At 42.6% G+C, this 72,089-nt stretch overlaps 1 protein-coding gene across 2 annotated transcripts; it reads left to right on the forward strand.

The window, feature by feature from the left end:
* Positions 1 to 9,277: 9,277 nt before the first annotated feature.
* Positions 9,278 to 38,086, forward strand: MOBP (myelin associated oligodendrocyte basic protein). 2 transcript variants are annotated; one of them, XM_024754143.1, is made up of 4 exons: positions 9,278 to 9,336; positions 12,022 to 12,099; positions 28,466 to 28,675; positions 28,985 to 29,384. In XM_024754143.1, the coding sequence occupies exons 3-4, from the start codon at positions 28,470 to 28,472 to the stop codon at positions 29,238 to 29,240; spliced, it is 462 nt and encodes a 153-aa protein (XP_024609911.1). In that variant the 5' UTR covers positions 9,278 to 9,336; positions 12,022 to 12,099; positions 28,466 to 28,469; the 3' UTR covers positions 29,241 to 29,384. The 2 variants fall into 2 exon arrangements, with proteins under 2 accessions (XP_024609911.1, XP_024609918.1); XM_024754150.1 differs by lacking the exons at positions 9,278 to 9,336; positions 12,022 to 12,099; positions 28,985 to 29,384 and adding an exon at positions 38,047 to 38,086 and having other exon boundaries at positions 28,470 to 28,675.
* The last annotated feature ends 34,003 nt before the right edge of the window (positions 38,087 to 72,089 follow it).

Below are 72,089 nucleotides of genomic sequence, written 5' to 3' on the forward strand. Positions count from 1 at the left end.
TAATAATAAGTACTCCTTATTCCATACATTTTATCACCATCCTCCTGGCAGTGATGACTTTCTGCTCTTTCTTCCGGCTCGGCCTGGCCACATCCCGTGTATATAGCCAGGCAGATACAACCTATTATAGCCATGTTCCCAAGATAAATGATAACTGGTCCTCAAGTAAGAGGGCTTGCCAGCACCTCTTAAGACAGACATCTGATAAAAAGGACATTTGATTCTTTTCAGGGGTGAAATATTTTAGAAGAAAGAAAATGACACTGTCCCAGAGCTTTCAAAGATATCACAGGCGCATTTGGTTCGTGGACTTTGTCACACACAGTTCATCCTCTATTCAGCTGGTAATTGGAGTGACCATCCGTATCAGCTAATTGGCTTTATCCAAAGGAAAAATAAAACTTCCTGTATCTTTATGAGAAGAGGATGGGGCGCCATCTTCCTTGGTGATGATATTTCAAGAGTCAGCTCCCAGGTCCCCGAGGAAGACACTCCTGAGCTGGAAATCTGGCAAGAGGCTTAGTGAGCTTTTAAAAGGATTTATATACATTTTGAAGAGACAGAGAAAGAACGTATATTTACACATTTTCTGAAGTAAATGCTCTAAGAAGGGGTGGGGAGAGTCCTTTATTTTCAACAAGTAGAATTAAGTCTCTTTAAAAATCTGGGACTTCCCTGGCAGTCCAGTGGTTCAGACTCCACGCTTCCACGCCAGGGGGCGACGGTTTGATACCTGGTCGGGGAACTAAGATCTCACACGCCGCCCGGAGGAAAAAAAAAAAGTCTTTTTTTTTTTTTTGCTGTACGCGGGCCTCTCACTGTTGTGGCCTCTCCCGTTGCAGAGCACAGGCTCTGGACGCGCAGGCTCAGCGGCCATGGCTCACGGGCCCAGCCGCTCCGCGGCATGTGGGATCTTTCCGGACCAGGGCACGAACCCGTGTCCCCTGCATCGGCAGGTGGACTCTCAACCACTGCACCACCAGGGAAGCCCCTTATTTTTAATTTGTATTTATCCTTACACAAGTAATGTAGGCAGCCTCTCCTCAAGGAATGCAAGCTGGGAAAGGTAAGGGAACATCTTCTTCCCTAGAGTCTCCAAAGGAATGGAGAACTCTGGAATGCCTTCCAGAACTGTAAGATAATAGATTTGTGTTGCTTTAAACCACTAAGTTTGAGGCACTTTGTTACATTAGGATTAGGAAACTAATAAACTCCTAATCATATGATAAGAAAAAAAATACTATGTATACAGAGTAGATCACTATATTTTATCTATTTATAATCTATACTAATATATATATATATATAACATGCTAACATAGTATATATGAAAATCACTTCAGAAATATATTTGACATTTTTGTGATTGCTAGTGTTTTCATCATCGACTCTGTCTGCTGAAGTAGATCACAGAGTTTTAGGTGAGATATATTTAATTTAAAAATCGATGCATTAAAGTTATATAACACGAAAAAAATTTGTTTTTTTAACATCTTTATTGGAGTATAATTGCTTTACAATGTTGTGTTAGTTTCTGCTGTATAACAAAGTGATTCAGCTATATGTATACATATACCCCCATATCCCTTCCCTCTTGCGTCTCCCTCCCACCCTCCCTATCCCACCCCTCTAGGTGGACACAAAGCACGGAGCTGACCTCCCTGTGCTACGCGGCTGCTTCCCACTAGCTAGTTATTTTACATTTGGTAGTGTATATATGTCCATGCCCCTCTCTCTGTTGAAGTTTTATAACATGAATATTTATTACACATAGGAGTCAGTTCCAACCATGTTGCCTCTCTTCCATTCCCCGTGGAGACCAGCTTCTATCACCTAGAAATTGTTTAGCTGCTAGTTACAGAGGCCTCAAATAACTGTACCTTAATTAAGATGGGGACATATTTTTCACTCTTTTAAAGTGACTTCCAGAGCTAGGCAACCTGGAGATTGTTTGGAGGCTCTGTCTGGCTGCTTTCAGTGTTCTAGGATCCTCCTTTGTTGTTTTTTTGGGGTGTTTTTTTCTGTTGTTGTTTTGTTGCTGTGTTGTTGAACTGAGCGGCTTGTGGGATCTTAGTTCCCTGACTGGGGACTGAACCAGGCCCTCAGCAGTGAAAGGGCGGAGTCCTAACCACTGTACCGCCAGGGAAGTCCCCAAGGTCCTCCTCTTTGTGCTCTGCTGCCTTGGTTTTTATTCCCATGGTTGTAAGATGGCCACTGTGGCTCCATTTGAAATACCTCATGTTACAGGCAGGAGGAGGGGGAAAAGGGAAGGGGCAAGGGCGCCTGCCATCTGAGCAAGTCCCCGTAAAGAGCCCCCCGAAGCCCACCAAGGTGTCTGCTTCCACATCAGGGGACCACCACGGGTGGCAAGGCTGGGAGGTGTCGGTTCTTTTAACAGCTGAGCACATGGCTGCTCCGATATTAGAGGGGTTCTGTGACAAAGAAGGAAAGGTGGAGGAGGTCTTGGGGGGCAATTAGTGGTTTGTGGTACAGGGTTCCTTCCAGGTAGCCCAGGACATTTCAGATGCTCTGCCCTGACCTCCAGCTGTCACACCCAGGTGGGACTGATGTGTCTGGATCAAGGGTTTAGAACGATTCCTGTCTGTTCGTTTTTTGTGCTGTTCTCTGTGTTTTTCATACTGCTGCTCTAGGAGGAAACCTAGGGCTCTTCAGAGTCACTTCAGGGGTTCTACAGATAATACACATTTTTCTAGTAAAAGTAAAGACAGTGTTGTGTGGCACACCTCTCTCATTTTTATGTTTTGTATCAGAAATTCTTGAGCATCTCGGTTCAAGGAGCTTTTAGGGTTTCTGTAATTTTTTCACAGCACCCATAGGCCAAAAGAAATCCCTAACAGTTCTTTTTATGAAACAGTTAGGCCCAAATAACTTCATAAGAATTTATGTTATAACAACTAAGCAGCAATTTGAAAAATACACATAAATTGAAAAGAACAGTAATATTTTTATTTATTTTTTTTTTATTTTTATTTTATTCTTAGATAACCACAGTTACCTACTAACAGGCTATGTGCGGGAATCAAATTGTGACAATGCCATTCTCATTTCCTGTTCCACGTGATTGTCCTGCAGTACTTGCTTTTTATCAAGCAAATATCTAAAAACCCACATTTATAAAGAATATGACATCATCTAAAAAAACACAGTACAGGGAATTCCCTGGCAGTCCAGTGGTTAGGACTCCGCACTTCCACTGCAGGGGTCGCAGGTTTGATCCCAGGTCGGGGAACTAAGATCCCGAAAGCCACGCAGCGTGGCCAGAAACAAAAAACGCCACAGTGTAATGTACTGTTAAAATGATGAACTCAAGATGCTGGTCCATGGGATGTCGGACAGAGGTCTGTTGAGTTTTTCTTGACATTTTAAATGTTCCATGGCACACTGTGAGCCTGCTGTGCACACCAGGGACTCCTGCAGTGTTTGAGAACCATGGGTTTTATACATAGGAGTGCTCTGTGACGTGTTACCTGGGATCCTGCAGTGGCCCATCACAGCTTGTTGTCTTGGGAGGAGCAAACCCTGAATAAAGGGCACACCACGGAGGGGTGAACAGGACGTGGCCACGAATGCACCCGTGTGCAAATAAATCTTTACTTTCCAAACAAACTTACTGTACTTTCTAATACAACTCTAAACCCGGACACTCACTCCATTTGCCCTTGTCACTGTGAAGATATGGACAGCACTGTGTGAGAGAAGAAAATGCCACCCAATGACAGGACTCAGACAAAACCAGAGGAGTTAAGTCCCCACCATTATTTTACTTGGAGTGAATGAGGCTCTTCTTTACAAACAACAGCTGCTTGTGACAAATGTTCAATATATGGGTTTGACCAAGGACAGAATTTCATTCTGCGATTTCTTTTTATGAAGTGGAGAGATGTTGCTCTTCTCTTTACTTCAAGTACTGTGTGAAATTCTCTCAGGTGCTGAATGGTATGTCAGGTTCCCAGCTCTTACCTCCCTCAAAGTTATGGTGAAATAACTACTGCACACGATCTGTGAGGAATGACTGAACGTTTTCTCCTCACATAGCACTTTAAAAGTAACTGTCCACTTAATTTTTTTTTTTCTTTTGGTGGTGCCGCGGGCTTGCAGGATCCTAGTTCCCCCACCAGGGATCGAACCCGTGCCCCATGCAGTGGAAGCCTGGAGTCCCAACCACTGGACCGCCAGGGAATTCCCAATAATGGTCCATTTAATTCCCTCTCTGGGATTCAGGGCACACTCGGCCAAATTTACCGGAAATGTAAACCCACTGGTAACTGGCCTCACCAGGCACTGAACTTTGAGAACAATTTCAATCGCTGGGGACCCTTTTAATTAAAAAGAAATCTTGCAGAAGTCTTGTCATACTCTTAGCCCTCTTTGAGAATTCTGCCCAGTGGAATTGATGAGGCAGGCACTGCTGAGAGGAGGGGGAACCTGAGAGGGAGCAGACGAGGACGGTGGGACGGAGGATTACCACAGTGAGATGGTCTTCTCCCTGGAGAGCGAGACTGGCACTGGTCCCGTCTCACCCAAGGACAGTATGCAGATCTTTCTCACACCAGCCGAGAAGCTGAACTTGACATAAAAGGAAGAGAGTCAATGGGAACTTTGGGTAAAAACTTCAATGAAGGTTATATTAAATACAGGCTGTTTTCAGTTTAGTCACATGTGTGCTGTCTACACTTTATTATGGATTTCAGATTAACAGGATCAGGAATGAGATTTTTAGTTTGTGAAGGGGCAACACATTAGAGAAGGTAGCTTCTATTGTAGAGATCTTACTGTGTGTCAGGCAGTGTGATGGGCATTATTATTACTTTTTTTTTAAACTGAGCCTGATAATGAATTCCAATCTATTAACTCAAATGGTGACAGATCACCCAGGATCTGTGCTTTTCTCAAGGCACTTTCATGATGAAGGGGAGCAGAATATAACACTCTAAAATGTGCCACTTTGGGGCTTCCCTGGTGGCGCAGTGGTTGAGAGTCCGCCTGCCGATTCGGGGGACACGGGTTCGTGCCCTGGTCCAGGAAGATCCCACATGCTGTGGAGTGGCTGGGCCCCTGAGCCATGGCCGCTGAGCCTGCACGTCCGGAGCCTGTGCTCCGCAACGGGAGAGGCCACAACAGTGAGAGGCCCACGTACCACCAAAAAAACAAAAAGTGCCACTTTGGCTTGTGAGTTATTTTGATAACATAATGATAGGTGCTTGGCAGCTTGGTAAGCATAGAACTAAAACAAAGATAGTTCTCTTTTTTCAAAGATTATTTCCATTAATAATAAATATAATAGTTGAGTCCTTCACTTCACTCTTGTCTCTAGATAACTGACATCAGGATTTAGAATCAAAAGTTTCCGCCACTGCAACATGCTGACATCTGACAAAGACCCTCCTGGACCAACTTTAGTCAGACCAACTCTGAACCCTCTTCCCAACTACGCCTTGACCTTGGGACCTCAATGTCTGTCTTTGTATCACTTAGTTTTAACAAGAATCTTGCTAAGTCATCTTAGCAAGAATCCCCCACCCTCAATATCAGATCATTCTCAATATCTGGTCCAATTCCTCATCCCTCACCATCCACCAGATGATGTCTGGTCACTCTGGCCTGATTTCAGCAAGAATCCTATCAAGTCAGTTTAGCTAGAAATCCCCTCCTTACCACTGATATTTCCTCTTAGTAATTTTCCATGCACCAGCTCCTCCTCCTCCAATGTGCTCCTTGGCTATTAATCCCCACGTGTCCATACTGTATTTGGAATTGAGCCCAGTTTTATAGTGAGATCTCTTTTTTCCTATTATAATAGTTCCTGAATAAAATCTGTTTTTAGCACTTTAATTACTATTCAGCTTTGGTGTTCTTTAACACATCACAACAATATATTCTTATTCTGAATCCCTCCTTTTGCTAGAATCGTTGCATATTGCTACCCTGTGTCCACCCTTTCCTTTTCTAATGGTAATATTACAAGGGATAAAATCGCTGGGTTAGGTCCAGAAAGTTGAACAGCAGAAGCGTGTCTTGTATAGAGTTGAGTTTTAACACAGCAAGTTGGATAAAACCCAGTCCCTTAAGTATGGAACATAATGTACATTTACACAGGTCACCACTGGCCAGAACACAATTGTAACTGAGCCCAAGCACAGTAGAAAGAGAGAGAGAGAAAGGGAGGGAGGGAGAGGGAGGGGGAGGGCGAGGAGAGAGAGAGAGAGAGATTCGGTGGGGTTGTGGAGCTTGGGAACACACAGAGGCTTTGTCTGAATGGCTGGCAGCTCAGAGGGTGTCTATTCCTCTGATTACCATTGAAAGCTGGGGACTGTATAGCTCAGAATCTGTGAGATCCAGGTCAAAGTCTTAGAGGAGACAGATTTGCTCTCAAAGTGAGGACTGAAGGGCAAAAAATGAAGAAACGTTTTGGTTTCTCTCAGATTTGATCAATTCATTATTATTTACCTTGCAATAATTAAATGGTCTTATAGCTATTTATAAAGGTCATTTTTTTTCATATTTCTACAGGAAAAATAGGATTGTCATTAATCTGAACATCTCTTGGCCTTTTAAATTTTAATAAAAAACAACATTTACAACACGTATTTTGGTACATAATTTTGTTAGGTAAACAACAATTGTCTGATTGTGGATATGACTTTCTGCACATTTAACTTTCTAGGGAGAATATGGAGATGTCCTTCTCTCACCAGTGTCTTTCCTAAGGTAACGTTTTTCTGTGGATGATTCACTCACTTTGTACTAACTTTCAGTGATTCCCCCAACACGATGTTCGCCATACCCTCTAACCCCTTTTATGCTTGACTCTCTATGTGCTGATATAAACTAGTATTATGTTTCACTGCTACAGTATGGATTTCTTTTTAGAGTGATGAAAGTGTTACGGAATTAGATAGTGGCGATGCCTCCATAACCCTGTGAATTTATTAAAAGTCCCTAAATTTTACACTGTAAAATTGTGAATATTATGGTATGCAAATTATATTTCAATAAAAAGCAATTACTTCTTTTTTTTTTTTTTTTTTTGGTTAAAAGTGGCAGGTTAACTACACGTGCTTATTTTATCTCCCCCCAAATTACTAAAATTATAGTAGTAAGATATTTTTAAAGGTAAAGAATTAAAAACAATTTTTACTCCCACAGGGGCAGTAGAGAATTTTCAAAAAGGTTTTAACCCATCAAAGAAAAGGAGACACCAAAACATGAGTGATTATAACACAAGTTGGGGGGTAGACATGAGTGGAGGGCAGTAAATGGCTTGGCCGACTGGACTAAGTTCCATTTTAAGAGCTGGCAGGGGCCATGCCTGAGAAAAGCATGTCAAAAGGATGTGTCAAAAGACCAAGCGTCTACAGGCTTGGGGGACCAGGTATAGTGGAAAGCAGGATTAGATGTCGGGAAGGTGTACATTCTGAACAAATTTCCAACTTCACTGCACAGCTTGCCCTAGTTCCTGGAAGTTTATTATGGAGAAATTTCTACACTCAGAAACTGTGGAGAGCAGTGCGATGGGCAGGGCTTAGAAAAGGAAACATCCACATACTTACGTGGGTCCCTTGCCCACCCGGATCACAGAATATCAGTAGTAAGATATTCAAACTCCTCCACCTTCCCTACCCTGCCAGGCTGGAAAATGGATTGCTCCTTCTTGAAGAAACTGAATGACCCCAGGGGAAAATCTTCCAGCTACATGGATTTTGAGGTCTGCCCATGTGAAGGCCAGCATGGCTGCCCATTCCACCACTCATCAACAAGCCCCGGGCTTGTACTTGGAGTCATAGTCCTGTGACCATCCAGTGTTCAGGACCACCAGAGCCCATGCTCTGAACCACCTCACTCCACGTAGCCCTCATGCACGTCCACGGCAGCACAAGCAAAGCCCTGGCTTCAAAGCCCTGGCTTCATCGTAGGAGTGAATCAGCCAGCACACATTTATAACTCGTTAACTTGCTACTCAGAGAAAGATGTTAGCATACAATGAGATTTCTACTGGCTGTTTCTAGTCTCATTGGATTGCCTTTTCAGGGTTCCCTAGGTGATTCTTTTTTGCATACAATGAGATGAGAGCCTAAAAGGAAACTTGATGGCAATGTTGGCATTTTTACCTCACCGTCAAGCAAGGCGTTCTGGGAATTCAAGAGGCAAGGCTGCTGTTGGTTGGATTAGTTTCAGAAGTGTCCTTCCATCTTTCAAATCATTAGCGTGTAGTTCTGCATATACAAAATGAAGTTTTGCAGAAGCACAGGGTTATAGGACCCATGAAATTTAAGAGAGTCACAGAGCTATAGGACTCAATAGTGTGATCCCCAAATTTTAGGACAATGATAAGAAAATGCAAATGTCTAAGACTGAAGCCAATATTATCATGTTAATTGAATGAGATTCATCATTTACAGAAATCATGTACCAAAGTGGTGATTTTTAAAAAGTTTTCATATATTTGAATGCAAAGGGTAATTGTCACAGGATCTTTCAAATCCAATCTCAATTGTGACTAGACTGGGGTAGTCTTGCTATGAGGGTATGCGTATATGAGGGTAGGCGTGTGTGAATGTTAGTCTTGGGGGCATGTGTATGTAGGTGTGTTAGTGAGGGGAGTATGGATGGGTATTTAATCTGCATAGAGTATGGAAATAGAAGCCTAAAAATAAAGATCTGTCAGTGTGACTCCAACTCTGTTCATGGCTTGTGGGTTCGGCATGTGGTGTGTGGCGTGGCATATAGTATGGTGGAGTGAGATGGTTGCTGTGGTGGGGTGGTTCATTGGTGGAAGGGTGTGTGGTTTGCTGGGGTGAGTTGGTGTGGACTGAGCCTTAGTGAGGAGCTTGACATGGGGTGTTAATTATGTGGGCTGTGGGAGGTGGAAGACCAGAATATGTGAGTGTGTGTGGGGATAGTGTGTAGATATGGTGTGTGTGCGCGTGTAGATATGGTGTGTGTGTGTGTGTGATACAGTTGTAGCTTAGCTTAGCTTTTGTTTAGATTTTCTTTTGCTCTTTGTTTTGGTCTTTGTCTTTGTCTTTGTTTGGCCTTTGTTTTGTCTTTGTTTCATTCTTTGTTTAAACTTTCTTTGGCTTTTGTTTGGTCTTTCTTTAGCCTTTTGTTTAAACCTTGTGTGGCCTTTTTGTAGTCTTTGTGCAGCTTTTGTTTTCAAGTGGATCTTGGCTGAGAACTCATCAAAAACACCTTGTGTAATGAAAACCCCGGATATATAATCTGTCCCTATATATTCTGCATGCATTGAGGTAGCCTCAACCCCCCCAGGGATCTGGTGCAGACGTGGAACCTGTTTCACACAACTGCTACTTGAAGGTAAGGTGATGCCACTGGTTTTCATCTCACTTCATGTTCTGCTTCATCTTCAGGTGGCAAGTGCACATTTTTGTATGGGCTGTTTCTTTATATCCCAGGGGAGACGAGGTAACAACAGTCAAGATTGGGAGGAGATAGAAGAATGGAGGAGATAAGCACAGAGGACACCAAGGTTATTCCACTGCGGGCAGAGGGCCTTCCTGGAAGGTTCTGGCTAGTGTTCGGGATTGTCTGAGACTCAGGAAAGTCTCCGAACCTTAATCCAAGTCCTCCTGTCTCATGTTACTGGAGCTAGATCAATAGCATTTACTGGCTTTTTCTTCTTTTCCCCTATTTCTTCTTTTATTGCTTGTCATAATTTGAGAAAGAGTTTTTCTTCTTATGTAGGAAGGGCTTCTTTCCTCATACAGCCGGGTTTATGTGTGGGGAGTACTAGTGGAACAACAAAGCCTAAATCTTGCTAGAATTTTGCTCCCTGTAGACTCGCAGCCTTCAATGGAAGGACGCTGATGCTTTGTCTTGTACAGAATTTCCTGAAAATCACAGAGTTTTTCAATGTTGTGGTTGACAGAAAAAGGAATGAAAAGATTATGTGTCGGGGGAATAAAGTAATGAACCTGGCTAGAATACCAGGAGGAAAATGGGGGAAAGTATTTTGAATGCTTTGTGAATAAAACATGAGAGAGAACAGACCGCCGTCAGATGCACGGTTATGCCATTTTACGTTCATCTAGAAAAACAGGAGAATGCCTTGGTGGGTGGATTTAAAAATTTTTTCGGATTTACAAAAAAATTACCAACAGTACAAAAATTTCAGATGTACCCCCATCAGCCAAATGTTGACATTTTACCATATTTGCTTTATCACTCTCTCTCTGTATACACATTTATATATTTTCTTCTGAGACTTTTGAGACTATATTACAGACATGATCCAAATCAGAAAATTAACATTGAGAAAATGGTGTTGTCTAATCTACAGACATCTAGATTTCATCAATTGTCCCAGGAGTTGATCTGGGATCACCCATCACCTTTAGTTGTCACGTCTTTTTAATGTCCTTTAATCTGGAAGAGTCCTGAGACAGTCATTCTCCTTCATGATCTTGACCGTTTTGAAGAGTATAGGCCCGTTATTTTGTTAAATGCCCTCAATTTGGGCTTGGTCTGATGTCTTCTCATGATTAGGTCAGGAGTATGCAGTTTTGGGAGGAATAGGCTTGCATTTTAGATCATACATAGCCAAATTCATTCTTGAATTGTACAAGCTTAAATTGTACAAATTTGAATTGTACAAGCTTGAATTGTACAAATTTTTAATTTGAGGTCTTATTCATCTAATGGTAACTAGGATTTTAAATGAGTACCTAAAATCTTACAAGAAAATACAAAAAAATTAAAAATCCAGAGCTTTTACATGTAATTCTCAAATATTCACCAAAAGTGTATAAGTGTTGTCTTTGAATTATAAATGGTACTTATAATGATATGTACATGAACTTGATGGCATGTAGTGAAGTATTTATCAAGATTCTTCATGTGTGTTGGATTCATGTCTACTGCTCTATGAGTATTCATTTCATCAGTGCGATCATTCTTTTCTAAGTAAAATCATCTGCTAAAAACAGAGTTCAATAAAGAGCCGTCCTGATTAGCAACTTTGGGTTCACTGACGTTTACCATGTTGACAGGGTATTTGGTAGAGAAAGAACTTTCATTTCGTTTGTTTGTAAGTGGGAAAACTTCTGTTTGGAGGTATCTGGCAGCTATCATTCCAGAAGTGGAGACTTTGATTTCCTAGCAGACTTCCTTTGTTTGGGGAGTATTACTAAACTGCATTCCTTAGATAAGCAAATATAAAGCATCCATTTTTTTTTTCTCAGAGAAAACTTTGCAGTCATCATAAATCTGAACGTGGGGCAACTGATTAAACTTGATATACGATCTCTGTGGTCAAGTGAATGTATTATGATTTTAACAGAACTCTTCCCTGGATGAGGTAGATAACTATTTTCTTTCCTAAACATGGAGTTAGATTAGAAGTTTGGGGTTCTGCACGTGGTGCACTTTAATGTTGGGGAACCCAGCTTTTGGGAAATGTAGCCTTACTTGTTATGATTGCTTTATCTGGGCCATCGAAGTCACTCTGGAGGTTGAGGAAGTATTTTGACGTAAAGGGTTATGTGTTCCCATGATGAACATTTTCCTATATCTTCCTATCTTGTAATTTTATTGTATGCTGAACACGGTAGATAGTAGATTGTAGAGGTTCTGGATTATGCTAAATTACTGGAGGATCACCTTGATCCTGTCCAGGCTTGGTTTTAGGCCTTGTTAGGGCAGACTTACTTCGTCTTTGCTCTGTCTCCTAGGCATATAAGACCCCTTTGTTTAAACAACACTTCCAAGATCTGAGATGTATTAAGAAAGAAGGGACAGATGGTATGAATAGACACATAAATCTCCGTAGTGCATGAGAAACCAATATTGATATTTTCTAGAAGTTCTCAATTTGATGCCTTGTCAAAGCGGATCCTTCATTGAGTTTATAGTGCAAAAACTACATCATGATCCTTCCTAGGGCTGTGATTGTGAAGCTTGGTGATTACGACACTTGATTGAACTACAATCTCAGTAATCAAAACACTAAATTAACCAGAACGCATTCTACTGCTTCAATTTTAGGGAAAAAAGAAGCCAATGATACCAAGAAAAGCTCATAACAGAGATCTATTCACCAGATGTGTATGGATGAAAATACAGGTACAAATGAATCTCTTTTACTCTTTTGGATCGGCATCTAAATTCTGGTATAATGATTACTAGTATTCAGAATGTCAAAGTAGAATGTAGAATCAGCAAAAGACGGAACAATCAAACTTTCAATAAGAGTTACACGCTTTAAAAAACTATTCCAGGTGTCTCACAGTATTCTAGGTTTGGGGTATAGAAATATGAGAAAAACACTTCCTTGCATCAATCGGAGGGACTATGACCCAAGCCACCATTTGTCCGCCTTTGACGAACCCAGGTACCACAGTGTGTAGTCAAATGGAAAAGGAGACTTCATCCCCTGTAGCCTCAAACTCTACTCAGGAGATTCCTTCCATCTCATTATCTTAACTGAATCCAGCCAGTCTTCTGAGAACAAGGCTTCATCTGTCAGCCTCTCAAGTGAAGGCCATTTTACACTCCAAGTAGCTCCAGATCTGAGAGCGGGGCAGTGTTCTCCCCATTGCCACGTTCAGGCCACTGCTCCTTCACTCTCTAGTTATTCCTTCATAATTTGAAGCTTGTGCTCCATTCCCTGTGTCAGTCTGCATCTGACTTCCCAGTCACTCCTCCTCTTTCACTGATAACTTCATAACCAGACTCCGTACTCCCCCACTCCCTCTCCACTTCAGCTCCATCCATTGACTTAGATGACTTTAGTGTCCATGTGACTAAACTATCACTACTCCAGTGAATTATCCACTCTGTCTCATCCATCCACCGTCGTGCTGTGGAACTTAGCAATACTCGAAACTACTCAATCTCTGAATCAAACAGTGCAAACATCTAGCATCTCATTCACAACCTTCCTTTTTTCAACTTTATTTGTTAAGTGCCCCACTATGACTATTCTTTCACTAGGTGCTTCTGATTGACTTGCCCCTTCACCTCCCCATCCATTTATGAATCCATTCACCCACCCATTCAACAATTCATTCACCCATCCATTCATCAATCACTCATTTCTACCTTTTATTTTCTTCCTGTTATGAATAGATGTTAGGATTTATCACTTCAATTTTTCTCCTGCAAATTCTCTGGCAAACTCCAATCCTAGATGAACCTATATGTCTTCTCCATGTCTCCACCCAGGCTGCTAAGAACATCTGGAGAAAAACACAATGAAGCAGATTGGTACCACTGCAAATTAATGATCAGTGACCTCAACTAGGCCATCAAAAATACCCAGTAGCTTGGTCTAAAAATTTATGCAAAATCTATTTTAAGCCCATTCTATTCTTCTTAAATCTCCAATTCTCTCTCAGCTGATAACCTTGCCTCTGTTTCACTGGAAAAATGGAAGCTATTAGATGGGAACTTCATACAGCCAGTGTTTTCCCTCCTCCAACAAAAGCCAACCCTTCTACATGTGCTCCGAACTCTATCTCCTCGGGTTTCACTCAAGAACATTAATTATTTTACCTCTTTCTTATTTTATTTCAATCTCTTCCTCTCTATTAGACCCTTTTCCATCAGCATTTATGCATGCTCTCAAATGTCTCATTACAACAAAAAATAGATCAACAAATGAACAAATCACCGTTCCCCACCTCCAAAAAAAAAAAAACCCCTATCTTCCACCAATCTCCTCCCCTTTACTCTCAAATTTCTGGCCTGAGTTGCCTATAGTTTCTCTTTCCAATTCCTCAGCCCCTTTTCCCTCTAACTTGTTTCAACCACTCCATGGAGACAATTCTTGTTAAATTCACCAAATATTTCCATATCACTTAAGCTAATGTACTTTTTATAGTCTTCATATCACACCACCTCTCAGAATCATTCTACAACTTTGACCACTCCCTATGTTGAAATAATCCTTCCTCTGGCTTCTACGACACCACGTGCTCCAGTTTCCCTCCGTCCTCTCTGATTCTTCTCTTTTTCCTTTGCCAATCACTGTTCCTCCACCTAAACTGCAAATGTGGGAGTGCCCCAGGACATAGTCATACCCTCTTCTCATTCCACGTTCTGCCACCTGGGCAATCCCTTCCATCCCCACGGCTTCAATTGCCACCTATACTCCAACAACTTTCGAATTCTATCTCCTGCCCACACTTCTCTGAACTCTCCACTTGATGTCTCTATCTAGATGCCCCTCAAACACCTCAACTCGAGTGCATCTAAAACTGAACTCATGATTTAGCCTCTTCCTTCAAAGCTTCTCCTCCAGTGGATGCTTCCACCACCGACATAGTTGTTCAAACTATATACCTTGGAGTCACCTTTGACGACTCTTGCTTCTTTGAGGAGGTGAATGATTTCAGTAAAATATGGTAAATACAAATTACAAAATGGAACAAAGATAAGTGGCATTTCATCAAACTGAGGAAGTCTACCGGTAATCACTGCTATTGGCTGACTCAGACGGTGGCCTTGGACATAAAATTTGGGAAAAGGTGTGGTTGACAATCAGTGCTTATTTCAGCTCATCTCTAGCCTGGTCTCTTTGTCTCCCTGAGACTGACGCCCTTGGAGAACACAAAGGCAGAACCCGAGGCAGATTAGAAGCTCTCACCATACAATAGCTGTCAGTGGAGCAATGAATCAGTCCATCGGGTAATTTAGGTTCTCTTCTTTAGCCCCCCCGCCCCTATGACTGTAGGCCAAATTAACATTTAGGTTTTTCTATAAGACAATGCAAATCTGGAAGATTGATTTCCTTCTCCATCATTCAGGAAGAAATTATAAGAGAAAGGATTTGTGTAACCTACATATGTGGGCATTCCAGAATCCCATCATTTTCACAGAGAAAGAGAAACATATTTTCCTTATTTCTTACATCACAAACACTGGATTAAGAAAGACAAATAACTTAATTTTTCGCACCTTGAAAAAATAACAAAATAATAAGACGGTCTCTGTGGAGAGATCATTTTATGTTAAAACCTTAATTCTTAGAATAGCCCTGCTGGGAATCTGACAAAAGCAGCTGGAGTCCTATATGACATCCCAGGGGACAGAAGCCCCTGGGAATTTTAAAGACACTTTCAAATCAATCATGCTTAATACTCATTCATCGAGTAGAAGGAGCAGCAGAACCCTGAGGATTCAGAGAGAAATCCTTCCCTCAGAGAGTTCAAACTCAGGTCACAGACCTACAGCCAATTATAACATAGTGGGATGTGTTCACCAACAGAAGTATGTACAAATTATAGCCCAGAGGAGGGGTGGATCCTTTGACGAGGTGAGACCTTAGCTGGGTTGTTCAGAATGAATAGGAGTTTACTACACAACCATGATGGGGAAAAGGCATTCCAGGAAAAGGAAACAGTATGTTCAGGGGCATATCTTTTGATCATGGGATGATGCTTCTGTCCTAAAGCAGTTGCGGGGGGTGGGGGGAGGTGGGAGACAAAGGGGAAAGGTGGACAGGGACCAAATCATGGGGAGTCTTATGTGCCATATTATTAAAGAAGCAAGGACTTTGCTCTGTAACTGGGGAGAGTCTCCGTGGTTTTGTGTAGGGAATGGATAGATGTGGAGACAGACTCGTGTTTTTGGTTCCTTCTCCTGGACTCTCTTGTCCCCTGTCTGTAGAAAAGTATGGGATTATTCATTCACCTACAATCCTAGTGCAAGTTCTCTTGATAAGCTAAAACCATGTATTTTGAAATTTTAGGTGTAAGAAAATGATGAACATTGTGTTATTAAAATTACATTCAGAAAATTACTGTACTTCTTACATGTTTATCGAGCTCCGCTATAATAAGCAAGGTTTTCACTCCTAAAACATTTTCTAAATATATTATCTTTGTGCTAAGGATACCAACCTTGGTCACACTTGTTCCCTTCCCTACGATAGCCGGGGGTTAGGCAGAGTTTGTTCAATCAGAAAGGGTTTTTGCATGGGTCTGTGAGATAGTTATCTGTGCACAGTGTGGTCCTTGGACCACTGTAATTTGTCTTTATCACCTGGAAACAAAGCAAAGCAATGAGGGCTTTGTTTTGTCTTGCCAAATGAGTTGCCAGCTTCAAGACAACAGTATCCTCTTATGCTATTATGTTTCCATAGCTTCAGCAGCTCCCCAAATCAGTGCTGGAGCTTGGCAAGATGACGCTCTCTGTGGAAAAGCAAAGCACTCTGATTCAAAATAAATATCTGTATGAAGCTTTCTGTTACGGGGGGAACTGGTTTCCCAACAAGAATCTACTGTGCAACATTCAATTAGTAGTAAACAATTTGGTTGCCAAGGAGACAAATGAATAAATGAGTACAAATGGATAACGCCACCCTTAGAGACATCCTGTGGACCAATCAACACGGAAGCCATTGTCTTTTACTGTGTAAATCTACTCTCAGGGGAAAGCATTAGCCCCTGACCTGAGAGAGAATTAGCAAGGTTTAAGAAGCTATTCAAGATCTCTAAGGGAGGTGGTGAATGTGGAATGAATTTGCTCCTCAGTGATAGTGGTTTTCACAGCAGAGGATTTGGGGCTGTGCAGCCTTTGGTAGGATGTGGTAGGGCTACGTGAAAGAAGCCTGGGCCTGCAGTGGAACTTTTGAAGCCTCAGTTTTTAATTCCAGAAACAGCTCCTCAACAAGGCACCCAAGTGCATTCCTCACCTGCAGCAAGCGTGCCCTGTGGCAGCCTGGGACAGTGCCTTGAGCACTGAATGCACCAGCCCCTGTGCCCCTCCCTGCGCTCTCATTGGCTGCCTCTCCCCCTCCTTCAACAACGTTATCCCCTCACCCCCTTTTCAGGCCAGTCAGAAGGGGCGTGAATTGACATTCCCTGGCTGCTATTGTCTCTTTCCTTGAGTCCTACAGAATTAAACGTATTTGTATATGATTACTAGCTTTTAAAGATTCATCTCTTTCTATTATTTGCCCATTTAAAAATATTTGTAGCTTGTTTTTTCTTAAACATTCTGATTATTAAAACTTTATACTTTTATGTATTCATACATTTTCTTCTATACTGGCACAGGTCTTTTAACTTGTAACCACAGTGGTATCTTTTATTCTATAAAATCATAATCTTTGCTTCCCTCCTCTTCACATGTGCTGAGTTAGAAGCTGCATACTGTCAGGATTAGGAATACAGACTAGCCTACCTTGGTTGGAATCCTGGGGCTCCCGTGTTCTAGCTCTGTGTCCTTGGGTGGGTTATCTGACTTCTCTGTATCTCAGCTTACTCATTTGTAAAGCGGGGCTATTGTGAGGTCGTGAGAATTGAGTTAAACACATAAAGCCCTTGAATAGTGTTTGGCTTCCATCTCATGACATGTTTGCTATCATTTTTCTTGTTGGGGTCTTTTGTCTACTTCATTTTGTCTCCCTTTTGAGTAGTTAAACCATTTTCCATTTACAAAAAAAATGCCCCCTCTGTTATGAACCATGCTTCTATACATATGTGGGTCTGTTTCTGGGCTCTCTATTCTGTTCCATTGATTTATTGGTCTATTCTCAAGCCAATACTCTACTGTCTTAATTAGTATAGTTTATGATGAGCGTTGATACTTGGTAGGACAAAACCCTATTCTTATTCAAAATTGTCTTGGCTCGTCTTGGTCCCTTATACTTCCATAAGAACCATGAAATCATCTTGTTAATTACATGAAAATCTGATATATTTATTGGAATTGCATTAAATTTATAGATTTATTAAGAGATAGCATACTTAGGATATTGGCTATTTCTTTTGCAGCCTTCAAAAGGATTTGCAAATTTCTTCATGAAAGTCTCGCGATTCCTTTATCAGATATACTTCTACCTGTAGGTGTCCTATGGTTTTGTAGTCAGTGTGAATGGCTTCTTTTACTTTTACATTTTCAGATTGGATCCTCTTGACCTACAGAAATGATTTTGATTTTGGCGCATTGATCTTGGGTCCAGAAATCTCACTGGACTTTCTTTAAGTTCTAACAGCTTGCGGAGTCTCACGGTTTTTTGTTTTGTTTTATTTTGTATTTTGTACCGGTTAGGATTTCGGGTGCCGTGTTGAAGAGTAGTAATGACAGCATCCTTCTTGGGGTGTCTGATTTGGATGAAAATGTTTCTAAGATTTCACCAGCAGTAAGCTGTGATTGTGGATATTTTGGTAGCTAGCTCCTTATAATGTTAAGGGCATCCCTTTCCCTTACCACTATGCTAAGGGTATTTATCAAGAATGGGAATTGAATTTTTTCCCCACAAGAATTTACACATATTAATTACTGCTTTATTTCTAGGTATCTAAAGATTTTTGTTCCTACTGTGAATAAATTTTTTTCTAGTTATTTTTTTCCATTTCTTATACTCTCTTTCTCCCTGGCTGTTCTCCTGTGTTCCTTTGGCTGTAAATCTCATCTGTATGTCAGATACACTTATATTTATTTCTCATCCTCTCTCTCTCTCGAAATCTCCTGACCCATGTGGCCAATTACCTCCTTTCACAGCTGCTTGGCGGCTTCATAAGTTTCTCAAACTGAACATGCCTCAGACTAAATATTTGACTCTTCCCTTTCCCCATCCCTAAACCTGTTCCCATCTTAGCAAAATGATTCATCATCTAGCTTAATTTCTCTTGGAGAGATCCTGTTTGTCCTTCCTTCCTGCCTACGTTCAATCTATCTTCACGTCCTGTTCATTGCTGGGCTTCCTTTCCTGCTCACTCTCTACTCTGACCTTCAGCAATTTTGAGGAGCTGAGAGGACACTTGGATCAGAATAGGAGGCTGCTGAGTAGGGGCCCTGATGACTGGTGGCTTTGGTGGGTCAAATGGTCAGCAGTAACATGTGTCATTCATGCCAAGGGGCCGGTGAGACCAGACAAGGTACCTATGGCAGAGTCCGGCAGAGAAGGACACCACAAAGACCAGCCACTCCTTCCCTCATTGCCACGAGGACTCTTGGCTTCCCCATACTCTTTTCCACCTTGAGAAGGCATAGAGGGAGGTAAGGAATAGTCCTGATAAGGAGCTGAACTTTAACTGACTACTTATTAGCCAGAGACAGTTTATGCCAGAAACAATCGAGGCAGTATGAATTCAGAGTTTCTCCTGCCCTGTCCCTTCTCCTTTCTTGTAGTATTGTATCAATTATACAATTATAGAGCAATGGAAAAGTTATGTGATTTTCTTTTTTGGTACAACTGAGCTGAATTTTAATAAATCTGAAATTTCTTGCTTTATTAACTTAAAAATTTTTTCCCAAGTATATATTAAACCACCCCTTCCTTAATCCATGTAACGTATTAAGAGATCTTGGGACTGATCGCTGTCCTCCTTTGGAGTTTTGATCTCTGAAGCCAGAATATTGTTCTCACAGAGGGTTCAGGCCCTAGGTAGTCAGTTGCCTCCTGTCCTTCCCATGTTGAGTTCTCTAATCACAAGACAAGGGCAGCCTTTGCTCATGGTTCTGAGGGATCTGATTGACAAGAACTGGATAAATGTACTGTCTTCCAAATACTGACCTGCATCCACCCTTCACTTGGTAGAGCCTGTACCCATTTCCACGTCTGACTTCCCGTGACCCTATGGAGATGTAGCATGGCAACTTACAACTTGCACTGTCTTTCTGTCCAGAGGACCACCTGGGACTAAGGGCCACATGCTGCTTCTATTAAATAATTACCCCACACCCCAACTGCCTTGTAAAAAAGATGGTAGAAAGGAAGGAAGTCTGGATGGAAGGAAGAAAATCCGTTTTATGTTCACGGTTCTCATTTCCACCTGCAGTCTCCTTGGGGAATAGTGAGAGCGTGTTTAAAGATACCTATGACATTGGTAGGTACGTAGAGATGCTAGTGCCATCTCTAGAATATGTAATTGATTTAAGCTTGCTAATTAATTTGCATGAATTAAAAAGTTATAGTGGGCCTACAACCAATCAAAATGGCCATTATTATGAAGTCTACAAATAATAAATGCTGGAGAGGGTGTGGAGAACATGGAACCCTCTTGCACTGCTGGTGGGAATGTAAATTGGTGCAGCCACTGTGGAAAACAGTACAGAGGGTCCTCAAAAAACTAAAAATATAATTACCAAATGATCCAGCAATCCCACTCCTGGGCGTATACCCAGACAAAACTATACTTCAAAAAGATACATGCACCCCTATGTTCACAGCAGCACTATTTACAATAGCCAAGACATGGAAACAACCTAAATGCCCATTGACAGATGAATGGATAAAGAAGATGTGGTACATATATATAATGGAATATTACTCAGCCATAAAAAAGAATGAAATAATGCCATTTGCAGCAACATGAGTGGACCTAGAGATTATTATACTAAGTGAAGTAAGTGAGAAAGAGAAAAATACCATATGATATCACTTACAGGTGGAATCTAAAATATGACACGAACTTATCTACGAAATGGAAACAGACTCACAGACATAGAGAACAGACTTGTGGTTGCCAAGGGGGCGGCGGTGGGGGAGGGAAGGATTGGAAGTTTGGGATTAGCAGATGCAAACTATGGTGTACAGGATAGATAAACAACAAGGTCCTATTGTATAGCACAGGGAACTATATTCAATATCCTGTGATAAACCATAATAGAAAAGAATATGAAAAAGAATATATACCTATAACTGAATCACTTTGCTGTACAGCAAAATTAACATTATAGTATAGTATAGTAAATATAGTATAGTAAATCAACTATACTTCAATAAAATTAATTTTTAAAAAAAGAAACAAAAAAGCGTAGTGAGTTCACAAAGCTTCTTATTTTTTCCTAAAGAGCCCAGTTTTATAACTTTCAAGATCAGTTAGAAAAGTCCCTTCCTGTGTTGCCTTTTTCATTCATCAGACTCTGTTGCCTGAGTTAGAGCAGAGGTCCCTGAGGGATGTGGGACTGCTAAAGAGCATCTGGGGACAGGCAGCGACAGGCTGAGGGCTCCTGCAGCCATTGTGAGAGGCACCCTTTGTTCATGCTCTCCTTACTCAAGCATCTATTGAACACCTGTTCTGAATTAGGCGTCAAACAAAGCTCTGAGGGCAGAACACTTAAGGGCAACCCTACAGGTTCCAGATGCTCTCCTAGAATTATATACAGCACACAAGGCCAGGGCACAAAAGAGGGAGGAGTGATCATTTTTCCTTGGGGGAAGGGAAGGCTCTGGAAAGTCTCCCCAGGAAGTGACTTGGCTTTGGGCTGAGCCCCAAGGTGTTAGAAGCATTTGCTATGTAACTGTTGGTGGGAAGGAAGTAGGCGGAAGGAGCCCTAAGGCTCAAGGTCCAAAGGCTGAAATAATCCTGCCTCTTGGGGGCCAGGAAAAGCTGGGTTGGGCTGGATGTACTCACCAGGGGAGAGACCCTCCTTGAATAAAAGCCTTATTATAGAAAAAAAGTAATCTTCCCCATGGACTTTTGCCTGCATCTCCTTGGCCAGAATGTGGTCACATAGGGAGTTGTATATATTTAACTGGGCATATCATGCTGCCAAACAAAATCAGGGTTTGTTATTGAAGGGCAGGGCAGATATTGGGTAGTCAGTAATCGTACTGGCGATTATGAGTTTTCTATTATTATTATTATCATTACTATATGATTTGGGTGAGTTTACATAACTTCTTCAGGTTTCAATTTCCTCATCTCTAACATGGGGACAGTAGGGACTACCTGGAGGCTTATATTGGGAATTAAAAATGACAGATATAAAGCATCTGGAGCATAGTAGGTGCACAATAAATAGTGAGGGGAGGTTCTTGTTCTCCCTTTGGTTCCTCTCCTTCACTTCCTTTTTCTCCTTCTTCAAATACCTGCCTCACTTTCCCCTCCTCTGTAGTTTTAGAGTATATGGAGACATCTGGAAAGCCTAGAAGAAATTATACTTTACAGTTTCAAGTTCAGTCACTTTTTTTCTCCTCATCCTGATAGACAGTTTATAATGATATTTGCTTTGCAATTAGGTAGTATAGTTTGTGAAAACATCATGTAGTGTTTATAATGATTTGTTTTTAGCCACGAAAGTAAATAATGATGTCTTTACTTCATTAAGCATTTAATTAATGCTTAAATTAAATGTCATGTGAGATACATAAAAAGTGTGTCTGAAGAAGTCAGTAGAATTAGGTCAAATGAATTTGAATGAATTCTTAGTGAAAGGAAAATGGAGTTTATGAAGCAAGTTATTTGTACTTGGTAGTGCTAGGTTCTTCACCTACTTTATTTTATTTAATACTATCAAAGCCCCTATGAGTTAAATGTTATTATTATTTTTTATTCCCCTCTGTTATGGACTGAATGCTTGTGTCTCCCAAAATTCATATGTTGAAATCTAATCCCCAGTGTGATGGTAGTTGGAGGTGGGACCTTTGGGAGGTGATTATGTTATGAGGGTGGAGACCTCATGAATGGGATTAGTGCCCTTATTACAGAGACCCCGGAGAGCTCCCTCACTCATTCCACCATCTATGAACCAGGAAGTGGGCTCTCAACAGACACAGAATCTGCCAACACCTTCATCTGGGACTCCACAGCCTCCAGACTATGAGAAATAAATTTCTGTTATTCACAAGCTGCCCAATTTATAGTATTTTTTATAGCACCCAAACCGAGGCAGACACCCTCTTTTAGGTGAGAACACTGAGTATATTAATTCAGAATTGTATTTGACTGTTTGTAGCTGAAATAATAGTGGTTTAAACAAGGTGGAAGTTTGTTTCTCCTGTAAAACGTGGTCAGTGTTCAAGGATCCAGGCCTAGAACCACTGTCATCAAGGATTCAGGCTCCTCCAACTTTCTGCTCCACCAAGTGGCTTTATCTGCAAGGTTGAGCTATGATCCAAAAATAAATCGCTAGATTGTAGTTTGCGCCCAAGAATAAACTGCTAGATTGTAGCTTGTTCACATTCTTATCTTCCGTAGATCATTCCAAATTGTTTCTGGAAATACACAGTCTTTCAAAGCACACATGGAACATTTAAAAACGTTGACTGTGAAACATGAAGCTTAACCAATATCAGAGTCATTAATCATACAGACCACTCTCTGACCAGAATGCCTTAAAATCAGAAGTCAATATAATAAAAATAACTTCATACACTTGGAAATTTTACAACAGATTTTTAAAAGTAATTGATGAATCAAAGAAGAACTCATTCATATTTAAATTGAAGAGAAAATGAAAATTTTATGTTAATATTGTGGTATTCAGCTGAAGTCGTATGAAAAAGTTGTAGTCATAAATGCATATGTGAGAAGAGTTTGTCTCAAGAATATGTAAAAAGCACAAGAACATAAGCCTAAAGAAAACTGAAAAGAAGAAATAATAAATGCACTCAGAAACTAATGGACTAGGGAAAAAAAGAACAAAGACAAGCAGGAAACCCAAGAGCTTGTTTTTGAAAAGAATTGTAAAGTGGATAAGTTCTGGCAAGATTAATCAAGAAAATGAGAGAAGATGCAAATATATGATATAAACCATAAAGGGGGCTGCAACTATAAATTTATCACAGATTTTAAAAGCTATAGGAAAATGCTATGAGTGACATTACGTCTACATCTATAAAACTTTATTTAAAAAATGAATGATTTTTCCAAGTATATAATTTGAAAAGTATGTAAGGTATGGTCTGACATTTTATTAGCTATATATTTACATGTAAATATTCTCAAGGCAAAAAATACGTTCAAATATTTTTACGTGGTTAACTATGAGATAAGAATTTAGGAATTTTTATCATTTTCCTTCGTCCAAGTTTTAAAATTCTCAACAGTGAATAAGGTCTTAAAACCTACTAAGGACTGGTGAGGGAGGGACAGAGGAAGCACCCATGGGTCACACTCCCCTCGGGACCCTGCCTGAGTTTACATTGCAGCCCCCCACTGTGAGCCTCTGTGCTCTGGCAGGAGGTGCTGGCCACCGTACTGTCCTGATGTCTCCCCACGTCATCCTCTACCATTCCTTTCTTCAGGGAGCTGTTTCCCCAACTTTCAGTCTTTTTCACCCTGGGACATGGACCCATGCACTTCTGCAGCCTTATCCCATCCTTGGACCCAACTCCAGTTCCCCAAAGTTCAGGCTGGTCCCATCGCCTGGACACCTGCTCCCTAGAGAGGAGGGCTGAGCACAGGGAACTCAGACCATGTTGAGCCTGGTCAGACGGCACCGGGTGCTGGAGTCACAGGGACCTGGGTTCAAATCCCTGTTCGCCTCTTACTGGCTTTTTGAACTTGGTCATACTCCTTACTTATCTCATCTTTAGTTTGTTGATGATAATGCCATATTAGAAAAATGAAGTAAAGTATATAAAACAACCACCATATAATAGGGCATCAGGAAATGTGAATTATTTCTTCTGCCATTAGTTATTTGCCTGTAGTTACAACTAATTTACTAGGAAGCCTGGTATGGTGGGAAAGGATGGCTCGTGTGTATGTTGCTATGGCTTAGCATGTGGACCTTAGCATTTCTAAACTGGGGCATGGTGTGGGGCAGAGTTGGAGGGGAGTATATATAACCAATTACAATGTACCCCAAACTAAATGCGGTTCTTCTGCTACCACAGGCAATAGTAGCCAGAGCCTTTCCACTGACTGTTAACATTTTACTAAAGGAAGGGGGGAAATGCTGTGTTAAAGCTGGGTGAATTTTCAGTTGGTTAATCTAGAAGAATGTCAGGGGTCCAGGGCAGAGAACTGCTTTTCCATTAGGAACACATGTGATGAGTAACAAGCGGTTAGGCTGCTCCCTGCTGGACACGGTGGGCGAAGGCGGAGAGTAAGGAGAGTTGCCAGGGAATACTTTGAGAACTTTCCCCTGACGTGCTGGGGAAGAGATGGCTGGGAGGGGGTCTAGATAGGCATAGAGTGGGCCCAGGCATCTTGTCAGGTGGGTGGGAATTGAGAATTCAGTCAGAGCAGAAATTCAGAGTCACAGGAGACTTAAAATCTCCCTCTTACCCCATGCCGGTCATTCATAAAAATCTGGGGCAAGTACTAGATCTTCTGCTATTTGTGATGAGTGCCTGAACAATCTGGGGAAAGATGACCCCAGAAGGCTGGAGGAATTAGGGATGTCTGAGTTGCCTGTGAAACTGAGTAACATCATCTCCATGTGCTGGGAGCCTAAAGAAATGACTCCTGCCGCTTAGTCCTGGAGTGTTTCATTTATTTCCCACGGGAGCAGAAACTTGAGCTGGACTTTGCCACATGTGCAGGGTTTGGTAGGGCTTCGGCAGATCTTTAGGGTCGTAACTGCAATGAATCAGATCCTAAAAATCAATTTTAGTTTCTCATTGGTCTAAAAATGCTTGTTTGTACAAAGCGTTTTTTTGTTTGTTTTTTTTTTTAATATATACTGCTGACCATCTCCTCCTCCTGCAAATTTGCAGATTTCTCTTCTAAGAGTCTGCTACTCCTCCCACCTCCCTGGCTGCCCCTGCTGCTCCTTCTTCCCTAGCTCTTCTTCCTGGAGCTTGAAGGTAGGCCCACTACTCCTCCTGGGAGCCTTCCCTGGCCTGGCTCCTCACTCAGCTCACACCCGGTACATCCACTCCCAAGGTTGTGCCTCTTCCATGAGGTGAAGGACCCTCGAGCCGACAGCTCTAGCTCCTGAGTTTCGGATGCCCATTTCCACATGGATGTCATGAGCGCCTTAAATTCATGATATCCCAGACCAATGAGATGATCTCCCTCCCTCTCATCTACTCAGACTCCCGATCAGCTGATGGCATGACCACACTCCCAGTCACAAGGGCTAGATCCTTCGCAGTGATGGGTAGCTCCTGTGTTACCTCATCACCTGTGTCCTGGCACTGTCACCTCTCCCACATTGCCCTGAAGACCGGGTGGGCTCTCAGGTGGACTGCAATTCACCCTTCTGTATCTTTGCTTAGGAATCAACTGTTCCCAATCCTCCACAAAACCTTATCTCTGCTGTCCAAATCTCAGGGCCAGATGTTTCTACCCATGTTTTACCTGCTTCCCCAGACCAATGTATGGCCCCGCTCTTGTGGACTCTCCGTGCCATTGTCTCAGCACATTCTCATGTTCCACAGCATCCCTTCCTTGTATTGCACTTACTAACATTTATGCAACATTCCTCCATCTACAAGATGTCAGCAGGATGTTTAGCTGATCCATCCCCTCAGTCTCCTCAGAGACTTGTACGTGTTTGGGGTCAATAGGTAGGTTTTGTGGCCATGAGTACACCATGCGCATCCTTGCCCATCTTCCCAGCTGGTGGATACTTTTCTTGAGGATGGGACTAAACATGATTCAGCTTTGCATCCACTACAGAGCCTGAGCACTGTGTCTGGCACAACCTAAACATATCATAAATGCTGAAGTGGATGCTTGAAGGTAACCCTATTAATAATTTAGTATTTATTGTACCTTGAAGAACTCTAATATTAAAAGTTTTGGATAAAGCAGATGAGCCTATAAGAGAAACTGAGACAGAAGGGCTAGAGATGGAGGAGGGAATCTAGGAGAACATGGAGTGACAGGACAGGGAAGCATTTACATGGAGAGAGAGATGGAGCAAGAAGACGCTGGTCTGGCAGCATGGAGGTCTTTATGAGAAACACGTGTCTTTGGGAGGTAGGAACAGAAGCCAGATTGGAGTGTACTGAGGGGGAGGAGACGTAGAAATGGAGAAAGAGAGTGTTGATAACTTCTCAAGAACATTGCCTATAAAAGTGAGGAGTTATAGAGAGGAAAAGAGACATGAAAGTGAGATTCAGAGAGGATTCTCTTTCAAAATGGGATATTCAAGAGCATGATTAAGAGCTTCTGAAGTAGGGAGGACTTTCTGAACTCAAATATAAAACCCTGAGTAAGAACTAGGAAACTTAACTACATAAAAATTAATCTTTTGCACGATAAAAGCAGGTGAAACATTGGGAAACAGCATTTGCAACCTAACAGGTGTAACACATAATATGGACTCTACAGACTGAGGTGCAAAAGGTTGTATTCTCATAACTACACTCAACTTGCTCCTCAGCCCTCACTTCTATCTGTAGCAGAAGGCAACCCTATCAAAAAACAAAAAAGTTACACAACATTATAAATCAACTATACTTCAATAAAAAACAATAGAAACCAACCAACAAACAAAAAATCAAAATATCCCCTCAGAGTAACTCAGTTGTTTTTAATGTATTCATCCTTAAAACCCAGATCATCTTCTCTGTCTTCAAAGAATCCATCCCCTTTTCATGGTTTCCTTTATCTTTGCACATACTTCTGTTGGTCGATGTCACTGTGTCTTGTAATTACATACTGCACGTCTGTGTGTACAACTTGACCTTGAGTCTGCTGAGAGGAGGGACGTTCTCAGTGGCCGGTATACGCACATTACCTGTGTATATTTGTAGACTCTTGTTGGTTAATAGTCATTTAAGTACCCTGTGTGCTTCAGTGTTTTGGAGTGTTAGGTAGGACTATTTCTGCATGTGTCATGTTTCCACAAAGGATGTTGTAGTAATTAAGTTTTTACCCCCCTTTCAGAATATTTCAAGAATCAAAACTCTCTAGTCTCTCCTCTTCCTCCTCTTCCTTTTCCTTTTCAACTGAGGTAAACAGTAAAATGCACAAAAATTAAGTGTAGAGCTCACTGAAGTTTTACATATGTATACACCTGTGTAGTCATCTCCCAGATCAAGATCCAGAACATTTTCCGCCCCCAGCAGGCTCCCTCCTGCCTCTTCTTGGTCAGACCCCACCTCTTCCAAATATAACTATGTTCTTATTTCTAGCACCATGTACTAGACTAGTTTTGCCTGTTTTTGAACCTCATATAAATTGAATCATATAGCGTGTATTCCTTTGTGTTCGGCTTCTTTTGTTCGACATTATGTTTGTGAGATTCAAACATGTTGACCTGTGTCTTACAGTCTGTTCTTTCTCATTCTGGTGTAGTATTTCATTGTATGAATAGAGATTATGCTTTCAATAATAAAGCTTTCTTGGTTTTTTAGAGAAACGGCCATTCCTAAATCTAGAATATTATTTTGCCATAGATGTGTTTGGCTTTGCAATATTTTTTCCTGTCCTAAGTGGGTGGCTAATAAATAAGGGAAAAAAGAGTCCATTTTCAGAAAACATGATTTAAAAATAAAAATTAACAAACTCTTCCCTTATATTGCCTAGGTACAAACTCCTAGGTGTAAGATAGGCTACAGGGATGTATTTGTACAACACGGGGAATATAGCCAATATTTTGTAATAACTGTAAATGGAATGTAACCTTTAAAAATTGTAGTAAATTTTAAAAAAAGAACAAACTCCTGATTGAGTTCATTTCCATAGAGCTGGGCAGGAGATTGACCTTCCAGATTCAGGATGGAGGATAGCCCTGAATGTTAACTTGGACCATGGGAGTAGCAGGGAGTGGGTTCCTTGAGTAGAAAGCTCCCTCACATGAATGTGCTGTTTTATGTCTCCCCACCTCCCCCCGCATCACTGATTTCCAGTGAGATGAGTCAGAAAGTGGTTAAGGAGGGCCCCAGACTCTCCAAGAACCAGAAGTTCTCGGAGCACTTCAGCATACATTGCTGCCCGCCGTTCACCTTCCTCAACTCCAAACGCGAGATTGTGGACCGCAAGTATAGCATCTGTAAAAGTGGCTGCTTCTACCAGAAGAAAGAGGAGGACTGGATCTGCTGTGCCTGCCAGAAGACCAGGTGAGTGGTCTGCGCTGCCACCTGGCGCCTGGGCTGGGCGTTGGCCTCTGTCTCTCAGCTCTGAGTTCCCCCTTCCTGCTCTACTCTGCGATGCTGGGGCTGAGGCTCTGCAAACTGCGCTTCCCCCAATCCCCTGACAGTCGGCTCCCCCCCGTTAGGCTCAGGCATTGGAAGGTACTGGAGGGAGACTGGAAGGTGGGGCGGGGGGAGGAGCAGGGCTGCCTTCCTATTTCCAGCTCCTGTCAGCATCCCTTAAAGCAACAGAGGAGAGCCATTGCTCCAGCCTCCAGCTTCTTTTGGCCCTCTCAGAACCAGCCGCCGCGCAACGTCCCCTCAGAGGCCCAAGCGCCAGCCAGCTGCACCCCCCGCGGTGGTCAGAGCACCAGCCAAGCCACGGTCCCCTCCGAGGTCCGAACGTCAGCCACGCCCCCGCCCAGAAGTCCGACCTCCACCAGCCAAGCAGCGTTCCCCTCAGAAGTCCAAGCAGCAGCCGCGCAGCAGCCCCCAGAAAGGGCCAGGCACCAGCCGTGGGGGGTCCCCCAACAAAGCCTCTAGGTTCTGGTAACACCATCTCTTCCCTTTTGCTCCCCAGCCCTAAGGTTAGTAGCTGCTTCCTGTGTTTACTAACAATAGGTTATCTCAGTGGCCCTCCTTCAGCCTTACCAAACCTGTGTAATCAATCCCCTGCATTAAATCCCCTTGTTTGAAACACCTAGTGTGGCTTCTGTTTTCCACATAGCCACTGTTGGTACAATACTTCAGATGGCAGCACCAGTTGCTTCCTTTGTCTAGTAGGACTGGAAGTGATTAATTTATAAATTCAGAGTATGGACCACAGTAACAGATTGAATTAATGAGGTCCTTGATTCCTGTCCCTCAGAGAAAGAAAGAATGGTGGCTCTAAGGGGTATCTGTGTATGTGCAAAAGGAGAGGTTCAGTCAGTTCATCCATCCCTCCTCCCAACACACTTCATCTGATGTTAACTTCAGTGGCAAGATCATTCATTCATTCATTCATTCAACAATCTTGATTGCATATGTATAGAGTTCCACATACTATACTGGGGGATGGGAACGTGGCCAGAACAAGCCAGGTTGTGTGTGATCCACCAGAACCAAACAAGAGAATAGTTAGTCACAGTGTAGGGTTAAACGCTCTAATACTCTCATAATCAGTATGTGCATTGGGGCTATGGGAGCCTGGAGAATGGCTCTGCCTGTCTGGGGCTTCGCAGAAGTTAGGTTAGAATAAGTAGAGGATAAAAGAGGATGATGCCTGTAGAGAGAATAAGTGAGCCAAAGAGCATATGTTCATCAGCTCCATCTTGGGAAGGTCAGCCTGTTTTTTTTGTTTTTTTTTTAATAGACTTTACTTTTCAGAGCAGTTTTAGGTTCATATCATAGTTGAGCAGAAGGTACAGAGACTTCCCTTATACTCTCTGTCCACACGCACGGCAGGCCAACTCTTTAGTCCTTTTAGTATTTGAAAATGAACCTGTTTTATAAGTTAACAATGGATATAAATTGTATTTTGGATTCTCATAAATACTCTGATGCTCAGAACCTCCATAGCACATAATAGTGTATGCATGTCTCATGATGTTTACAGATTTAGTATGTAGAAGAATCAATTGGGGAGCATGTTAAAATGCTCCCAGAGAATCTAATTCCTTGGGTCACTTGTGAGGTTCTAGGGATCTGCACTGTCAACAAGCAACCAACCCACCCCCAGTGTAGATCAGGTGAGGTTAATTTGGGAAGGAAGTAACAGACTGGTGAGTGACTGGTAAGTCACTAAAACTGTAATAGGAAGTTGTGCGTCAAGTTACCTGGTTGTTAATTTATGCCTTCCTGAGGGGCCTGAGTAATAAGGTCCTAGGACAGGTAAGCTTTGAAATATGGAAGTGGTTAGGAAATGTACAGAGAAGAGGAAATTAATTGTATATGAGGCATGACATCTATGGTGGTGGCTTCAAGCCCACAATCTCCAGTGAGCTGTGTGATGGCTGTTTGGTTGGCCGGGAGTTGAATGAACCAGGACATGGAAAGGAGATGGAAGACAATGAAAGCCAATTTCATCTGAGCCACAGATTTGTCTGGATTCAGCCTTGCTGAATTCACTTAAACTCAAGAGATATTTTAGTGTTGGTGTATTTTGACTCCCTCAGTTAACCATCCTCGGTGGGTATCGGGGAAGACACCTCTATAGTCTGTCATTGCCTCCTCAGCTGTCGTCCATTCCCTGGGACCAAGGGACCTGACAGGCTCCATTAATAATGTCCCACGACATCACAGATGCACCATCTGAGCCCTTCCTACGATACTCATTCTCCCTTCTCAGGTTCCCCAAGGTCCTAAGGTAATGCATTAGAGACATTGCTTCGCCATGCTGTATGCGCTATGCATACATACTCTATTGACACTAAGTGACTGTCCTAAATCAAAGGGGTGGGAGGAAGATTAATGGGAAAAAATTCATTCTCAAGCAGAGCTACTAAATTACATGTGAAGAAAGGGTCAAAAAAGTTTTCCTGAAGCAGGCTTGCTTTCTGAAATGGTGCCATTCTTGAGGTCTGACCCTTTGAGGTCAAACAATTTTGACAAAGGACTTTTGTGTCCTTAGTAATTCCCTTGGATACATCTTTTCAAAAACCAGTGAATATTTAAATCTTAGGATCCAATAGGTATGATTCCTTGCATCCTGATTGAACATGCCAGCATTCTCATATTTGATGGAAAGAAACCATGGCATCTCCCTTTTAGTTTGTTTTACTCTCAGTTCTTCAAGGTTTTAGTATTTCACAGGTCATCCTGGCCTTTAGGGTTAAGACGTGTTTCCTGAGCTGAGACTCTTCTGGCTCCTTGGTGCTCTGCTTTCAGGAGCTAAGATCTGTGGTTTTCTGAAAACTTCTGTGGCTGTGGCTTTGAGTGACTAATTTGGGGCCAGTCACACATATGTGAGCAGTACTGTGTGTGCCTTTGATGTGTTCTTTCACAGCATTGCCTTGTACAAACTGAGCCCTGCACACAAGAAGCCTGGAGGACCAATCTATTTCCATATGTATTTTCAAGCCTGGTCATCAAGACCACGTGTACAGCACTGCACCAAACTCTGGGCAATCAGCGGGGATGATGTATGCCCCTGGTCCTGCTGCTCAGATGGTATTTATGAGTGGCCCATCTCTCAGTGATGCTGCTGTTCCCTGAGTAACAACCCTGAGCTCGGGAGTTAGCCCACAGTCAGTGGTCGCACCTGTATATAGTTTTCGGTTTGTTTGCAATGACCAGGACTGCCAAAGGAAAATGCAATTATAAACATTTACATACTTGACAAGCTAGGATTTACTTCAGAAGAGCGCCGACCCATGAGCAATTACTGTGAGGGGTCCGAGGGTATGCACTAACAGACCCAGGCTCCGGGGCCAGCTGCTAAGTTTCAGGCTCTTAGATAGAGGTAGTCTGCCTGCTTTTCAGGTCTGCACACCCAAACTTATTCCAGACACTTTCTATGATGTGACTTGTCCTCCTTTTGTCTTCCTGATGCCAAGAGGTACATTCTGCATTTTCACCTTCCAGAAAACCAGAGAGAACTCTCTTTCTTTGTGCAGGATTGGGTAAACTAGCCCTTCCACTTCCCTTGATTTTTCCATCTTGGTCTTCTTTATGAGTCCTTCCTTTTCTGGCAACACTTCACCTTGGGATCCTCTAGGGTTTTATTCTGAGCCCTCTCCTTGATTTTGCCTTCTGGTTTTTTTTTAATTATTTATTTTTAAAATTTTTATTAGAGTATACTTGATTTACAATGTTGCGTTTGTTTCTGCTGTACAGCAAAGTGAATCAGTTATACATATACATATATCCCCTCTTTTTTAGATTCTTTTCCCATATAGGCCATTACAGAGTCTCTTATGGTTTTATGGGTTTTTTTCAGTTGTAAATATATATATACACATTTTTAATATTCTTTTCCATTATGGTTTATAACAGGATATTCAGTATAGTTCCCTGTGCTATACAGTAGGACTTGTTGTTTATCCATTCTAAATGTAATAGCTTCCATCTACCAACCCCAACTCCCAGTCCCTCCCTCTCCCTTCCCCCCTCCGCCCTGGCAACCACAAGTCTATTCTCTATGTCTATGAGTCTGTTTATGTTTTGTAGATAGGTTCGTTTGTGCCGTAGTTTAGATGCCACATTAAGTGATATCATATATTTGTATTTCTCTTTCTGACTTACTTCACTTAGTATGATACTCTCTAGTTGCATCCATGTTGCTGCAAATGGCATTATTTCATTCTATTTTTATGGCTGAGTAGTATTCCATTGTATATATGCACCACATCTTCTTTAAACATTCATCTGTCGATGGGTATTAATTTGTTTCCATGCTTTGGCTATTGTGAACAGTGCTGCTATGAACATAGGGGTGCATGTATCTTTCTGAAGTATAATTTTGTCCAGGTATATTCCCAAGGGTGGGATTGCTGGATCATATGGTAATTCTATTTTTAGTTTTCTGAGGAACCTCCATACTGTTTTCCATAGTGGCTGTACCAACTTACATTTCCACCAACAGTGTAGGAGTGTTCCCTTTTCTCCACATCCTCTCCAGCATTTGTTATTTGTAGACTTTTCTTATGGTTTTAAACGTGACCGGCACAGTGATGACTTTTAAACCTTATTCCAGCCCTGGCATTAAACTCATATATGGGCTTGATTGCCCAGCAGATCAACATGGATGTTATCAAACTCAACTCATCTCCACTTGACTTCTTTCCCATGAACACTCGCTCTTCCTCTTATCAACAACCTCAGCAAATAACACTACAGCCCCTCTAATCAGCCCTACTGGAAACCTAAGCCCCACCCTGACTTCCAACCTCTTGAGATACACACATGCCTGCCAATTCTACTTTCTAGAATTTTTTTTTTGTTTTTTTACCGTAACTTAAAGTACATTAAGAGCTGATGGGAAAGGGTGCAGAAGTGAGGGTGAGATTGGAAACAAAGGAGAGGGGATGGAGATCGTGGATAGAGTGAGAGAAGCAAGGCTCCTTCATAGTACGTGTGGAGGGACAGGCCACTGATGGGAACAGGAAAAGCCGTTTGTTTTTGCAAAATAGAGACCCATTAAATGGTCGTTAAGGGGACTTCCCTGTCAGTCCAGTGGTTAAGACTCTGTGCTTCCAATGCAGTGGGTGTGGGTTCGATCCCTGGTTGGGGAGCTAAGATCCCATATGCCTCGCAGCCAAAAAAATACATAAATAATAAAAAAATTTGAAAACATTTAAAAAAGGATGAAGGCAAGTCATACCCCGAGGATGAAAGAGCTGGAGGTCTGAGACGGCTAGGGTAGGTTTAGAACAGGCCGTGAGGCTGTGCTGAAGGCTTGCTGAGCTCTGCCTGATGGAGCTGCATATGAACCATCTGTTCTTTCAAAGTTTATTCTCCAGTGAGGGAGACAAATTGCCGTCTCTGAAATCGCCAGTGGAACCGTCCAACTCCACCTCAACCGTCTGCTTTTCTTCCAGCTCGCTTCGTTAAGTGTGCCCACAGCAACTGTTCTTAAACTTCACCAGGTGCTTCTGGTACTCTGAGCCCTGGCTTTTCCTTCTCCATCCATCAGATTCCTTTTTTCTTCCCTGGTAGCTTGATTTAAAAAATGTTTCAAGTTATCATCATTTATTTATTAATTTAAATTATCTCCTTATGAATTATTCAATTTATTTAAATTAAAAAAACAAATCGAAACAGTTTACCAATTTCTCTCCCCCTGCACCCCTGCCTCTGTTCTCTGTATCTATGAGCTTGTTTTTCATTTGTTTGTTTGTTTAGATTCCAGATATAGAAGAGATCCTATGGTGTTTATCTTTCCCTGATTTATGTTACTTAGCACAATGCCCTCGAGGTCCATCCATGTTGTTGCAGATGGCAAGATTCCATTCTTTTTTATGGATGAATAATGGTTCGTTGTATGTGTGTGTGTGTGTGTGTGTGTATATATATATATATATATATATATATATATATATATATATATATCACAGTTTCTTTATTCACTTATCCACTGATGGACACTTGTTTCCATATCTTGGCTATTATAAATAATGCTGAAATGAACACGAGGGTGCATATATCTCTTAAAGTTAATGTTTTCATTTTCTTTGCATAAATACACAGGAGTGGAATTGCTGGACCGTATGGTAGTTCTATTTTTAATTTTTTGAGGAACCTCCATACTGTTTTTCACACTGGCTGCACCAATTTACATTCCCCTCAACAGAGCACAAGGGTTTTCTTTTCTCTACATCCTCACCAACACTTACTATTTCTTGTCTTTCTGATAATAGACATTTTAACAGGTGTGAGGTGATATCTCATGGTGGTTTTGATTTGCATTTCCCTGATGATTAGTGATGTTGAGCATCTTTTCATGTACCAGTTGACCATATGTGTCTTCTTTGGAAAAATGTCTATTCAGACTCGTTCTTTCTTCACTTTCCTCCCTCTCCAAATTAGAAACCATGGCCCAACATTTTAATCTCTCTCAAAAATACCTTACATTCCCCTACCCTTTGAATATCTATCTCATATTCTTGGGAAAACCTCCAGCCTTGTATGAAGCCAACCATCTGCCTTCACCCCATCTGTTTCCAGGCAGTTTTGAGCATTGCTGGGAAAAAACACACAGCAGGGCAGTAGTAGTTGGGTGGAAAGCAGGATTACGGTGATTATATCACCAAGCACTGTTTTCTTTTGGGAAGTCATAGTTCAGTTACCTGCATTCGGATAAAGGAGAAAGTCACAGACCATGACACAAAAAGTGTCATGTATGTTTGTGTAATACACAAGGCACATACACACACACACACGCACACACACACACATGCATACATATTTCAGGTTTACATGCATGCAGTAGAATTCAACATTTTCAGCAAACAGTTCTATGCACACAGCCATGTAACCACCACCGCAATCAAAATATAGAATACTTTCATCAACTTCCAAATTTCCCTCATACTTCCCCTTTGAAGTCAGTCCCCAGGCTCCTGACAACCACTGATCTGTTTTCTGTCCCTATAGTTTTGTCTTGTCTAGAATGTCACATAAATGGAATCATACAGTATGTACCCTTTTGAGTCGGGCTTCTTTCACTTAGCATAATGCATTTGAGATCGAACCACGTCGTTGTTGCATGAATCAGTAGTTCTTTCACTTTTACTGCTGAGTAGTATTCTACTGTGTGCATGAACCTATCAGAATTTTCCATTCACGAGTTGAAGGATATTAGGTTGTTTCCAGTTTTCGGTAATTATGAATAAAGCTTCTGTAAACATTCATGTGAGTGTAAGTTTGCTTTTCTTTGAGTAAATAACTAGAACTGGTATTGCTGGGACATATGGAAGGTGTATGTTTAAATAAATATAAAACTGCTAAATTGTTTTCCAAAGTGGTTGTATCCTACTAGCAAACTGGGATGCTCTGAATTCTTGCCAGCATTTGGTACTGTCAGCTTTAAAAATTTTACCCATTCTAATATTGTGTGTTGTGGTACCTCACTGTAGTTTTAATTTTGTTTTTTTCTATTGACTAATGATGTTCTTTTAATGAGCTTATATATCATCCACTAAAGACATTTATTGGTGAAGTGTGTGCTCAACCTTTCGCCCACTTAAAAAAGTGGGTTATTTAATTATTATTGTGTTTTGAGAGGTTAAAAATATATATCTGGATATAAGTCCTTTATCAAATACATAAGTCCTTTATCAATATCAAATACATAAATCAAATACATAAATCAAATATCAAATACATAAATAAGTCCTTTATCAAATACATGTTTTACAAGTATTTTCTCCCAGTCTGTGGTTTGCTTTCTCATTTTCTTAATAGTGAAGAACCAAAGTTTTAAACTTTGGCAAAGTTCAGTTTATCAATTTTTTCTTTTATATATCATGTTTTTTGTATTGTATGTATGCTTTTTGGATTGTATGGAAGAGTTCTTTGCCTAACCCAAGATCACAAAGATTTTCTCCTGGAAATTAAAAATTTTAAGTTTCACATTTATGTTATTATCTATTTTGAGTTAATTTTTTGGTAACTGGTGTGAGATATGGATTGAGGTTCCATTTTTTTTTGCATATGGATCTCTAGTAGTTCCAGCACAACTTGTTGAAAAGATTCTCCACTGAATTACTTTTGCAATTTTGTCAAAAATCAGTTGACCATAATGTGTGAGTTTATTTCTGGACTTTCTATTCTGTTTCACTAATTTATATGTCTTTTCTTTCATCAACTTGATTACTATAGCCTTACAGTAAGTGTTAAAATCAGTTTAGTGTAAATTCTCCAACACGTTTTTTTATTTTTGAAATTGTCTTTGGCTATTCTAGTTCCTCCACTTTTCCATAGAAATTTTAGTGTCAGTGTGTGAATTTTGACAATATATCCTGGTGGGATTGAATGGGATTATGTCAAGTTTATAAGTCAGCATGGGGAGAACTGGACATGCTATATCTCCCCATTCATTTAGGTCCTTTTTGTTTTGCAGTTTTCAGCATACAGATCACATACATATTTTGTTTGCTTTATACTTAAGCATTTCATGCTTTTAGGTACTATTAAAAACAGTACTTTTTCAATTTCAGTTGTTCACTGCCAATATATAAAAACATATTGATCATGTACCCTGTGATCTTGCTAAACTCACTTATTCTAGCTTTTTTTGGGGGTAGACTCTGGGATTTTCTACACTGACAATCATGTTGTCTGTAAATAGAGACAGTTTTATTTTTTCATTTCTGATCTGTATGTCTAGTTTTTGTATATGGTTTAAACTGCTATTTCACTTAGAACATTTTCTTTTTAGAAAAATATTTTAACAATATTAAGTCCTCGCCAAATCGGCTTTTTGAATCATTAAAAGGAGTTAGAGCGGCTTCCCTGGTGGTCCAGTGGTTAAGACTCGAGCTTCCACAGCAGGGGGCACGGACTCCATCCCTGGTCAGGGAACTAAGATCCCATATGCTGTGCGGTGCAGCCAAAATATATTAAAAAAAAAAAAAAAAAAAGAAAGAAAGAAAGAGAAAAAGGAAACAAAATCAATAATTACTGTACATAAAAACAGAAGATATTTTAAAGAATATCTTTCCTAGGCTCAGGCCGGAAAAAAAAAATTATCATATTATTTTGGCCAGATATTTCCAGAATTGAGAAGTTTCCAGAATTGAGATTTTAAGGCTGAGTTTAGCAGAAGAGTAATAACCGCAGAGGTAGTCTATAAATTTATAATTCTATTAACTGAGCATGGAGAAAGAGCACATCACTTAGCAACGCTGGGGATTTTTATGTTTCTCTTTGTAAACCAGATTGAAAAAGAGGACCAAGCCGACCCCTCGGAAGAAGTGATGGAGGAGTTTCAAGTGAATGGACGGCCTCAGCTCCCGGACTCACTGCTTCTCAACCCACGTGCCCTGGGACAGGTTATCTGGCTTTGAATATGATGCAGGGGCACACACCTGCTGATGCGGCCACAGCCGATGCCCATAGTCCCAATGGCGCGGGGGCCACCGGGCAGCCTGCCTGGAGGTGAGAGGGGACACGTCTGTGTGTTATACTCCAGGCGGTGGGTCCCAGCAGCAGCCCTCAGGCACCAGAGCTCTTTTGGTCTCAGCTACAGGCCTTTCTCCCCCAGGATGTGCACAGGCCTCCAGGGTCTTTGGCTCAGGATGGCCCCAGTGCCAGCCCATGTGTTGTCTTCCAACCTCTAGTCCCCTCCATCCCGCATCCTGTTGCCTAGTCTGACTTTTAACCTTTGACCTCTTTCTTTGTAATTAATCCTCTACCTGGGTTCCTCTCTCCCCCTGTGTCCTTTGGTTTCCATTTGACCTCCTTAATCAGTCCTCTGTACTAGCTCACAGTCTGAGGCACAGCTGGCTTTGGGGAAGATCCAAGTTCTTTTGTAATAAGATATTAGGCTACCAAATGGTCCAGAGATGCAAGGAGATTCCCAGGGAGGGTACGAGCTGTCTAACTCCACATGTCAGAGGCAGTCGATGTGCTGTGTCAGGAGCTGAGAGGAAAGTCATGAGGCAGGAGCTCTCTCCCCATCCCAGGCCCCTGTCTCCAGCCTCACACAGGGATTTGTGAGTGTCTCCAACTGATCCTCACCCCGGTGAGAGCAAACCCTCTTACCAACCCATCTGGACAGTCTCAACTCCAGAACTAATTGCTTTGCAAAATGTGTAACCCTGGGTGAGTAATCTGGGCTCACGCACAATGCCCTGCCCACTTCCCCGCTCCTAAGGGCTCCTGGAGACAAGGCTGCAAAGATGGCCCCTGTGTCCCACCCTCCCCACCTCAAGACACAGGCAATGGCCCCAGAGCACTTACAGAGAACCAGAGGGCTGCTCTGAGAGTTGCTGTTTACAGGCCATAGAGCCTCAAATTCCTGAGAAGGGCTGAGGCCTGGTTCCCCTCCCCCTCCCCACTCTCCCTGGCTCAGCCCCTTTACATACTGTAGAGGAATCAGGAAAACTAGGAGAGGAACTTGGCCTTGGGGAGAGGATAACTAGGTCAAGGAAGGAGCGAGTTAGGCCAGTTAAGCCGTCCAAGACTTCCCTCCCTGCGTCTGAGGACATTCTGTGGTGGTGGGGTCTGAAGCCAATTATAATGGACCAGGGTTGACTTCTCATCTCTTCTTTTTTTTTTTTTTTTTTTTGTTGTGGCCTCTCCCGTTGCAGAGCACAGGCTCTGGACGCGCAGGCTCAGCGGCCATGGCTCACGGGCCCAGCCGCTCCGTGGCATGTGGGATCTTCCCGGACTGGGGCACGAACCCATGTCCCCTGCATCGGCAGGTGGACTCTTAACCACTGCGCCACCAGGGAAGCCCTCATCTCTTCTTTTTGATTTGCTCCCACTATCTACAGTCCCAGGCTCTGGAAAAGGACTTTGATCTTGAGTATGGGCTCTCGATCAGGGCCACAGGAACTAAACCTCCACTCCACTCTGGTTCTACCACACCCCCTATACACACACACATGCTGGGGGTCATTGCCCCCAGGTTAGACAGAGGACCCATAGATCACCTGTGTTCCTGTGGATTGGGGTGCGTGTGTGTGTGTGTGTGTGTGTGTGTGTGTGTTTGGGAACTTGGCTTTGGGAGAATATCTTTGGGCTCATTTTGTCTCCCAGGCACAAATACTGGAGAGCCCCTCCAAGTCCAGGACCCTGACCACTGAAGCTGATCTGAGAAGACTGAAATCTAACACACTCCCTTCAGGGGCTGACCTTGACTTTGGGTTCCACTGTGTAGCCAGAAGTGGCCTTGTAGAAACCCCTCTTGGGCTACTTTCCCTATCCAGCTCAGAGTTGAGGGATCGGAGAGGGGTGAGGGGATCCGTCTCTCTTCAGGCTCCAGCGGGGTCCATTCCAGAAGCTCTTCCAGCTTGTTTTAAGCTGGCTGATTTGCTTATTGGCTTCTAAAGTTGGATTTGAAGGGTGGAGGAGGCGGGCAACAGACCCTCCTCTACTCCTCCAACACTTCTACTCAGGAGGCCCGTGGAGGGGAGGTGGAGCCAGGCCCCAACCCAAAAGGGTACAAAGCTCATTGTTCTTCCAGACTTGGTCCACTTCACTTGTGGCTCAGAAGCCCTCTCCTTACCCAGCAAGAGCACACACTCTTGCCTCTTTCTGGTCTCTCCTTTTGTACATGTAAACGACATGTTGTCATATCTATTCAGTGCTTGTGCCAACCTCAGGACTCCGTTCTTGCTGTTTATTCTGCCTGTGACGTTCTGGCCCAAGATCTTTGTACTCGTGCCTTCAGCTCAAATATCATTTCAGAGAGGCTTCCTTTGGAACTCAGTGTGGTTTCCATAGTTACTCTCTATCCCATCACTCTAGCACCTACCAACTTATGGAATTATCTTGTTCATATGTTTCATTGTTTATGGCTTGGGTCCCCATCTCCTCCTAATGTAAACTCCACAGTTGCCAACACCTGTTTACTGCCACATTCTAAGTTCCCAGCACTAGTCAGAACTCAATAAATGCTTGTTGACTGAATGGATGTTTGTTTGTTATTTTTTAAATAGGAATAATTTTCCAAAAGTTTAGATACTTTTGAGAAGTCAAAGGTGTCTATTGTGTTTAGCAACAAGGAATCTCGTAGGGTGAAGACTTTGAAGGGCGACCTTGTAGGGCATCCTCTCTGGGAGTCAATGGGAGGTGAGGAGAGGAATTCGTGAAGGTAGATGCAACTCCCTCAACTAAGCTCGACCATGAAGGGAGGCAGAGGATGGGGCAATAGCTGGAATGCTCCATGAACCCAGTTGGCACTTGGGCCTGTTGAATGCTACTGGGAAAGAGGCAGTGGAGTGGGTGTAAGAGGCGGAGGGGGAGATAACTGATGGAGCCAGGGACTGAGGAGGTTGGCGGGAGGGATCTGGGACACAGGTAAGGAGATCAGGCATGGAGCAGGGATTCCTTCTCATTGGAAAAAAGGGAAGGAGGAAAGGAGAGCACAGATTCTTGTGGGTTTGCAGGAGCCTGAGGCAGTTCCTGCCTGTGGCTTTGATTTTCTTTTGAAGTGGGAGGTGAAGTGGCCTGTCCACAAATGGGAGTGGCAGTGGTGGCAGTGCGGCAGGGGTCAGAGATATGAGGACAGTGGAGAGGGTTATAAAGAAACCAATTTATCTAAGGTCTTTGAAATCTTCTTAAAAAAACCTGTCTCCAGATGAGTTTCATTAATTAATTAATTAATTTACAGCTCAAGGCAATATTGTGCCACTAAGTCATTGCCTACAACTTCACATTTAGATGTAAATCTAAGATCTAAATCTGAGACCCACATGGTCTCAGATGGAAGATGTAAGAGTTGGAGGAAAAAAAGGCAGAGTCTAATCTTCCCAAGGAATACAGAATCATGAGGAAGCTTTTTCACTGTGGGAAGCTGCAAAAATGCTGACAGATCACAGAGAGATGGGGCTGTGCTGTGAGACAGTAATTTGCTGAGCGTCCATCTGGGCTGCTGTTCGTTCTAACACCAGAGAAATGTGGAAAGTCATTCTCCCAGGAGAGCGTCTTGCCTGACTCCATAGCACATGTCTCGGCCCCGTTAATAACATCACTGACAGGTACTTACTATCTCTGCTGAAATAAAATGAAGTGTTTTTAACAGACAAAGATGATGCTGTTGACCCAACAGTAGGGTGTATATTTGCAATTTGGAGGGATCTTGCATACTCACTCTTCTTATTTGTAACACAGGTACACACTTGCAAGAATGCTGGTTAAGAATACTGATAAAAATTTCTTTCTGTTGAGTATCAACTGTTATCTATCTCATACCACATAGTGTTTTATGTTTGTAAATGGAAGAAGTTGGTTATGGCCTCCGTGGCCATTGAAACCATGACCTTGACCTTATTGCTATTGTGTTGTGACCTAGAAGTTGCTAAACTGAGCTTGGTGGAGCCCTGGGGCACTCGGAGATGCTACCTTATGAGATGAGATGGATGTGGAGCTGACAGGCTACCTCCATGTCAACTAAGGCAGCTTTCAGGGTCTGTGTTGACTTCTAATTTTATATAGATAAAGGGTCCCACTGGGGTAAAGGAGCCCAACAAAATCCACTTTCATGGCTGAGAGCAAAAATTTTGGGGTGTGTGTGCCATGTGGCTTATGGGATCTCAGTTCCCTGACGAGGGGATTGAACCTGTGCCCTGGCAGTGAAAGCGCCAAGTCCTAACCACTGGACCACCAGGGAATGCCCAAACATGGAGAGAATACTTATGTTAGTAATCTTCTAAGTGATTTCTTGAAGAGTGTATTCTTTGGCATCACACTGCAGGTTTGGGTTTAGTTGATGGGTATTTCAGTGACTACTTAGTTCCTCTTAGGCAACAGTTCATCTACCACCAAGTTGAGTGTTTTGACTTTTGATCAAGGTTTATGCAAAGTATGGATGAGCAAAAGAACATAGATTAGCAAACAGTCATGATAATTATTCCTACACTTTTCCTTTTAAGCAAATTTATGAAAAAGTGTTATATTCAGCATATATTAAAACCCATCTCTGTCGCGCAAGCTACATTAACTGTATAAACTACGTTAGTACATAAAACAGGTTTGAGGAGAGTGGAGAAAGTGAGAGGCATCAGCTCAAGTGGTGGTCATACTTTATAGTAAATCAAATACCTATCAGATTTGAGTCATTTGGTTCAAAAAGATCTCTTAACAACAAAACTAAGTTCTAAGAGCGTTAACCTAATTACCAAAGTAACATTCACACTGGATTTTGAAACACCTGAACTATCCCAAGGGTCCATTCATAACCTGAGGCTGGAAGCCTGGGGGGGCAGGTAGTGATATCTGGAGAAGCTCCTCTCTAGAACCCAAAGGTTGTGTGTATTTTGTAGAGGGAGAAAGGTAGATAATCTCAAGTAATTAGGGTCAAGAAAGAAGGTACTTTCTTAGGGCAAGAGGATCTATGTTTCTAAAGTTTTCTTTAGCAAGGAGCTGTAAGCTCACCAGGAAGAAAGGTTGGGAATGTGTGGGTCCATGTTTGAGAAGGTGGCTGATGGCAGTGTTAGTGGTTTATGTGATTTATATTTATGACAGATATTCCTGATAAAGATAGGAAGTTAGTGGCATCAGCATTAGCTAAGCCAGCCCTCCCTGGAGAAAGTAAGAGCTCTTAGGGCCATTCTTTGTTAATGAAACCACACCAAGGCCAATATTAGAGGCAGATATTTTATCAGATCCTGAAAATAGTCCTTTGGTCCAGGTGGTGGTCCATGTACAGCCCTGTGTTGACCTCCAGGCAAGTCTGTTTGATGAATGGTGAAGTGGAGATATCACGATTGTGTCCACCATCAAGGAAGGTTGGGTAGTCTGTCATTCAGACGGTGTGGGATTCAGTAGACATTCTGGCAGTTTTTCATCAAGTCATGTTTGCAGATCAGAGCGTAAAGTTTTCCTGACACCTCATAGGTCCCTCTACCCAGGTGGCAGCCCATTCACAACACATTCACTTGTAGGCATGCCTCTTCCATAGCAAGAAGGATGTGAAGGGCACAGTGGGGTCGAGGGCCCCAGTACTCCCAGGGAGTGTGCTCAGGGAGCCAGCCTGTCTCCCAGGACCTCTCGCTGATGGGATTTACTTCGTGACCTTCCTGGATTTGGTTTATTTCTGAAATCTCTGAAGTACACCAATCTTTGGGTTTGCTATCTGCAATTTCTATCTCTGGAAGGCAGCATCTCTCTTCTCTCCAGGAAGAAATCTTGATGCATCAAAAAGAAAAAGCCTGGTGTCTTGGGCTTTTTTTCCCCACAGGGTGATCCAACAGATTTTTACATAATCTATCTTCACTATAATTTCTCTTCTGTTTCTTGAATTCTCTGTGAACATCCCCTTCTGCAGCTGACAGCTTCTGTTCTCTCTCTTCTGGCTTATACGTTTTCTGAGTCAGACCCCTTAACAGAATCTTAGTTTTCTGCTGATGGAGATCATTAAGAATCTCTACTGCCAGCTGCAAAATTTTGCATTTATTTTCAACTAGAGCTTTGGCTGCAAGCAGTGAAAAAAAGAATCATTTTCCAACGTTTTTCTTCCAGCTGATGCCTTGCTGACACCTCATTATTCGGCTTGGAATGTAAATGGTGTCTGTTTTCTTCAACTTTTGTTAATGTGGATTTTGGTCACATTTGACTTTCCTGACTTTTCTTTCATCTTCTTACTGTGGTAATCTGCCAACCAAATCTTTACTTTTAAAATGATCCTGCTCATTTCATTCCCTATGATTTTCCTCCTCTGATGCAAAGATCATGATTAAATGGTTTTAGCTGCACAGCGGATTTATTGAGAACTTCAACTCCATTATTTTTCTGAGCCACAGCTTCTTCCCGAGACTTGAGATCTTAAATGATTCGCTCACCGATCCTAGTGGGTAGGGCTGGGAACACAGAAAAAGCTAGGGGCAGAAGGGGACCACTCTGCCCCCGTTGAACTGCTACCCTTCCTCTCCTTCTAGCTCCTGTCTTCCTTCCGTCTCTTTCCCTCACCCATCTGTTTTCTCACAGCTTAACTTCACAGAAGATCTTGGTGTTCAGATTTCTAGCAGAGCTACTAACAATTTTATGTACTTTTATTGCTCTGGGTTTCACACCGTCTTTGCTGCCTTCTCCAGATCTTGTTCTTAGCTGCTAACTGAGATTCCACCCAAACCAGCACCACTACGATTCATGCAGGTCCCCACGGTCAGGTGACCAAGAATGACCCTGAGAGGGGTGCTGACCCACATCCAGGTGCATTCTGGCTCCAGGCCTCTCCAATCCCAATTTTCTTCGCTTCCGCAAGTGGCCTGGTACAAAGGTACCATCATGTCACGCAGATGCGTTCTCTTGAGTTAGGATGGTTGCGTCATTGCTGAATCTACCTCTGTAACTTGCTTTCACCTACAGTTTTAATTTGCTGCTACTTTCATTGACTCAAGTCTCCAAAAGTCCTCAAATACTTGAATGCAGCTTCTCACGTGATACCTTCCCTTTTCTTCTGGTGTTAGTTTCCCTTCAGTGAGCTTTTGAAGTCCTCGTAAGAGAATCTCTGGAGTCCTACTGAAGAGCGGGGAGTATTTAGCACCAAGCATGTATGTGTGTGTGTGTGTGAGAAAGAGAGAGAGAGAGAGAGAGAGAGAGAGAGAGAGAGAGAGAGAGATTCTTCCCTTTTTGTGGCTTCTTTCCTTCTGCTGCTTCATGTGCTCTGGGGGAGGTTGGCTCCCTTCCTTCCATCCTTGATTCCCTGTCACCCCTGCACGCAAAATCACATGCAGATGGGAGGTACTGAGCTCCTGGCAGGGTAAACCCAGCAGTGCTCCTTGCCCAAACAGCACGAAGGTTTGGTTGGCATGTCGTTCCAATATCCTCTCTCCTTCGACTTGTGAATGGAAAAGCTTTAGTGTACATGTATCACCCAACAAAGCTTTATAAAGCTGCTTCTTAAGGCAGCTCTGTTTTCTGAACACTTCTAACCCCTACTGGGATATAACTGATTTAGAACAGGGTTACACAGTGACTTGCTCATACAGGGAATTCATTATGCCAATGAAATTGTTTAACCCAGGACATTATTTACACAGGGTGAAAAAATCAGGTGTGTTTGTGTGTGTGTGTATTTTCCCTTCCTAAATAGAGAACTCATTTTGTCTCAAAATCTAAGGCCCCATTTAAAATTTTTAGAGGACTACCTGACCTTTGCTCTCCACCCATGTGTTTTAGGAGCTCTCCTTTCACATGGGACCCTGGAGCAGGAAGCACTTTTTAATTTATATCTAAGAGATCAAAACAAAAGCGTCTGTCCTCAAGTTCATGGACAAGTCTTCTCATCACCAGTGTCACTGGCCAACAAGGCCAATATTTTCTGACTGAGTAAATAATGAAAATATACTGAAGAGAAAATTATTTAGAGATTTATTGAGTAGTATGTAAGTAAAGACTCAGAAATGAGAATTCCAACCATCAGGCAGAGGGCCCAGATGACAACTTCAGGTGCTCAAGGTCACACAACTATTCCAGAGGATAGCTGAGCACACCTAAGAGTACGCTACCATCTCCTCCATCCATATGGGGCTGGATGCCTAGATTCACAGGGGCATTTAGTACAGCCTGGGTCGGCTAGCACTTGCTTTATTGGTTGATGGGCTCATGGGTGGGAGGGTATAGGGACGGGTCTGGGCCAAGGGCACAGATCAGGGCACCTCTCACACTCTCCACAGAAGTGGGAGTTGACTATGGCAGCTATCACTTTACCATTGTTAGGAAAGGTGGTGTGTGCAGTGATTCAGAGTGAGGGAGCTGAAACACACCTGTGGTCAAACCCCTGTCTGTTATTGGTTGTGTGAACTTGGATAAGTGACGAAAGCTCTTTAGGCTTCATTTTATAGATAAGGACAATTAAGTAGGAAGAACATGCAAGGAATGAACATAGAGCTGGCATGTACAAAGTACTCACTCAGTAAAACAGGGAAACACGACACTCATTCTCATAGTCATAGTTCTCTTCACTACTTGTATTTACCTCATGTACTTATTTGTATACTTATCCCCTGTCTTTGCCCCTAGAACGCAGTCCTCATAAGGGCGAGGACCATGGTTTCATATCCCTGTGTTGTTTCTCATTCCCCTCGATTATATGATATGGACAACTGTCATTTTCTGGGATTTATGGAAAAAGCTTTGAAAGCATGGCCTTGAATCTCCGTTTGGCCCCCTTTTAAACCTTCATTTCCACTGTGCTGTTGATCTGGCAGAGTGTGGATGTGGTCTACTTTCCACTCTGCTGTGGTGAGCAGACTCTACCTAGAAATGTGCCATGTTTGCAATTCCTTTTTAAAAGATAATAATAATAGTAAGAAAAGCATCATCCTTAAAATAAGTATGTCATTGTCTTTCTTAAGGTGCGCTTAGTAACAGCTTGTACACAAAAGGTCCCCTATGCTGTATGACTTCCTGTAAGACACTTCCTCCTAAAACTTTCAGGCTGCTCTCATCCTCCAGCTCATTTACTCAGGGATTACATCTGTGTCTTAGAGAAAAATGTGATTATTTTCCATACCCTGGCCCTAGTGAGGAATAAAGCATTTCATCTGAGGAGCTGCAGCTGCAGACTCTATGCCAGGGGAAGACCAAATGTGAACTCATGTTATCCACTCAGAAAAACGAAATGGGCAGAGTCCTTCCTCTGTTGCAGGGTCCTCTGCCTTCATTTGTCAGAGTATCTAGAAGTAGATAATGATATAATGTCAGGATCCCACAAGGATCCTTGCCACTATTCCAGAGAGTAACTCTCATGATCAAGGTACGCGATTTTACTTAAGCTTTCAGAAAATAATAATCTATTCAACTGAAATTCTTTGATTTTTCAAATCGTTTTTTCCTCTGCCCTGAGCAATATTTCTATGAGTATTCCTATTTAAGCTTTATCTGCAATGAGTATTTATAAAATAAGATTTCATTTGAATATGCTAACCTCTCAGTATAATATACATCTTGATTTTTAAAAAATTAATTAGCTGATTTCTAAACATACACTCAATTTCTTGATATTTCCTATCTTGCTGTCTACATTTGGCTATTTTGCAAACATATAATAGCTTCACATAAGAGTGAATATAGGGGGCTTCCCTGGTGGCGCAGTGGTTGAGAGTCCGCCTGCCGATGCAGGGGACACGGGTTCGTGCCCTGGTCCGGGAGGATCCCACATGCCACGGAGCGGCTGGGCCCCTGAGCCATGGCTGCTGAGCCTGCGCGTCCGGAGCCTGTGCTCCGCGGCAGGAGAGTCCACAAAAGTGAGAGGGCCGCGCACCACAAAAAAAAAAAAAAAAAAGAGATTGAATATAGTCAATTAATACGTTTTCCAATTGTTGGCATTGAAAGTAGTAGGTCAAAGAAAGTTTCAGGAAAATGGGCAAAAATCCCTGGATTCTGGAAAGGGCAATTATAACAAAAATTGGGCTCAGACATGGTTTTGTCTCTCATTAGCTGTATGACTTTGGTCAAGTCATTTGACCCATGTGCTGTGATTTCTTTATTTGTGAAAGTGAAAGGATGACGCCTACCTCACCTTCCCTTTCTCACAGGGCTACTGTGCAGACCAAAGAAGATAAACTTTTTGGATCTGAAAGATTTAGCACACTTAGATGGAAATAACTTTTCAGAGAGGCTTTTGTACAGGAGGCTAGTTGACAGAGGTCAGCTTACCACTTTTTAGTCATCTAGAACTCTAGGAACCTGACTGCTGTGATGACTACTGTGATCAGATAGAGTCTAGGCAGTCTGTTTACTGATATAGAAAAAGGTCTGGAGCCAAACTGGGCTGCGAAAAGGATATGTTGGTCCCCATCTCTGGACCTAGAACCATGTATGCACTAGGGCTAAGCAAATTGAACAAAGCTCCCTGAGGTGGGGCAGGCTTTAGGAACATGAAATATTTGGTTAACCAAAGAACTCTGCCTTGCCAAGTGGTATTTACAATCCTGGGGTAGAGCCAAAAGGCTCTGGACAAAGGAAGGGAACAATCATATGACCAGAAGGCATGAGGTTCTAGGATTTTCCCAGCTTCGACACCTACCCTCAGTATGTATTTCTGAAGAAGGTGGGGGAGGTCAATTGAGGACGCACAGACAAAACCACTGGGAGAATAATATAGAGTTTTAGTTTGACAGGTTTTTTTTTTTTCCTCCCAACAGCATTTTGAAGATATTGTCCTATTGTCTCCTGACCTCTGTAATTGCCAATGAGAAATGCGTTGTCAGTCTGCTGGTCCTTCCATTGTAAGTAAACCGTATTTTCCCTTTGGCTGATTTTGAGATTTTTCGTTTTGTCTTTGGTGTTCTGAAGTTTCACTATGACATCACTAAGTATGGATTTATTTTTATTTATTTTGCTCAGGACTCAAGTTTCTTCAACCTGAAGATATGTGTCTTTCTTCAGGGATGTGCAGAAAAAAGATATTGTTGTACAACCACCACAATGGCAAAAATTAAAAATTATCAAGTTTTGGCAAGGATGTGGGAAAAATTCTCATACGCTACTTATGAGAATTTATAAACTATTACAACATTTCTGGGCTGCAATCTCGGGGTACTAGCAAAACAAGATATATCCAAGAAATATAATCCAAGAAATATCTATCGTCTTGGAAATCAAAAAGAAGATATGAAATAATTCCTGGTTTGAAGAAAGAACAGAATTAAAAGCTATATGGAAATGGTCAACAGTATTAGCCAGACACAAACATGCTTGGGGAGGTAAGGGAGACTACTGATTAACCTGGGGTCTCTCCAAGGTTACAAGTCTTAGAAAACAAAGATACTTGTTCAGAGTCAATTTTTTTATCTGGGTTGTACTGTGGTTTCTGCTCGTTTCTGACATGGCAAAAGGGGGAAGAGTTAGAATGTACCCCTCCCTCTCTCCCAACTTTCCTTTGGTAACAGGTGAGAAAGCACAGTAGAAGATAATGGAACGTAGTAGAATGTGGAGGGATGTAAAATGGACAGTATTAGGTGGAGGGAAACTCAGAGCACAGGAGAGCGAGGGCATCGGGGCTGGCATTCTGCTGGGAGCTGGGGCGGCCAAGCACAGGCAGATGCCTGAAGCACCAACCAGGCCATGGATCTGTGTCCTTGAGAGAGCACAGCCAGACCTAGCCAAGCTTAAAGGGCAAGTGAGAATCTGGGGGCAATGCCAGGGGAAGTCCTGCTCGAGGTGTGGGGCTGGGTGAGAGGGAGTGCCAGAAGTAGGGAGGAAGCGTGCTAGACTCAGATGGGCTATAGCTCAGAACGCCATACTCCCGGAAAGAGGAAGCAGGACGAGTACTGTCCCAAGGCAGCTGGAGGGACAGAGTGTCCTGGCTTCCTCACTTTGGGAGGCCACTTCTCTGTGGAAGTGGCAATAACAAGGCAGGGAATCAAACTACACAGAGCCTTCAAGTAGAAATGTTTCCTGCCTAAATTCAGGTGCTAAATGAACAACAAAAAGAGAACCTCTACCATGAACAGTTTCCAACGATTAGATACCTGAGGCCATTACATTCCTGGGAATAACACCAGGGGTGCCATGACAGACCACCTGAGAGAACAAATTAGTGGGCCAGCCCCACTCAGACCCAATGAGGAAACTTCACATTCCTTTAGCTCGTTTTAGATTTTGGTAAAGCCAGACCCCATGCTCCAAGTTTGCTGGGTTCTATCCTCCACATCATCCAGATAATACACAGTTACTACAGAATGTGACATCGAGGAGAGAGCATGGTGTGTATTAATTCATGTAAAAAATTGGATATCAGCAGAGAAATGCTAATAACTAGAAATTACTGAATTCTCTATGTTGTCTGTTGTGGAAATAAAGGCCTCTGGGGAATGGATCAAAAATATCTGGAAATTACTTGAAACTGGTGAATAACTAAATGGAATTATAACTAAAATGTACTATAACCCAATTGTACTTTTTGTCTTTCAAGGGTTGGCTCCGGGGAGCACTACGCAGTGAATATTACAAAAATTACATAAAGCTCCAAAAGCTACTCTATGTAAATTTCTTGAGTGGGAATTCTCAACCATAATGTTTGGCATATTATTCTGATAATTCTATATCAGAATATAGAATTGTATAGTATATCAATTGATTTTTTGTTCTGACATTTTGACCAGTTTTGGTAAAACTGAGGTGTGTACCCAGAGTTGTCCTGATATATGCTTAAAAACCAGCCCTCTGGGTGGAAAGTCCTGGTTGATAGTGTTTGCCTATTTCCATGGTGTAAATACTTCCATTATGGCTGATTGTAAGCTACAAACGTGATATCACTGAGTGCAGAATTGGGAAGAGATGTGCAAAGTTGACCCTTGTGAGTCGGTACAGGACACTGTATATACCTATGGGCTTGTATGAAACTACAATTTTTTACTAAAAATGTTGCCCTGTAAATATATGAAGGCACTAATGAAAGAAAAAATATAAAGAGAAAATAAATTCCAATTGGGAGCTCAAATGGAAAAAATTGACAGAGGATTTTTTAAACTTTGTATTCTACGTTTTATTATTATCTTTTATTAAGCAAACAAGCCATCTATGTGTCACCCTGAGTGTTCCAAAATCTTAGTTTCTTTGCTGTTCCCCTAGATGGAGGCTAGGGTTTCTCTCCTTTCAGATACTGGTGCTAAGACGATGCTGACCAAAGAATCGATGGGACCTGCTCACCGTGAAGCTAGTTTCAGGATGGCTGAGCTGAGGGTGGAGACAAGAAAAGATGTGGAGGCTTCTGAATTTGGGGAGGCAACACTGATATTCAGACTTCTGGTTTGGTATGATAATATATTGCTTTTAAGAAATTAATACTCATGGAAACAAGAAAAATCAGTTGTTCAAAAATTGAAAAAAAAAAAGAACGGATTGATAACCTCTTCTGTTAGAACAAGCCAAGAAGAACTTATTAAAATTGAGATGAATTGGAAATAGCAATGGACATGTTTTTAAAGGAGGCTTTATCTGTTCCGTCCCTACAGTGATTTATGCCGTTGGATATTTTTGCTGCCATCTGCCAAATTCCAGTTGGAATGTGGGACAAGCTTATTTGTGGAACTAGTGCTTGTGGGTTCTAAAACTATTCTCCAATGAAAGGAACAAATGCCCTTGGAGGATAGTTGACTCCATATTTCTGGGCAGGGAAGAAAAAAATCAGGATTAGTTTGTAGATTCTAGATGTTGAAAGGAAACAAGGTTGCATTAAGGTATCAGAGAGTCATAAATCCATAATGATGCAAAAGAGAAGATAAAACAGAATTGCCTGAAAAACACACTCTCTGAAATTGTTTACTGAAAAGGCTGTGTATCAATTAATAAAAATTATGTGAAGCCTAAACTTAAAAACTTAAGTTTTTCCAAGCAACCGTTTGTTTTTGTTTTTTTGTTTTTTGTTTTTTGTTTTTGCGGTACGCAGGCGTGGCACTGCTGCGCCACCAGGGAAGCCCTCTCCTGTAGTTTTTTGACACTGTCCTCCTTCTTCTTGGTTCTTGCTATCACCATCTGAACTCTGGATGGCCTAACCCAGCTTTCCCTCCAGGTCCTGGGCAGTGGCTTCTTGATACTGAGAATCTGGACCATCTCTGCTCTGGCTTTGCTCCTCTACCTGAATTCTATTACGTATGGGCTTCCATGCCGCCCTCCCAAGATACACACACAACATACTGATCATCTCTCATCATGCGCTCAGTCTCTCTCTCTGTATTCTTCTATATAACAGAGGGTGTTTTGCCCCGATGAATTCTTCACTAACATTATTTTTACACAGAATGGATCCCATAGTTTCTCATAAGAGCCGGTGACATTTTGGAGTCAGAAATATCCTCATGCACAGTTGTCATCTGAGTCTATAAGACAATGAAGGTTGTAAAACCACTCCCTTCATCCAGACCTGCAGAACAAGTACAGACATTAGACTTTATATAGTCCAACATGGCTAATTTATAGGTGAAAAACGGAGTCCCTGAGAGGGTAAATGATCTGCCCTGAGTGTCTCAGAGAAACTGTGATGAAGGCACACACCCAGACCCATTGTTCAAAACTCTTTCCATCGTGAAGAGCAATTTAGTAAGTGACATCATTCTGGAGGCTATGAGGACAGAGTTGAGCAGGGAGAGACCAGCAGGAAGAACATACAGGAGGCTGTTTAAAAGTCCAGAAAGTAGTTGAGGGAATGGACTCTAATGTCAAAAAAGCAGAATATATCTGTAAGAGTAAATCACCTCACCAGCAAATGACACAAAGACCCATCTGCCCATCCCTACGCTCCCCAGGGACCAGGCATTCCTAGCTGAGGCAATACTGTATATGGTCATGCAGAGGCAGGAAGGTGGTCTCCGAGCGATTAGCGTGGATGAGGTTTAGGAGGCATGAAGAAGCAAAGCAGGAGATAAGGCCACTTCCGTAGAATTAGGACTTCCCTGCAAAGTCTGGAAATGTTCATTGTACCTAAGAACTCAGCCCGAGGTGAAGTTCCAGAAGAGGGTCCAACACATGGTGGAAACATTGAAAGCCCAGTAATAAAAGGAGTGCAAACACAATCACCCACGGCTTCTGTCTGTGAATGAGGAGCCATACATAACACACGGGGCAGAACCATGGAGAACCATGATGGAAGCCACGAGGAGGCCCTGGAGTGAGGTGTCCCCAGACCATGGGCAAACCATAGAGCAGTACTGCTAATGCAGAGGAACTCAGGGAGCAGCCCCTAGAGTGCCATGGTACGCCCACTAGACCGAGCACACACAGAGTCTTATGATACCTTACAGCACCAGAATCAACTCACCACACGCTGGACATAATTAAATGTTTAATCACAACCAACAATGCTTCCAAGTGTGGTTTCTGGAATAAACTAAATTGTTCACATGCCCACCAGCCACTCACCCATCAGCACATACCGTATAAACACCAGTTCCCTCCTTCCACTGACATGTGTTAAAGATTTATTGAGCTATGCCCTATCAGGTATTTCATAAGATACCACATTACCTTATTTATTCATAATGTAGCAATTTAAAATAGCATTTTAGATGAGAAAAGAGTAAAGTTCAGAGACTCAACCAAAAGTCACATAGCTGATATTTAGAGGATCTGAGACTTTGACACCCATGCAAGTTCTATTCCCCATCTCTCTTCTCCTGGTCAATCTCAATGAACTGACTGGTGTCTGCCCAGGAGGCCTTAGGGGTGTCTTCCCTCAGGACAGGCGATTCCTGCTGTTGCTGCCCTCTCTTCCCCATGTAAGGGGCCAGGAAGCTCCTACATGCTGTCTGGCCAGTGGTGGCCACTGGTGGTGAGTCATGGGGTGTTGTAGGGTAGTGGGATGACCCAGCTACTCCCCACTTCAGATCCAGGTAGGCCAAGACTAAAAGCCACAGGCCACAGCTTCAGATGGGAATATCTGTATTGAGGAGAGCCTGGTGCTCAGCCCTTTCTGGCCAGGCTCCTGGTTTGCACTGTATCCTGAGCCCCACAAGGCGTACTCCACCATCCTCTGCTTCGTAGGCATGAAAAATAGTCATCATTTCCTGAATGCTTACTATGTGCCAGGCACTGATCTAAGCCTTTTAGATATACTTAATTTTCACAATGACCCTTTGAAATACATAGCTTTATTACCCAAGTTTTGTAGAAGGAGAAATAAATCAGCCTGGAAACGTTAATAACTTGCCCAAGATTTCATAATTAGTCAGGAGTGAAGCTGGGATTTGAACCCAGCAGACAGGATTCTGGCTTTCTCGACTTGCATATTGACCTGCCATCCCCTGGGGTTCTTGATTTTGCCAACTTGACCAACTCCAGACACTGACCTCTTCTTCCTGGTTTCAACTCAATGATTCACAGACAACGTGGGCTCCTCAGTCTCCAGTTGTGATCCTGTGGTTTTTGAACTGATGATGCCCTGCAGCTGGACACTTCCTGTCCCCCAAGTTTCCTGATGCTCACTGGCAACACTGCCAAAGTGTTCTGGGCTTAACCCTTTTGAGGATTAACTAACCCCTTGTTCTAGCTGAGACCTACTCCAATGTTGAAAAGAAGGACTAACTAGTTCTAAAGCCAGGAATGTCCTGAATTGCTGTTTGCTGGGTGAATGTCTGTCTAGACTATTTCCCATCTGTAAAAAGCCCTGCCAAAATCCAAATAGAAAATATGGGTTTACTGTGCTTTGTGTCGATCGCATGTATTATTTAGGCTATACTAGGCTGAAGTAACAAACACTGATTGATGGATCAAAGACAATCAAATTTCATGCCTTGGCTCAGGTGACAGTCCTGGGCAGGTGTGTGGATTGGCTAGACCCCTCTCCCCCACATAGGCATTAAAGGACCTAGGATGAGAGAGGCCCTGCCATCCTCAGAACAGGGCTTCCAAGGTCACTACTGTCCTGTTCTTCCCAGTCAAGTGGAAGGAGGAAAGAGTATGGAAGAATGCAAAGGAAGGGTTTCATGGACCATGGCCACAAATGGCACATACAACTTCTGTTCACATCCCCTTGGCTGAAAATCAAACTGCAAGGGAGGTCGGGGAGTGCAATCCAGTTGTATGCCCAAGAAGAAGGAAAGCAGATTTTGGTGAACAATAAACTGTTCCTGTCACTCTGCTTCCGATAAGTAACAGTCTGCACATTCATATTTTGACTTTCTTCTTCAGTTTGCTCTTCTGCATTTTCCTGAATTCAGTTTTTATTTCTAGATTTACTTTTCTACTTTACTGTGTTTTTTTTTAAGTCTTCTATGGAAGGTGGCAGAAAAGAAATTTTTTTTTTTTTGGCGGTACGTGGGCCTCTCCCGTTGCAGAGCACAGGCTCCGGACGCGCAGGCTCAGCGGCCATGGCTCACGGGCCCAGCCATTCCGCGGCATGTGGGATCTTCCCGGACCGGGGCACGAACCCGTGTCCCCTGCATCGGCAGGCAGACTCTCAACCACTGTGCCACCAGGGAAGCCCAGAAAAGAAATTTTAAAAAATGAATGTAGTAGAATGTAAATCAATGAAGTTAGAACACACGCTCTCACCATACACAAAAATAAACTCAAAATGACTTAAAGACTTAAACATAAGACACGACACCATAAAACTCCTAGAAGAGATCATAGGCAAAACATTCTCTGACATAAATCGTACCAATGTTTTCTTAGGTCAGTCTCCCAAGGCAATAGAAATAAAAACAAAAATTAACGAATGGGGCCTAATCAAACTTACAAGCTTTTGCACAGCAAAGGAGACCATAAAAAAATCCAAAAAGACAACCTACAGAATGGGAATAAAGATTTGCAAGCAATGTGACTGACAAGGGCTTAATTTCCAAAATATACAAACAGCTCATATAACCCAACAACAAAAAAACAAACAACCCAATAGAAAAATGGGCAGAAGACCTAAATAGACAGTTCACCAAAGAAGAAATACAAATGGCCAATAGGCACGTGAAAAGATGTTCAACATCGCTAATTATTAGAGAATTGCAAATCAAAGCTACAATGAGGTATCACCTCACATGGGTTAGAATGGCCATCATTAAAAACTCTACAAATAATAAATGCTGGAGTGGATGTGAAGAAAAGGGAACCCTCCTATACTGTTGGTGGAAATGTAAATTGGTGCAGCTACTATGGAGAACAGTATGTAGGTTCCTCAGAAAACTAAAAATAGAATTACCATATGATCCAGCAATCCCACTCCTGGGTACATATCCAGACAAAATTCTAATCCAAAAAGATACATGCACCCCTAGTTCACAGCAGCACTATTCACAATAGCCAAGACATGGAAACAATCTAAATGTCCACTGACAGATGAATGGATAAAGAAGATGTGGTACATATATATATAATGGAATACTACTCAGCCATAAAAAAGAATGAAACAATGCCATTTGCAGCAACATGGATGCAACTAGAGATTATCATACTAAGTGAAGTAAGTCAGACAGAGAAAGACAAACACCATATGATATCACTTACATGTGGAATCTAAAACATGACACAAATGAACCTATCTACAAAACAGAAATGGACTCACAGACATAGAGAACAGACTTGTGGTTGCCAAGGGGAAGGGGGTTGGGGTAGGGATGGAGTGAGAGATTGGGGTTACCAGGCATAAGCAATTATATATGCAATGGATAAACAACAAGGTACTACTGTATAGCACAGAGAATTCAGTATCCTATGATAAACCGTAATGGAAAAGAATATAAAAAAAGAATGTGTGTGTGCGTGTGCGTGCGTGTGTGTATGCATAACTGAATCACTTTGCTGTACAGCAGAAATTAACACAACATTTTAAGTCAGCTATACTTCAATAATAATAATAATAATATATATATAAATATAAATGAATGTAGTAGAAAATGACAGAGTATAAAATGATTTCTCTTATATACATAGATGGGAAAGAAAAGGGGAAGATAGCAAGTTTTTGCTTTTGTTTTTGTTCCTGAGGAAAGGCCTACATTTGGGTAACATTTGCCAAGATTCTACAGATCTTAGGTCATACCCTGGACACAGTTCCCTTCTACACAGATATGCCCTTAATTGTAATATGGGTAACCGGATTCCCTTCTTGTGGTTATGCGCATTATAGATGTAGATGACTGAAGAATGTCAGTCCATCCATGCTTACCTGGAATTCTAGTTACGATTTTTTTCATGAAGACAGAGCAAATAAAAATCATTATATTTATAAATATTTTGTATAAAAAGAACATTAAATGTAGGGTCTTTGTGACAGCTTTAAGTATTATTCATCACTAATTAATATATTCTATTCTGCCTTCAGACTTGAATAAAGATTTCTGGACTTGAATTTCACTAATAAGATGTCAAATTAATTATTAGGAATTCACATAAGGGAATAATGTATAATACTTGGAAAATGAATGAAAGCTTTATTCATTATTATTGAATAATCTCCAAGACATATAAATGAAGAAAGCAAGGTCCAGGGAAACCGAGATGATATAGAAGCCTAGTTTAAAGAGTAAGTCCTGGTTTTTATTTGTAACATTTCCTGCTCATTTTCAGATGCAGGGGAATGGTAACATGGGTAGATGGTGGATCATTTTTACTTCCTTCCCAATGATAAAGTCAATACTTTTGTGACAGCCACATAATTGGGTTTCCACTCAGGGATTTCTGGGAGAGAAAGGATCAAAATAAAACTCTTTGAAAAAAAAAACCACCTGGAATTCCAGTATGAACCTGTCTGTGTGAGACAGTAAGTAATCTTCTTCTCTTGTGTATCATAAGAGCCTGAGATTGTTTACATTCTGCTCTAGGCTACTGAACCAAGTCAGCCAGAAAATAGCCATTGAAGAGCATGTTTTGGACTGAAAATCATCAACAGCCTCTGTGATTAGTGAAATAACTGGAGAGGCTGTCTTACTGGTTTGTGGCAGAGAATGACTCAGAGTGACATTGTGGTTATAATGGAAAAGGCACAATATTAAAAGTCAGTTCTATCTGCGGGGATCAGGGCATCAGTTCTATCTGTGTATTGAGCTCAGGATATTGGCTCTGTCTCTCAGCATGGCAGTGAGGATCCCATCAAATGAGGTAGTAAATATGATATGTAAAATGCAAGATCAATAGAGTTGATATTACTTTTATTGAATATATTTATATTTAATATTATTTTATATGATATTTTTTTAAAAATCAGTGGTCACAGATCTCAATTTTCTTGTGTTCTTTACTGTCAGCATGACTTGACAACTAATTAGTCAAAACCACCCATGGAGGTAGGCAGACTTACGCTTCAAGGAGAACTACCCCACACTGTAACTGACTGTGTAATAGCAGTATTTTTTTCATGTTTTTTTTCAAAGTGCCTTGAAATCAATTGTGTTAGAGTTCGCCAGAGAAACAGAACCAATAGATTGTGTGTGTGTGTGTGTGTGTGTGCGTGTGTGTAATATATATATGGAATTGGCTTGCGTGATTATAGAAGCTGAGATCTGCAGCTGTGAGCTGAGACCCAAGATTGCTGATGGTGTATCTAGTCTGAGTCTGAAGGCCTGACAATCAAGAGAACTGATATTGTGGGTTTCAATCCCAAAGCTGCCATGTTCAAGACCCAGGAAGAGCCCATGTTTCAGTTCCACACCAAAGGCAGGAAAAACTGATGCCCCAGCTCAAGAGTCAGGCAGGAGGAGTTCCTCCTGAGAGACTGTCAGCCTTTTTATTCTCTCCAGGCCTTCAACTGATTGGATGAGGCCTACCCACCCTAGGGAGGGAAATCCACTTTACTCAGTTTACTGATTCAAATGTTAATCTCTTCTAAAACACACTCACAGACATACCCAAAATAATGTTTGACCAAATATCTGGGCATCCTGTGGCCCAGTCAAGCTGACATATAAAATTAATTATCACATCAGGTAAGTCTTGTTTTAAAATCATCTAGTTGCAAAGGTAAATAATGACTCATTAAACTATAATTTTTAAAGTCCTCAGTTCTAAAAGAACAGGGGTTATTTCATTTCCCCCAGACTTTGTTTTCCAAATAAATAGCCATTAGAGGGAGCTCTGGTTGCAGCACAGAAACAAAATTATCCTTCATGAATTGATAATGTTAACTTGAAACTGTTTCCAGGTTTTAATGGAGAGACAGAGAATATATATATATATATATATATATATATATATATAAAACACAAAAAAATACTAAACTAAGAGGTATTAAGTATGCTTTAGCATCACGATTTTATATATCTGAACTGAGTGAGACCAGACTTGCTTCATGGAGTGCAAGAGACGAAATGATACAGCGACAAAGCTGGGTGGAATGGGATAGGCTCTGAGCTTGAGTTCCAGCCATGCCACGGAAGCAGCTGAGTGCCCTTGAGTCAGTTGCTTCCCATCTCTCCTGGCCTATTTCCTCCCCTGAACAATGAATATGACAGAGATTAGTGTTTATCACACATTGGTATCTGTGGATGGGAGAATTTTAAAAAATTTTCTTTTCCCAAAAGATAACCTTGAAAATGTTATGTTCTTAAAAGCTGATGCTCTTGAAAGAATTATCTTAAGCATACTCTCAGTCATATGGATGATACACTCACAGTCAACCCAGCTGCTGCCATGCAGTCTATGAGCTATGTTGACATTATGTGGGTACCAAGTGATCCCTGTCTTGAAGTGACAGCACTGAACTTTTAATCTGTTGCTAAGCCTCTTCTGGATGACTTTAGGTTGGTGTTGTCAAAATGACAACAGTTGACTTATCACCATTGTACCGATAAAGACAGATTTTCTCTTTCGCAGAGATAATATTGAAATTGAAATATTCTATGACAATGCAATTGAAAGCACTGTCATAGAATAATATTTTAGAGTCATAAGTCATCTTGCAAACCGAAAAGGAACCCTCCTACACGTTGTTGGGAATGTAAATTGGTGCAGCTGTTACGGAGAATAGTATGGAGGTTCCTTAAAAAACTAAAACCAGAGTTACCATATGATCCTGCAATCCCACTCCTGGGCATATATCCGGAGAAAACTATAATTCGAAAAGACACATGCACCCCAACATTCACCGCGGCACTATTTCCAATAGCCAAGACATGGAAGCAACCTAGATGTCCATTGACAGATGAATGGATATAGAAGATGTGGTATATATATATATATATATATAAAATGGAATATTGCTCAGCCATAAAAAAAGAATGAAAATGGAGGTATTTTAGACTGAGGAGCACATATGTATTTTTTCTTGATGGATTTTTTTTTTTTTTGGTACATTGAGAGGAACTCATGATTTCACATCACTACTTCTGAAGACCCTGTTGGGAATGAGAGAGGAAGCATTGGCTCTGCACAGATATGTACACATGCATGTACCCACACATACATGCAAAGGTACTAACGAGTTGTTACCCCCATCTTATCCAAACTTCCCTTTCTCACCAGTATGTACAGCCTACTGCTGTGAGAAGGTAAAAGGAAGAGAATGATGGAGAAAGAAAGAGACAGGGGAGGCAGGAAGGGAAAAGGAGCAGCAAGGCATGGACCTGGGAGCAGCGGGCACTCTGTCTGAAGTGAAGAGAAACACAGGATACTGTGGCCTCCCTTTGTCTTCACTCCACGTATTAATTAAAACTGACAGACATGGCCAAGTGCAAGTTTCTGAGCATCCGGTGCCTGTACTGAGCTTGAGGGTGTGTTTCATGTATTAAACCCACAACCACAAAGCCTTCGACTTCGAAGTTCTGCAGAGCTACACGAAACCCTCTGCTCTCCCCTATTGTTGCCCTTTGTGGATAAACAGGGGCTGAAGCACGAGTAGCCTTTGGCTTTCTTCTCGGTTGGGCGTAAGCCTGTTCAGCCATCTAACGTATCTCATCTAATCTAAGATTCCTTCAACTGTAAGTCATACAATTATTTTATGTGCCACTAAAAAAGAGAAAAAAAAAACCACTGTCAAGTACGCTAGGACACAGCCTTAACAATGTTGCCGCTCAATGCATGGATGGGGCACAAGAGCTTGCTGGTGCTTCGAAATGCCTTTCATCTGTTCTGAGGGACTTAGCAATCTCTCCTGCCTTTGGTCACACTGTGCTGGTGGGCAATAAGCCATCCTTGTGCATTTATCTCAGTAACAACATGTACCTCCATTTCTTCTACCTGAGGGTTTCTAAAGCACTTGGTTATTGCTTCGAAAGAAATATGAGATTGCAATCATTCCTTTAACAAAAATACCGGCTTCATTAATATAAAATATATACTCCACTGCTCCACTTCCATGCCTTTCTGCAAACACAATGACTTTTTTGCTTGCCAAATTACAGCAAAATCTTTCTGAAGATATTTTCAATAACAAATTCAACATTTGTAGCTCTGACAATGCATATAACTCAGTTGAAGTGACAACATCAGGAACAGCCCTGGCCAAGTTTGTTCATGATAACTACAATGATTCTAGCTGCCAGACTGTGAATTGTGAGACACATCCTGATTTCACAAATGTTAAACTATGAAGAAAAAAACCACATGTTTTAGAAGCAAAGAAATACCTTAGATCTGCTTCATTTTAACAGTTATGCTTTTCCTCCTTGAGCACTTTCTCCAGCAGCTCTGCCTTCCACCAACAGCCCTCTCACCTGCCCAGTGTGTGCCTGCACCCCTGAGACTCAGCATCGGTTCAGGGGACGGTAGGTGCTGGGGCAGCCTCCTGCCCTCGGCGGCAGCATCGCTGGCATGACCGCACATGCCGCTGTCACTGACCTTCATGGTGGGGATACAGAGCTGTCTTGTTCTGGGCACACAGAGCAGCAAGAAAAGGAATCCTCCTTGTAGAGGTTTAAGAAAAGGGGGATTATTTGTGAGGCCTTAACAGGCAACTGCACAGGCTTCCAAGGGCTGAAAATAAAGTCAGCCAGGCTCATGGGACAGAGGTCTCTAACTCTTGGCCCATAAGATTCTCCCATTTCTGCTTCTGATTCCTCCATGTAATAGACACTCAGTAAATGCTTGAAGGACTGTGGCTCACCATGGCAGCAGCATGGGCCCGACGCTCCACGACACAGGGTCTAGTCACAGCGTCTGGGTTTTGTAATTCACATTCTCAATAGAGAAACCTACGACTCAGCCCAGCCCATGGATTTGCTCTCCCCACCATCCTTCCCCACCACGGGGTCAGATGTTCATCTCTGGTCAGCTCTGGCCAACCTCAGGTTATCCCTTCAGTAGGAAATGTGGGAGGGGTCACTTCTCCCCACCACCAAATGCTGTGGGCAGAGAAGTAACAACTGGCTGACCTGGTACAGGATTTGTGCAGCTTTTAATCTTTCATCAGAACCCCTGAAAGATGCTGCATGGGCCTAGCTCAGTACTCTATTAAATCATCTCAAGGCAAAACTCAGCTTCCATAGAAGCTGACCTGTGGTGACCAGGTCACATCTGGCTGAGAAGCTATGATAAAGGAAGAGAAGAAGGGACATGGGTCTTATTCTATTACTGTTTTCAGTGATGCCACTTTTTGTTTAATATAGACCTACATAAACCTATCAAGCATGGATGCTTTCCCTATGACCAAAAAGGTATCTAAGGTTACAGCCTACCCCACCTGCCAGAGCCTCCATATGGAATTCTGTGATCCCAGAAGTGATAAACAGTGGCAAAGTGAGGGTGGGATGGATATGGGGACTGGAGAGGTACTTCCATGGGTTTCTTCCATGGACATGGGTATGTTGGTGGGTAGGTGTACTTTACAGCAGAATATTTCTCTTTAAGGATTTATCACAGGGTTTCTTTCAATGAGCACATTTATAGGGTGAGTCCTGTCACAGGCTGATTGCAGCTTCCACCCAGCACTGGCATTGCCTGAGGGCAGATGTCCTGGTAGAGTAAATAGGACACCAGCCTCACAGCAAGAAGTCACCTCTATCATAGAACAGCGCTACGACCTTGGTTAGTGTCCTGGCTGAGGCCACACTTCCAACCCCCTCTCCATAGAATGTGGGGAGACGGTGGCTTCTTGCCCAGCTGCCAGGATCCCCGCTTACAAAGAATGCTGTGCTGGGGAAACGAAGGTCCTCACACTATTATCAGTGCTATTTAAATGTGCTTGGCCGAGAGCCTTGCCCATTATAGGATTTCTGCCTCGGTGCCCAAGGCATTCTCTGCCCAAAGATTCTGGTACTGACAGTACATTTTGTTGCTGGCAGAGGCAGAATAAACCAAGCAGGCTCTCTTTGGCCCAAAAGACCTGAGAGTCCTGGGTTTCCTGCAGATGCTCACTCTAGAGAAACACCACATTCCAAGTCAACTTCCAGATGTTCACCAGCTGGGCCAGTGTGATCAGAAATGCAGAGACAGCCAACCACAGATATGTCTCCAACAGCCCTGCCGTGAGTTTCTGGGTCCAGAGGGACACAGGGTCCCCTGCTGTGGGCAGATTCCTCCTAGCTGGGTCACTGGATACAAGTTTTCTATCAGCCAGTGGCTGAGCTCATGAAAGGAAGCAAATGACGGGATTTATCACCAGCTACTCCTTCCAGTGGTGGGGAATTCTCAGGTCAGGCCCTTTCTGACTCTATAGAATGTTTCTCCGAGGAGGTGGGGAGGCATCGCTTTAGAGGATGCTGTGAGGGGCATTAAGGGGCCCCTCACTCATCCTCACTTATTTCTCTAAACCTCATCTTGTTCAGAAGGGAGATTTGAGGGCAGTTATAGAAATATGAGCGACACAAAAGAATAAAAAGAAAAAATTGTTTAAAAGAAAGAATAAAAGTAAAAGAAAATCAGAGCGAAGGAAAATGACAGTGAGAAAAAAAGTGAAGGCTGATGGGGCAACACCAGAGCACAGTGTGTTTTCTCTGATGACTTGGTAAAAATTGCTAATCACGGGCATTTAATGCCTCACCTTTGCGGGAGGACACGGATGCTCCCTACCCCGGCCCCAGGGATGGGCAGAGTTCAGTTCTGCGTTGAGGCTGGGTTGTTCTCCCTTCCTCCTTACTTTCTGGCCTCTCTTCTCCCCCAGGGTTAAGCAGACTGCTGCTGCCACCCGCCGGAAGCTGCCTCAGGTAAACTTCCAGAATAAAAGGATGAGGGTCAGGGTCAGGGGGTTAACCCCGATCTAGAAGCCCAGATCCTATTAGGGGCCCTGGTGAGGAGAGAAGTCGGGGAGCCTGGTCCCAGCTAATCTGCTCCCCGGTTTCTGCAGCAGCACATTGGGGTCCCTTCTCCGACAAGGCTGTGGCTCCTGGGGTCCCAGGGCCGGGGAGGGTGTGGAGGTGGCCCAGTAAAGGCCAACCTCTATAAAGCAATGCGACTTTCTACCTGCGTAACACTCAGCCAGTTGGTCAGTCTTCTCAAACCTAGGATAGCGATCTTTAGAGTGAAATAAGTTAACGGGTGTTAACTCGTTTACACAGGCCTAGTGAATTAGTTGAATAAGATCCTGAACACAGAAACTCCTGGATGATTGGAAACTTAGCCTCTCGGTACTAGAAGGAGAGAGAGACAAGGGATCTGCCAGGGAAGCCATGTGACATAAGAGTTAATGGCTGGAGTGCAGGAGGCAGGGCCCTTTCACTTACTTTGGGCAAGTTTCCAAACTTCCTTTAGTCTCAGTTTCCTCCTCTGAAAAATGGGAATAATCATAATTCTTTCCATTATGATTTCTGTGGGGATTCAATGGCCCGGCTTAGGAAAGGTGTTTAGAACTCCAATTGTTACAGTAAGTGCTCAAAGAACATAAACTATTACTATTACAATCACTGACGTTCATAAGGGAGGAAATCATTAATTCTCCATGGTGCCGGAGGATGTTGTATACCGCCCCCCCCCACACCCCCGGCAACTCCCCGCACAGAGGGAAGATACACTGTTCTCAGAAGCAGAGCGTGGAAAGCCAGGTTCACAGAACTGGCAAGACTTTTTGTTGGAAACTGATCTAATAGTACTCATAATTCACTTTCACTCATTCAGGAGACAGTTGTGGCTGAAGAAAAGAGTAATAAAGAAGAAAACATCTATCTGATGAGTTTGCCCTGTGTCTTGGCCAACTCTCTGATTATCTACTCTTTCTGCTGAGCTGCTCCATTTACTTGGTGGTGATGGGATCCTGGGAAGTTTCCACAAAGCAGCATGACAGCTCTGGAGGAAATGGAGGGAAGAATTAGGGCTGAACACCCTTTTCTGAAGATGAATGGTACGTGCAAACACAGAAGTTGAACCAGCTCTGTCTTAGAGGTTGAAGCAGAGAAAGCCTGGATTATCCTATATCTTTAAAGAAGTGGGTGGGACTGCATTAAGAAATAGATAAGGCTGATTTATAATTCACATTAATTTTTTTTCCCTAGAAGATGCTTAGTTTAAGAATGCTGAGGGGGAATTATTCTGTTGAGAAGATTAAACAGCTTTCCTATAATCTCATTTACACTATTCCAGCGCTCAGCAAACGATTTCTTCATGTAAAGGCATTTGCTGGATGCCGTGGTGAGGGGGATATAAAAAAAAAATGCCGTGGCCCTGCCCTTAAGGCAAACTTCTTCTTGGGATACTTTTAAATTATCCTTAGTAGGCTCAGAATTAGTACTACCTGCTCACTCTTCTTTGAAAGATGATGGGTAAACGAGGGCCTCTTCCTGTCGCTAGGAGTAAAACCAGGTCATTTTGAGCTGCACGAATCACCAGGAGAAGGAAAGTGAGCCGACTTCATGTGTGTGTGTGTCTGTGTGTATAGTGTGTATAGTGTGTGAGTGTGAGGTTCACTACCATGTACAGGGCCTAGCACACAGTGGGCTGGCTCTCAGTGAATGTTTGCTGAATGACTGAACACTGTGCGTGGACAGGAATTTCTGCATCCCTGGGAGCATGTATGCTTTTCCCTGGGAGGTGTGACAGGGTCTGCAAAGAACTGGGAAGATGGGACAGGATTTAGACAGCAGCCAAGGTTGTCTAGCAGTTCAGGGCCAAGGGACTCAGAAAAGATCCTGCAGTCAAGGTGAGAAGGAGGAAAAGTTCAGAGTCCAACTGCCCTGACGCGGGATTCCAGCTTTGTTACTTATGAGCCGTGCGACCTGGTCACCTGGCCTTTCTGAAAAGGAGGTTGGTGACAGGTGGACTTCCTGGAGGAGGATGGGCCCCTTTTTCCTAGGCAGGTGTCTTCAATGGGCAGCAGAGCCCAGGATTCCCTTGGCTGGAGCAGAAGAGATTCAGGGCTAGGAGTGTGCTGAGGGGGGCAGAAGCGGCCCCCGCATGCTGTGAGCTGGCCCAGCTTCCCATAAGGAAACAGGGCATGCTCCCAGACGGACAAGTATTATACAAAGGGCTCTCAGTTTCTCAGGCAGCTGGAAGCCTGGGGTTTGTGGGAGGTTTGAGTGGGGCCAGGTGGAGAAGAAGGGATGCTGGCAGGTGCTGCCTGGAAAAGTCTTAAATTCCACAAGGACAGAACTGAACATTTGTCTCCCCATCTTCCCCAGAGCCCAAGTCAGGAAAGGAGAACAATGTTATTCTGGCTCAAAATATGAAGTCATCTTACATCCCTTCCTCTCCTCATCTCCCATGTCAGACACCCAGTCACCAAGGCCCATCACCTCCACTTCCTAGAGCCTGCTAGAACTATCTACTTCTCCTCTGCTGTACCATTGCCACAGTCCACGGTCCCCACGGAATACAGTCTCCAGGCACGGGAAACGTGACTTATCTTTTTAAGAAACCTCTTCCCTACGTCGGCTGTTTCACGATCCCCATCTTTCATAGAATTCTGACCTGCGTGAATGGGCCCTGCCTCCTGTCCGGATGCTCTACCCCACTTCACTGAGCAAAGAGTTCCAGAAACAGAGACAATATCCTCTTCTAGACAAGCTTTGTAATAAAACCAGGTGTCTCCCTTCATGTTACAAAAAAGAGCCTCTGGTGAAAGCTTACTATAGTCAAGACACTGGCACATAGTGCTCTATGCCTTATCTTATTTCATCCTCACTACAACACTGAACTTTAGGGACTTCTACCGCTCCCATTTACAGATGGAGATGCAGGCGGAAGTTACATAGTGTTACCCAGATCAGTTCACTAGTCAGTGACGGCGTCAAACCAGCCAGCCTGACTCCACAAAGGGAAATTGTGCCTTCCCTCCTGTCTTGAATTGATCACCTTCGATGGTTGGTCCATGAGCACATATTTGACTGACACATTAACCAATTTGTCTCTTGAAGCAAAGCTGGGAAGCGGGGAAGTCAGGGAATATTATCCTTATTTTTCAGAAAGGCAAAGTGAACTCAGATATAATCTCTAAATAGTAACCACGACGATGATAATAATGACATTATGCCGAGTGGCTAACATGCACTGCAGAGCACGCTGGCCTTGCCAGGGCAACACTCCATGTGGACCATGTGTGCAATAACTAAGGTCACACGGGTACTCACCCAGGAGAGGAGCCTGGCCAGATTGCAAGGGGACTGTCCAGGGGCAGAAGACAGGGGCAGAGAAGACCCAGAGCCCACAGTTCTTACACCCAGAGGCGACCTGGGAGGACAGGAGGGAGTGAAATAACAAGGGCTGACTGGCCATACTGACGGTACAAAGTATCATGCATACAAGCCCCAGCATCTCCCAAATGGTCCTCGCTTGTCAGGTGGGAGTTCTGATGTCTGGCTTGGGTTGTTTGTCCTCTTGTTTACAGACAGTGCTGTAAGTCTGGGGAATCACCACCTGCACGTTGGGCTGTGGTGACCAACATCTTTCCTCTCCTCTGGGAAACTTCTACACTTAGTAATTCCTTTAATGTTTGGTCTCAGGACCCCTTTATACTCTTACAAGTTATTAATGACCCTAAAAAGAGATTGTTGATATGGGCTATTTCCACTGATATTTACCATATTAGAAATGAACAGCAAAAAACATAAAAAATATGTATTAATTCATTTAAAAATAATAACCTCTTACATGTTAACATAAATGCTATCTTTTTATAATAAATAACTGTATTTTCCAAAACAAAAACTACTTTACTAAGAAGATAGGCCCTTTTATATTCATGAACTACTGTTGGTGCCAGGATGCAGAGTTTGGCTTTAATAGTTCGTGATTTTGCAGGAATTCTACTGAAAGCATTTCAGACCTCCTTTTTTCTCAGCACTTAGATTATATTTAGATACATTTTAATGGATTTCTTTGGATGCTCAATGCCAGCATCTACACTTCCAATTAATTGTGTCAGCTCTGCAGTTCCTGCAGGCTAACAGTTACCTGCAAAATGTGCTTTGGCCCGTTGTAATTAATAACGTGACCTTCTGAAACGGGAACCAAAAGCTTCTGGAGCAGGAAAATTGTTCACCTGAATTCAGTGGATGGTGGCCAGAGGCAGGCCTGAGCTGCAGCGTCTGTCAGTAGTGAGGCTGAAAGTCAGAGCACCTCAGAGAGACGTGTGAGGGCAAATGCAAGAGGAGAAGGAGAAAGCAAGGAAATCCATAAATCAGGAGTGATGTTTATGTTTCAGGAAGCTCGCGAACATACCAAATGACAAAATAAATGCGGTGGTGGTCTTTGGAATATGCTCTGAGGAAGCCTCTTCTGATCATTATTGGGCTAGCCTGGAGTCCTTCCCTAAGCCGCCCAGCCTCCACGAGTCTTCCGTTGAGGCAGGTCTGTGCCACAGAGCTGTTCTCCACTGACTTCTGCCTGACTGGGGCGCCTGCGTCCTGTGCCCCCGCCACTCTTCTTCCCCCACGGAGTTCCCTGAGCATACACACTTTTCCTCACTCATCTTTTTAAAATACTATTTTATTGGGCTTCCCTGGTGGCGCAGTGGTTAAGAATCCACCTACCAGTGCAGGGGCCACGGGTTTGAGCCCTGGTCCGGGAAGATCCCACATGCCGCGGAGCAACTAGGCCCGGGCGCCACAGCTACTGAGCCTGTGCTCTAGAGCCCGCGAGCCACAACTACTGAGCCTGTGTGCCACAACTACTGAGGCCTGCGTGCCTAGAGCCCGTGCACCGCAACAAGAGAAGCCACCGCAATGAGAAGCTCGCGCACCACAACGATGAGTAGCCCCTGCTCGCTGCAGTTAGAGAAAGCCCGCGTGCAGCAACAAAGACCCAACGCAGCCAAAAATAAATACATAAAATAAATAAATTTATATATAAGAAAACTATTTTATTATTTTTATTTGTAATTGTGGTAAAATATATACACATAAAATTTACCATCTTAACCATTTTTAAGTGGTATTAAGTATACAGTCACGTTGCTGTGCAACCATCACCACCAGCATCCATCTTCAGAACTCGTTCCATCTTGTAAACCTGAAACTCGGTACCCATTAGGCAATAGCTCTCTGTTTCCCCCTCCCCTCCAGCCCCTGACTACCACCACTCTACTTTCTGTCCCTATGAATCTGACTCCTCTAGGTTCCTCATATAAGTGGAATCATACAGTATTTGTCCTTTCGTGACTGGCTTATTTCACTCAGCGTAACGTCCTCAAGGTTCATCCACGTTGTAGTACGAGTCAGAATTTCCTTCCTTTTTAAGGCTGAGTATATTCCGTTGTATGGATACACCACACTTTGTTTGTCCATTTATCTGTCAGTGGATACTAGAGTTGCTTCTACCTTTTGACTATTGTGTATAATGTTGCTGTGAACATAGCTGTATAAATATCTCTTCGAGTCTCTGATTTCAATTCTTTTGGGTATATAAGCAGAAGTGGAATTGCTGGATCATATGGTAATTGTACTTTTAATTTTTTTAGGCATTGTTTTTCATAGCACTGCATATTTTACATCCCCACTAGCAGTGCACAAGGATTCCAATTTCCCCACATCCTTGCCAACACTTTTTATTTTCTGGGGCTTTTTTGATAGTAAGTAGTCATCCTAATGGATTCTCACTCATCTTTGAATCCTCCACAACGGGACATGATACAGTGCATGGCCCAAGGGATGACCACAGGGATTGGCTCTTAAATGGAATGCCCTTTTGTTTCAATAACATGTTGAACTAAGTCTCCCTCTGACCAGCCTGCTCAACTTCACCAAAGGCATCTTTGTCACTGCACAGTGGTGACCTTTATCAGTGATGAGAGACCTTTGCACCTGAAGACAGTACCTCTCAACACTTCCTGTTCATACGTGGGAAGATGTGACATTGTAAAAATGTATATCTTTCCCAAAACAATCTGTAAAATCATGTTGGATCTTGATACCATAATATAAAATTCATCTAAAAAATAAACTTATGAGAAAAGACAAAAAAATCCTGGCAAGGAAGAATGGGGGACACAGGGAGATTGTATTTTGCAGTTATTTAAATACGTTAACACAATGTGTACGGGAATCAGAGGGTTGCTGCCCACTTGATGCAGAGATTTCTGTTCAGCTCCCTTTCCTTGCCACGGCCTGAGGTTTACTATGACAATTGCACATCACAGCACTGCTATCAGCTTTGCCCTCAGGGCCACCTCGTTCCTTCAGTTTATTCACTACTTTCTGCTCCCAGCTCTGGTTCTGACTCAGAGTTTGTTACCCTTTCTTTAGGAAGGAGGGTTCCCTGGAGATTTTCCCTACTTCCTGTAAGCACAGCAATCCCAAAGGTAAACTCCCTTTAAGATCTAGGTGTTCTGGAGCAAATGGGGGGCAATCAGCAAAGTATCAATTATGTCACTGTGCTAAAAATAGATTCATTTGAGGAACTCAGATAATACTTTGAACGTTATAAATATCTTGCCTTAGTGGAACCAAGGTGGACAGACACAATGGCTGGGCAGTGGCAGTGCCCTGACCAGACTTCAAACCCCTAGTGCCCAGCAAATCCCCCTTTCAGATGCTAAGATGTCACATTGCCTTTGTCCAGTGGTTTGTGACTTGACGACCAGTGTTTTGTGATCGGAGAGGCCAACTAGGTCTCTAGAAAAACACAGAATAAGGAATGACCTCATCATTAGCCCCTCTACCTTTGTATTGCTGGACCAACCAGCTCTTCTTTTTATAGATTTTTTAAAAATAAATTTATTTATTTTATTTTATTTTTGGCTGCGTTGGGTCTTCGTTGCTGCGTGTGGGCTTTCTCTAGTTGTGGCAAGTGGGGGCTACTGTTCGTTGCGGTGCGCGGGCTTCTCATTGCGGTGGCTTCTCTTGTTGCGGAGCACGGGCTCTAGGCATGTGGGCTTCATTAGTTGTGGCACACAGCCTCAGCAGTTGTGGCTCACGGGCTCTGGAGCGCAGGCTCAGTAGTTGTGGTGCATGGGCTTAGCTGCTCTGCGGCATGTGGGACCTTCCCAGACCAGGGCTCAAACCCATGTTCCCTGCATTGGCAGGCGGATTCTTAACCACTGTGCCATCAGGGAAGTCGTATAGATTTTTAACAGAGGATCCTTCTAGGCTTCTAGACAAGCCAGAATTCCTGTGTTGTGCTTATTGAAAGCTAACTTCACCCGGCTCTGGCTTTACTGAAATATAATTTACATATAACACTGTGTAAGTTTAAGGTGTACAATGTGTTGTGAAATCCAAGCTTTTTGTTGTTGTTGTTTTTTGTTTTATTTTATTTTTGGCTGCATTGGGTCTTCGTTGCTCTCCGTGGGTTTTTCTCTAGTTGTGGGGAGCAGGGGCTACTCTTCTTTGCGGTGCGCAGGCTTCTCACTGCGGTGGCTTCTCTTGTTGTGGAGCGTGGGCATGGGCTTCTGTAGTTGTGGCTGTCGGGCTCTAGAGCGCAGGCTTAGTAGTTGTGGTGCATGGGCTTGGTTGCTCCACGGCATGTGGGATCTTCCCGGACCAGGGCTTGAACCCGTGTCCCCTGCACTGGGAGGCGGACTCCTAACCACTGCACCACCGGGGAAGCCCAATCCAAGTATTTTTAATGCTGGACAATGAGGAGC

The sequence above is a fragment of the Neophocaena asiaeorientalis genome, unplaced genomic scaffold (assembly GCF_003031525.2).
Source record: "Neophocaena asiaeorientalis asiaeorientalis breed wild unplaced genomic scaffold, Neophocaena_asiaeorientalis_V1.1 scaffold121, whole genome shotgun sequence".
NCBI lineage: Eukaryota > Metazoa > Chordata > Mammalia > Artiodactyla > Phocoenidae > Neophocaena > Neophocaena asiaeorientalis.

Coding starts and splice junctions, on each gene's coding strand:
- MOBP (XM_024754143.1), top strand. CDS start 28,470: ATGAGTCAGAAAGTGGTTAAGGAGGGCCCCAGACTCTCCAAGAACCAG. Junction 28,676..28,984: donor TGTGCCTGCCAGAAGACCAG/GTGAGTGGTCTG, acceptor TGGCCCTCTCAG/AACCAGCCGCCGCGCAACGT.